Source organism: Vipera berus (genome assembly GCF_964194415.1).
Source record: "Vipera berus genome assembly, chromosome: 3".
NCBI classification, from domain to species: domain Eukaryota; kingdom Metazoa; phylum Chordata; class Lepidosauria; order Squamata; family Viperidae; genus Vipera; species Vipera berus.
In genome coordinates, this window is record NC_138204.1 from 47,508,837 (window position 1) to 47,580,925 (window position 72,089).

General features: G+C 39.4%; 2 protein-coding genes across 2 annotated transcripts in view; one reads left to right on the forward strand and one right to left on the reverse strand.

Annotated features, from left to right (window-relative positions):
• Positions 1-7,491: 7,491 nt before the first annotated feature.
• FMOD (fibromodulin) lies at positions 7,492-20,694 on the forward strand (the record flags this gene model as incomplete). Its single annotated transcript, XM_081322143.1, has 2 exons — positions 7,492-8,569; positions 20,543-20,694. Exons 1-2 carry the CDS (start codon positions 7,585-7,587, stop codon positions 20,692-20,694), a joined length of 1,137 nt encoding a protein of 378 aa, XP_081178269.1. The 5' UTR covers positions 7,492-7,584.
• A 47,548-nt stretch (positions 20,695-68,242) lies between these two features.
• BTG2 (BTG anti-proliferation factor 2) overlaps positions 68,243-72,089 on the reverse strand; it is a 4,326-nt gene continuing 479 nt past the window's right edge. The window contains exon 2 of the mRNA XM_081324508.1: positions 68,243-70,571. Within this exon, the coding sequence (XP_081180634.1) occupies positions 70,234-70,571 (338 nt within the window). The 3' untranslated portion in view covers positions 68,243-70,233. The remainder of the gene's footprint in view (positions 70,572-72,089) is intronic.

Below are 72,089 nucleotides of genomic sequence, written 5' to 3' on the forward strand. Positions count from 1 at the left end.
TGCTTGTCCATCTGGATGTGGAAGTCCAGAAGATCTTAGTCCAGTTATTCTCTATGATCTTCTGTGTAATCTCCCATCTGAATTTGGGAGGCTTTAGCCCATATACTCTGCAGATGTTCCTGTACCCAATGGGCCTATTCCTGACTACATCTTATGTATTGACACTATGATCTGGAATGTCTCTAAGGCTTTTCTGCCTCAGGTCCTTTGTAGTGTGGTAGAATCCTGCTTCTTAGATGCCTAGTGTCTGTTCTTGTGCTGCCATGATCAGTGCCTCAGTGCTATCTTTTAGTTCAGCCCTTTCCCACCTCAGCTATATGTCAAAGGTATATTTCATTCAGGGTCTTGCCTTGCCACAGCATTTCATCTGTTCAGTCTTTCTCTAGGCATTCTCTCTGCAGCTCATCTTGGATGCCCTTATTAATGTACACCTGGATGCTCTGAGTTTCATCCAGGACAGTGGGTTTGACATTCACTAGATGCCACCTGCACTCTTTCAAGCTAGTATACAGTCTCTGGGTGTTGGAGGTAGGTGAAAACATCCATACATTGTGAGGAGTTTCTGGGTCTTCACATCAGCAGCCTCTGTGTCCTCCTTTGATCAGCTTACTATACCAAGGTGGCTGGCAGGGTGTACACATTGATGACATTCTTCCCATTGAGCTCACTCTTCACCTGTTATATTTTTGGGAGGTACTTGGATATTTTTGTCTTCCTTGCTTTCACTTTGTGGTTCCAATGTTACTACCAAGGTACTTGTAGCTGGTCTATATGTCTATATATCTACTATGTAGCCCACTGGTACTGGTACCATCACTTTTAATTACCTTCCTTCTATTTACTACCATCTGCCACACTTCTCCAGTCTGAAAGACATCTCAGACATCCCAATGTCCTTGTAATGTATTGGGCTTTGTCTTGTTAAGGGAACACCACGTGGGTTAATTGCTGGAAGGTTGCTTAAGCAGGGAAGCTGGCTAACGGCTCCCAGCTCCTCAGACAACCTGTCTCCAGCGCCGCCATTGGCTCCCTCTAGGGCGGCAATAGGTTGCTTTAAACCTATTGGCCACCGCCTAGAGGCCAGGGTATAAATTGCTGCATTTGCAGCCCTGTTTCTTAGTTCAGATCCTGCAAGCAATAAACAATGATCTTTGCTGAACTCACTCACCTCGTCTCATCATTGAAGCGAAGAACCCAGTATTTAACAGTCCTCACTGGAGATTTATGTCAGATGGATCTGTGAATATCTCATTCATAGTTTGATGTCATCCATGCACAGGAGGTAGCTGATGATTGCTCCACTCTTGAACTTGTATCCATATCCAGTTCTTATGGTTATCTGGGGGTCCAAGCCTATGCAGAACAGCAATAGGACATTAGCTTGGCGTATATCATATTTGATGGCCACATGTCTTAAGTTGATTTCCAGTGTTGTCTTCCACAATCCAATTAAGTTCTTTAAGAAAGTCCTTAGTGTCCTGCTGACTTTGTATAGCACTAGGCATTCATAGATCCATGTGAGTTGCACTGAATTGTAGGCTTTCCTGCAGTTAATCCAGGCTGTGCTCAGATTGCTTTGTCTAGAACCTGAGTCTTAGACAACTACTCTATCCACAAGCAATTGGTATTTTGAGCCTCTGGTGTTATTCCCAATGCCTTTCTGTGTTGTGCTCATGTACTAGCCCATATGATCCTATAGCTTAGCAGCTATGATGCCTAATAGGACTTTTCAGGTTGTGAGGAAGCAGGTTATTAGCTGGTAGTTGGATGCTATTGCTCCCTTGACGGGGTCTTTCATAATCAGCACTGTCCTTCCTTCTGTTAGCCAGTCTGGGTGGGAACCTGCTGCTAGCAGATGGTTTATCTGTGCTGCTAGGCATTCACATATGCTGTTAGTTTCTTTAGCCAGAAGTTGTACTTTGCAGGAAGTTTGCACCTTCAGATTTGCAAGACTGATGTTAGCCCTCCTGAATAAACCAGACAGGAAACACAACTAGATGACTTAAAATTACTTAATTGTAAGGCGGGGTGGGGGATAGGGGTAGTTTTGGGGCACTTGGTCTCTTAAAGGTTTGCCATCACTGCCTTATATGGTTCTTTGGAGAACAGGCATTTATCTTTTTATCCTATACCTCTCCAATGTATATTCTTAGCTTGTAGCCACTGCTGTGAGCCTTTGTTTAACAGTTTCTAGGGCTTCAGAAAGAATCAGGCCCTTGTATTTTTTTCAATATCCTTACTTTTTTTCTTATCCTTAAACTCCACACCATTCTGTAGTTTCACCAGCTGACTAATTTCTCTGTGTTGTCTTGATCTTAGCAGCCAACCTCATTTTCCAAGGGGGTGGAGAGATGTACTGGTGTTCCCCAGGATTACATGGCTGTAGTGTATACCAGTTCATTGGTTTGAGTTATGATGATCGTAGGGATTTTCATGAGGGCTTTATTGGCATCTTCTAGGATAACATTTGATGGTACTTCTCCACAGCATCTTGGTAACTGGTCTTGAGGGTTGACTGTAGCTAGTTTATCCATGATCTTATGCTTCATATCAACTTCTATGCTGTGTTATGGAAGGGTGGCAGTGATGTTCCACTGTCAGGTATTGGATGCGCATTCACTTGTTCTTCCTGGTCTCCTTCAAAACAAAATGTAATGTATAATTGGTCTATCTCGAATTGTGAGAATAGGTTCCTCTTCACTAGCTGTTTCTCAGTGTGGATGTAGGTCTTTTATCCATCCATAGTTCCCTCATACATTTCATGTATCCCTTCTCATTAAGTCTACTGTTGTAATAGCATGCAATGGATTCCAGGTTCTCTCGTTTTGTCCATGTATAGTATGTTCCATATCCCGCTTTTCCCCAAGATCTGATACATATCTTATTAATCAGAATGATGTCCAGGCTGACATAATTCTCTTAGTTCATGTCACTCTCATATTCAGAATAGGCAGGCATGGTATTAAGGGGTCTTTGCCCAAGGACTGGTAAGTAAGGTAGGTATCAGTTGGGATTCAAACCCTGGTCTCTGTGTCAAGGGACAATGCTCTAACTTCTATGCTACCCAGCTGCTAGATAGTAGCATACATTGACCTGCACACAGACATACACATACACACACAAAGACACACACACACACACACACACACAGAGAGAGAGAGAGAGAGAGAGAGAGAGAGAGAGAGAGAGAGAGAGAGAGAGAGAGAGAATGTATATATGTATCTACTCTGTATGTGTATGTGGTTGTGTAAAATATAATTTCTATGTTATATGTTGTATATTATATATGATATATGTGTGTGTATATTTATAGATATGATCTACATACGCATTCATATGCATTTGCGCTCTTTCTTCTCTTTTTATATGGGCAAGAATAAAGAAAGTTTTACCAAAAAGTCTCTTTTCCAGAGATCAATGACATTCCAGAAATCTGAGGACTGCTCATCAATCCTCCCAGACAAGCAAAAGAGTTATATTAAGGGACTGTGTTCAATTAACCTTTGACGCCTACATCTACTCTAGACAATAGCTGAACACTGTGCTAAATACGTCTTTCCAATGAAACAGCTCCCGCCCTCCCACAATAACATATTGCTATTTGTTTTCAGTTCCCCAAACACTGAGAAGTTCCAAGGACACTGTGTAACAGGGTCAGACTTCCTTTGCAAGAAGAGATCATTGGAAATTTATGGTATTTTGTAATATTTGAATTTGTTTTCCACATGTTGAAAACAGTGGAAGTAAGTAGCACAGTAGCACTTTTTACAATACAAAAGTCCCAGATCCCTATATTTGAGGATATAGAAGAGCCTCCAAAAGTGACTTTGACTCGGTTTGTAGAGAAACCACACAGTGTCTTCTTCATTCCCAGTCTCAAAATTCTCTTTAAATCCTTTTTTTCAGCTTCTGAGATGAAATGTTCTGCCAACAAGTTTCTTTGTCATGGTGCCCAGTGGTAGAATGGACTTCCCTGGAACTGGCACCTACGTTGTTTTCCTCTGATGACACCAAAATTATTTCTGTTCTCTCGAGGATTTCATATGTAATTTCAATCTTGCAGTGTTTTCTATTACATTTGTTATTTTCTGGTCTTTAATTTAATTATATTTCAGTGCTCATATTTTCATTTTTTATTCATCTCACAGAAGTTGAAAGATGGAAAAATATTTACAATAAACAGAAATGGGAATTTATATATAAACAATAAATAATAAGGAATGCATTGCTACTGATCAGATATGTCAAACACAAGGCCCGGGGGCCAGATTTGGCCTGCGAAGTGGTTTCATATGGCCCGCAAAGCCATCCTGGAAACAGTGAGGGAATGGCCCCCACTGCCTTGGCCCTGGCCCAGAGACCCTCCTTCCACCAGAGACCCTCAGATCTGTCCCACTCCTGCCCAGGCCCCCATAGGCACCCTTGATGCGAATGATGTAGAGCTGGCCACGCCCACCCAGTAGGCCATACACACTCTAGCCACGCCCACCCAGTAGGCCACGCCCACCCTGGCCATACCCACCCGGCCCCCTGAGGGCAACCGCAATGCTGATGCGGCCCTCAATGAAATTGAGTTTGACACCCCTGCTACTGATCATTAAGATAAATCACCTAGCTGTTAACCTTTTTAAATTATTATTAAGAAAGAATATTGATAACATGGCATGAAGTTGCCAATTTTTGTAATGATGCTGTCAATCTGAACCTAAAGAAAAAAAATAGAATATCTCATCTAAAATAAATAACCATCCTAGTCAAATTTAAGGTTAAGCAGAATGCATATCTTGTCATCTTTGTTGTTACATATCAGGTATCGGTTAATAATCCTTATTTTTATAATTGTTTTGCATAATAGCAATTAGATGAAGACATACTCTTATTCTTATGAGGCAGTTTCCATTGAAATAAAGTATAATGGGGAAATAATCCAATAATGTAATGTGGAACTCATAGAATTTCTAGTATTATGGGACAATAATTTCTATCAACCCCCAATCAGTACACCAATGATAAGGGAGGCTGAGAGTTAACTAAAGTCTGGAGGAACACAGATCTCTTATCTTTGGTCAATTCAGACGACAGTTTTACAAGCTTTGAGGCATAAGGCATCACCTAACATGACTTTTTACTCTAGAATTGCCAGGGGGTTCCTCAAACCAAGAGAAGGCTATTTTCTCTAGTTATTAGCACAAAGGACCTGAAATATATTTTGTTCTAGTCAGTGCTTTTTTTGTAAAAAAAAAAAAGGTGCCGGAACTCACACACGCCATACAACCCGCCTTGCCTACCCTACAAGGTTCCATCCAAAAAAGGTGCCGGAACTCCGTTCTATGACAAAAAAAAGCCCTGGTTGTAGCAACAAAAATTAGGGAGAGGAGGAAGTCTATGTTTCCTCACCATTCCTTTAATGCTATTTTTTCTCATTTGCACATTATTCATAAAACAATGTTGATCTTTTCAAATATCCTTGCTATTTTAAGAAATCTTTTTCTTGATGTATACTGGTCCATTAGCTGCTCACTGGCTGGTTTAAATCCAACTGGCATATCAAAGATTTATTAATCAGATTTTTAAAGGTGAGCCCTACATATGTATGGATTGTCAACTCACATACAGTAAGTCAAATCGGCAGGGATGACATGAGCTGCCATCCAGTTCAAATAAGTGGCATTCCCTTAAAGAACATTGATATAACTGGTCCTTAAAGTGCTCGTGGTGAAGTTGCTAAGGCATCTTGAAATCATTAAAGGTAAAAGATGTTACACATATGCAACATTTCAAAAGACTACCTGCTTTTTGAGTGATACAATGAGGTTACAATAAAAAAAAGGAAGGAAAACAAAACCTGGATGATGGTAGTTTTTTTTTTAAATTGAATTTCATTTTATTTTAAATACAATTTATATTATTACAACTTTTCTGCTTCACAAAGGTCCTTCTTACACTAAAAATTACAATACTTGAAAGTAGTATTGACCTTTTACTCCATATCCCAAGAACCTCATGTTATGCATCCCTCTTTTATTAGTATTCCTACCAATATGAAACAGGAGCTCAATTCTTATTGTTTATGGCATCCTATATTGCAAAATCCCAAACAGGACCATACATTTGGAAAATATTATTATAATAATGACATGTGATCTGAAAATGGAGGACACAGACATCAATTTGTGGTCAAACCTCTCTTCATTGCTCTCCCGGATCTCTGTAGATATAGTAGACCAATTAAGATGGTCCATCTCAGGTGTCTGAGAGATCCAAATTAGTTTTCCATTATAATTCCACCTTGCATCTGGTTGCCAGGTAGAAAAAGAAGATGGCTAAGGTGTTGGATGTAATTGCTCTTGAAGAGTTTTCCATCAGTTGCTGTGAAGAAAAGAATGTTGAAGCCTGCTTAGTTTTCTGCACTTACTCTGCACTTACTGCATCCATAGATTTTCATTCAGTGGTTGTGTTCAGGATAGTTTACTCCCTCTACAGAAAGCTGGTGAGTTCAGCATCTTAACAGGCTATTTTGTTGGTCTGCTTCATTCTACACTGATAAAATCATAGATATTTACATGGAAAGACAGAGAGTAAAGAAGAAAGGCAATATGAGACAAATTATTGGATCAAAATTCTTTTCTCTAAAAATTGGATAGACTGCAACACAATGCTCTCTTTCTATCATATCCAGTATGTCTGTGTGCATGCACGTAAAACCAAGATACTGAGAAAATGATTTTAATCTACTCTTCTTGGATCATTTTTAAAATACAATCCTAATATATGTATTGAATATGGTATTCCCAGGGTTTTTTTGTTTTATATTTTCCCATGGATTGATTGGGATGTTGCTGAAATCAGGAAATCCAGATAGTTCAAATGGGTATAAAGATTTATTGTAAGCCTGAGCTCTCTACAAGATTCTGAACTACTAACGGCCAAGGGAAACTAGTGGGAGATAAAAGCTAAAGGAATTCAAGGTGGGTAGGACTTAGATCTCTCGTGGGTGACTGATGACTCATTTGACCTCTCCCTCAGGCTCAGCATGGTCATGTCCTACATCTACAAAGAAGGGAATTATATATTTCTCAAAGTTGGTTTTGAATGGAAGATCTTATAAGTCTTGCAAATTGAAGTCTCTATGCCTGACATTAAAAATCTAATAATTACTTTTAGTGGTTCCATAAACCTGACTCAGACTACTATGTATGAAAAGCATGTATGTTTAACTCATAAATGATCTCAGTCCCTTTTATATACATTAACAGCTTCTAATTAGTATGTAGCTGTGGTGGTAGAGTGGTTGGAATGCAGCATTGCAAGCTAACTCTGCTTACTGCCAGGAGTTCGATCCTGACAAGTTCAAGGTTGGCTCAACCTTCCATTCTTCTGAGGTTGGTAAAAGAGGACCCAGATTGTTGGGGGCAATATGCTAACGCTGTAAACCGCTTACTAAAACACTATGAAGCAGTATATAAGTCTAAGAGCTACTGCTATTGCTGCTTTGTTTTCCTGAGTTAATATTTTTGATGGTTGTTTTTTTTCTCTCTTTTTCTTACTGTACTCTTTATAGGTTAAACCAAAGTTTGTGGCACAATGCACTGGGCTTCTGTTTTGATCCTAGTTGGCTTCTGTGGAATATCCTTGAGCCAATATGAAGATCAGTACGAGGACATGTTCTGGCTACAGCAATATTTACGTAGCCAATCTTCCTACAGCTATTCACCATATTATGAAGATGAGATTCCACCCTATTATTCTTACTCTTCTGAGCCAGCTGGATCATATGTCGGAGAGCCTGTCCCTGAACCACCTGTTTCTAGGGAATGCCCTCAAGAATGCGAATGCCCCCCTCATTTCTCTTCTGCCTTGTATTGTGATACTCGTAATCTTAAGTATCTTCCATTTGTGCCTTCTCGGATGAAATATGCCTACTTCCAGAATAACCAAATTGTGGCAATCCAAGAGGGAGCCTTTGACAATGCAACCAAGCTCGAATGGTTAGCACTGCACGGCAATCAAATAACCAGTGAGAAAATAGGCAAGAGGGTCTTCGCCAAGCTCAAGAATCTGGAAAGGCTGTACCTTGACCATAACAACCTGACCAAAGTGCCTCACCCTTTGCCACAGTCACTGAAAGAGCTTCACCTGGCTTATAATCAGATCTCCAAGATCCCATCCAATGCCCTTGAAGGCTTAGAGAACCTCACTGCCTTGTATCTCAGCCACAACCATATCCAAGAGATAGGATCAAATCTCAAGTGGTTAAACTCTCTGATCCTGGCAGATTTGAGCTACAATCAGCTCACAAAAGTCCCTGGTGGGCTTCCAAGCTCCTTAGAGCAACTCTATTTGGAGCACAATCACATAAATACAGTCCCTGATGATTACTTCAAGATCTCCCCTAAATTGCTGTATGTACGAATGTCTCATAACATCCTGACAAATGAAGGTCTCTCCCCAAATGCTTTCAATACTAGCAGCATTCTGGAACTTGACCTCTCTTACAACCAGCTTCAGAAGATCCCACGAGTCAGTACAAGCCTTGAAAATCTTTATCTTCAAGGGAACAAAATAAATGGTGAGCTTCCGTGTTCTGAACGATGAGCTAGTATGGGGTGACATTGAAGCGGGATAGACTGGGTAGATAAGCTATTGTGAAATGACCACAACTATGGTAGGTAAAAGGATATCAGCTGCTTTCTTGGATGCAATGTTCACAAACCGTGGTACATTTATCCCACCTCTGCCTCCTTAATGGCTTTTCCTTGATAAAATCAAAGACAGAAGAAGTACTAGGAAAACATGGGGGATTTGCAAATGAAAGAGAGACTGGAGGTTACTAGACAGAGGTGCAGTCTAATTTTGATATGAGATAAGGCTTGTTATATGAGCAATTGAAATATATCTCAGTTGTTCCTTGTTAAGGCAGTGAATAGAGAAGGAAGATTACCCCCAAAGTTCCTGTTGCAGAAAGTGGTGCCTGAAACCTGATGCTTTGTTCCTGAGAACTTACAGCATTCTCACAAAGCAGCCTAAAGAGCAGGGGTGGGGGGAGGAGTTGGCTTTTGATTGTGAACCCAAAGGGGGCATCCAGCAAAGCTGCTGGAAGCTCTTGAAAATTGATACTCAATTTGACTTTCTCCTCTACTGGAGGTTTTTCTTTCCCCTATGATAAAGAGGAAGAAAAGTGGGCAGTTCTCTCATCCTTAGTTAGGAAATACATTAAACAGCCTGGAACAATTCGGGGAGGGGGAGGTGTTTTAAAACAGATTCATAAGGACACACTTCTCACTCACACAACTGCTCTTTCTCTTTTTTTTCCTTGGGGAGGGGAAAACATTTTCTCTTTAATTAGCCCCTGTTTTGGTCAAAGCACAAAATGTCAGTACAGGAAATTGAAACCAGAAAACAACAGGGTCAATTCCTCTCTTGGTCTTTCAGTTTAAGGAATATTCTATGTTCTCCAAAGTCTGCAACAGATAGCTCTCAATTTACAACCATTCATTTAATGATCATTCCCTGCAACAAAGTTCAGAGAGCACCAAGGTCCCCAAAGCTACACTTATGACCATTGCAGCCTCCTCATGGACCATGATCATAATTTAAGTGTTTGGCTACTGGTGTGTATTTATTAAACTTGCAGTGCCTTGGGGTCATGTGATCACCATTTGCAACATGCCCTGCCAACTTTTGACAAGTTAAGTTAATGAGGAAATCTGGCTTCACTTAATGACTGTGTGATTCATTTAACAACTATGGCAAAAAAGGTTTGTAAAATCAGATGCAATCATATGATGGTTTACTTAACTGCGTCACTTAGTAATGGAAGTTCTGGTCCCAATTATAGTCATGAGTCAAGGACTACCGTATTTTCCGGCATATAAGACAACCCGGCGTATAAGACGACCCCCTACTTTTTCTGTTAAATTATAGGGTTTGGGCTAATAACTCAATATTTCACTTCCTGGCACACAATCTGCATATTAACAACTCGTTTAGCGTTAGTACCCTTTTTTTATAAGTGCCACAATGTTGCTAAAATAAAAGAGGTAAACTTTGTGACCCTCCCAGCCCTTGCATAAAACAGAAATGAAAAGTCTTAAGCCTTTCCGTTCCCAAATACCAAGGTTTCCCCCGGGTTTTGCGCGGTTAAACAAACGGCATTTGCGTATTAATGTTTCTCCACGGAGCACAAAATTCGCCCGAATTAAGGAAAGTGGGGAGCTAAAGAATCTGGGGCTACAGGGAATACCTCTGGCATGACAGGCAACCCTGGGAAACACGAGGACTGCAGTGGCACCCTCAGTTCGCACAATCTGATCCAGAAAGCGCCCGGAGGCTCCTTCGTTACTTCTAACAGAACGTCTCCAGGCCCACGTCCCGCCCGCCTCGCCTTTTAAACCCCACCCCCTTTTCCCCTGTAACGTTTCCCTGCTCCACCTGCTCTGTGATTTGCCCAGCTTTGCTCCTTCCCCGCCAAATGGGCACCTCGCCTTCTTTCCTCTGAGCTCTCTCGCTTGGTGCGCTGCTGCTCTCAGTTCCGCACTCTGTGACCGGGCAAGCGATTCTTCTGGTCGGCGCAGGTCAGGCAGTGCCTCGGCAGGAGCAAAGGTGCTCCCTTCCTACTGTCGAGCGGCGCACCTCTGGGGATGGCCTGCCCCTTCTCTCGTCGGGGACCTGACAGCCAGTATTGGAAGCACCGGCATGGCCAGTCCTAGAGAGAGCAATGGCGGCGGCTGCAGCAGCCGCCCCATGATCTGATGAGAGTTTGCCCTCCATCACCCGTTCGCTGTTGGCCACTTAACCACGGGTCGCCATCGCCTACCTCCATTCACCCAGCGATCCCGCCGTCCAGCAGAAAAGATCAGAGAGGTGAATAGTATTTCCCGGTGTATAAGACGACCCCCAACTTTTGAGAAGATTTTCATGGGTTAAAAAGTCATCTTATACGCTGGAAAATACGGTACCTTGACATACAACCATGATGGAGCTTGGCCATTATGGTCTTATGTCACAACCGTCATGGGACCAAGCCAAATTTATGACTTTTTGGTGGCAATCATTAAGTGAACATAGCAATAGCACTTAGACTTATATACCGATCCAAACAGCCCTCTACAGCCCTCTCTAAGGAGTTTAGAGAGTCAGCATATTGCCCGCAACAATCTGGGTCCTCATTTTATCGACCTTGCAAGGATGGAAGACTGAGTCAACCTTGAGCTGGTCAGGATCAAACTCCTGGCAGTGAGCAGAATTAGCCTGCAATACTGCATTCTAATCACTGCACCACCACGCCTCTCTTGCTTTGCTTAACATAAGAATTAAGCAAGTGCTGAAGTCATTAAGCAAGCTAACACCATTATAAAATGCAGTCACATGATAGTAAGATACCCCAAATGGCCATAAATGCAGCCACAGTGCTGAGTGCCCAAATTTCAGTCACATGACTGCAAAGGCAGCCTGACCATTGGGACTTTAAATCCAAGTCATACGTCTCCTTTTTTTGGGTCATTAGGTCGCTAAGTGACCAATTGTAAGTCAAGGACTATCAGTATGCTTAAATAGGTCCTTCATGAGAAGGAGGATGGCTAAGAATGAAGGAAACAAAGAACAACAGATATGCTGTGGGCAAGAGAAGCTGTTTTCTATCAGCCAATACCTCTGACACAAGAAAAGGTCATTCAATATCACTGTCTTCAGAAAAGAAACACAACTGGAAAGGGGGGAGGCAGAGTTTCAAAGTAATACAGACCTTGTAGTTCCTGATACTACTACTCTAATGTGTTGGAAGGCAATACTCATTTTCTTCAGCCATTTAAAATTATCTTGATATTTTCTAAGATCAAAGTAACCATTGATATCCAATGGTAGTTTTGCTTTAAGGGTAACTATAGTTTAACTTTTTAGGACTTAGCATTTTATGACATAATCCAGTCATCATGGATACCAGTGACATACTCCTATTTCAAGAAGAAATTAGTGTAGGTAAAGAAGTTTTTTTAAAACAAAACACTGCTTAGTAGCTAAAAAGGACTGGATTCTCTTACAATGAGTGAATTAAGTAAGTCAAAAATGACAGCATAAGTGGAAGCAAGCAGATAAGAAAGAGAGTCTAAAAGTCTAAAGTTATTTCCTAATCTTAAAATGATTAATGTTCATTGTATAGTCCATTCTTTTTTATTTCACTGATCAATGGTGGCAAACATTAGAAAGATCAAGTTAATAACACACCTGTGATCTTTCTGACATAGTTTTGAGTGTTATCATATGTTGGTTTAATAGGAAACTCCAGGAATGCAAATGAGATTTACACCAGATTAAAAATGATTGCTGCTTTAAGCACTGGTTTTATATCTATTTGTCTGAGAATAATCTTTACTAAATTCAAATGGAGCTTGAAATATGCATGTACAGAACTCTGTTAACTGGTTTTAAATATTGTAACTGCTTTGAAATTCTGATTGGAATAACATTTTATAGGCTTGATAAAAAAGGATTCTTGTAGAATGTTTGGCTCTGTACAAATGAGATATCTACAATGGGTAAAAAAACAATAATTTCGAGTTTGAGAAAATATTTGGTTAAGTTACATTCCAAACTTAGTGACAAATCCTCCATAGGTCTCTTGCACCTCTTGAAGAAGAGACAACAGTCTGGCTTGTTTTAATTATTTCTTTATCTCTAACTGAGGCTAACATAAGGTTATTTACTACTTTGCCTTATAAAGGCATATCAAGTATAGCTTCATTTACTTGAACTCTGACCCTGGGAGTTCAGCCTCTTTTTTCCACTGTCCAGATCATTTGGACACATGGAACCACTCCTGTTCCCCTATTGCTAATTATAGTTCTGTCTCAGTGATTCCAGTACAACCAAAATAAACACACACACACACACACACACACACACACACACACACACACACCAAAAACCAGTGGAGGGATTCAGCCAGTTCATACCACTTTGGTAGACCAGCAGCTAATTTTTTGTTGCCCAGGCCCAGAATGGACTTCCAGAAGCGGCATCCACACAGAGAACATATTTGAATCCCACCACTGCCGCAAAACCCTGCAAAGTAGCTCTAGTCCCTTGCATTGGATCACTGGGGGGGGGCTGTGTGAGAAAGAGAGAGAGAGAAAAAACTTAAAGTCTTTCCTGCTGCGAGACCATCCTTGTTCAGTTTGTGTGTATATGTTTGATTGCTTATGGGGGAAAGAGGTGAGAAATCAAGAGAGAGAAAATAAAAAAGTGTATTAATAGATTTATACCAGTGTGAAAATGGGACTATGTACAAATGTGTATATCTGTGAATGTAAGATCTGAGTACACAAGATCATATGTTTTACATGTAGCACATGAGATTTAATCCTGGTTCTGTCCACTGGAATACAGCCCAATCACCACCACGTCATTAGCCACTCCTGGTATATTGTTAGGCGGATAAGTCAAAATAAGCCATAGGTTCACAGAGAAGTTGAGAAAATCTGAAGCTTGAGTTTGCTGAGTCCCATTTTATCTAAACAAAGGAGATTATGGTATATTCTTAGTGTAATTAGTTGATAAAGCAAGACTTCAAACTAATTATGGACTGTAGAAATCAGTTTCTATGTATTTTGTAACAAACTGTACTCAAAAGCATTTCTATCCATCAGGAAGTACAAAAGCCTGAAGCCAATGTAAGAATATTTAATTTAATTTAATTTAATTTATTAATATTTGTATACCGCCCTTCTCCCGAAGGACTCGGGGCGGTGTACAGGGCAAGAATAAAACACAAAGCTACAAAAATTAAAAAGTAATTAAATACATGCCCAACAATAAATACATTAATAAAACCCCAATAAAGTGATAGTAAAAACCCCACCAATCCCCCCTCAGGCCAGGCCGGCTTGTTCGAACAGGTATGTTTTCAGATCGCGGCGAAAGGAGCGAAGATCGGGCGCCGTCCGGAGCTCAACCGGTAACTGGTTCCATAGCTCCGGGGCGCCCACAGAGAAAGACCTCCCCCTGGGGGCCACCAATCTACATTCTCTGACCGGTGGCACCCTGAGGAGGCCCTCTCTGTGGGAACGCACAGGGCGGAGGGAAGTTGACGCCGGCAGCAGGTGTTCCCTGAGGTACTCCGGACCCCTGCCATGTAGGGCTTTAAACACCATGACTAGTACCTTGAATCTCACCCGGAAGACAACTGGCAACCAATGCAGCTCACGGAGCAGAGGTGTAACATGGGAGTATCGGGAAACTCCCAACACAACTCTCGCGGCTGCATTCTGTGCCAGTTGGAGCTTCCGGGTGGTCCTCAAGGGCAGCCCCATATCCTGTTAACATGCAATCATCTTTTACAATTACAGATATCCTAGCACAAATCATTGCACAATCACATTGCAATTTTTGCTGGTTTTAGAAAACCACCTTTTAAAAATGCAATGAGATAATCATTAGTTGAATTTTAAACTGATGGCATAATTCAGATTCTTCTTCTAAGGACTATAACTTCTAACCAGTGGAACTTCTATCCACAATTTGTGAGATCCTTTGCAGGTAAATTGAATATGGGGGACGTATTACATCAGAGGTCTGTCTGCACCAGTCCTTGTCAAAGATCCAAAATGTAGCACAAGACGCTGACAAAACCTTAGACGTATCATTAGAATTTATCAAGATCTCTCACTATATCCCCCCCTTTTTTAATTTGGGTGTGCTTGAGTGCTGAGTAGGCATTCTGTTGCCAACCTCTAGCTAAGCTTCCATTTCCAGAGTGGCACCAGCTCTAAAATAAAGTCCTTTTACCCCAAATCACTTTGAAGTTATTCCCACATCTTTCCTGATTATGAATTTCTGATAAATTAACTGTGCCCTCCTAGTTTTTCTTGGTTCTCACCTGTTGCATTTATCTGTGTATGTATGTGTAATTTTTATTCAAGAATTTTAAAAAAAGAAAATGAAAAAAGTAATACAACTAATAGAAAATGAGAAAAAAATGAGAAAAGCTAAAAATGCAAGAAAGGCAAAAACAAAGAAAAATAGAAAAGAAAGAAAAGGTATACAGAAAAGTAGCTTCAATTCATCCTGAAAGCAGTAATAAGTACAATTTAAACCTTGCCTCTTATTCTACGGCAGGGGTCTTCAAACTTGGCCCTTTTATGACTTGTGGACTTCAACTCCCAGAATTCCGCAGCCAGCGTGCCTGGCTGAGGAATTCTGGAGTTGAAGTCCACAAGTAATAAAAGGGCCAAGTTTGAAGACCCCTGCACTACACCTACTAATCGGCTCAAGTCAGCATCTCAAATGGAAACCTAACAATTAGCATTTTAATTACACCTGGAAAAAAACTGTCAATTTAGCCATCTTGGCAAATTCTACCATCTTTCCAACTATTCCTTCATTAGCAGTAGTGCTGAATGTTTCCATCTTACAATAATATTGCGGCAGTTGTCCATGAACAAAGTAATAATAATAATAATAATAATAATAATAATAATAATAATAATAATAATAATAATAATAATAAGAAGAAGAAGAAGAAGAAGAAGAAGAAGAAGAAGAAGAAGAAGAAGAAGAAGAAGAAGAAGAAGAAGAAGAAGAAGAAGAAGAAGAAGAAGAAGAAGTTGGAAGGGACCTTGGAGGTCATCTAGTCCAACCCCCTGCTAAGGCAGGAAACCCTATACTATTTCAAACAAATGACTGTCCAGTCTCTTCTTAAAAACTTCCAGTGTTGGAGCATTCACCACTTCTGGAAGCAGGTTGTTCCACTGGTTGGTTGTTCTAACTGTCAGGAAGTTTCTCCTTAGTTCTAGGTTGTTTCTCTCCTTGACTAGTTTCCATCCATTGCTTCTTGTCCTGCTTTCAGGTGCTTTGGAGAATAGTTCATGACTTTTTTTCCCAACTGTTTTCCATCAATCCCAAAAGAAAAATCTCTGATCTCAATTGTATATTAATATTTAAAATCCTCTGAATCCATGTACTTGTTGCATTTATCAGGTTTACGCCTGTCAGGGTCTAAAAAGGTATCATCAAGTCAGGGAGAAAGTTAAGACAGATTTGCCCGTCTCAAACTTTTCTTCAAATCTCTGGTTCTTTGTGACAGACAATTAAATTGTTTCTACAGATTCCTTTTTATGGACTCCCTCATTTTTCAAAGAGTTCTGTAATTAACCTTTAAACATTTTTTTTAACATTAACATTTTTTTCATAAGACAGATGCTTTTTTTTCTTCCCCAAAATAAAAAACAACAACACCAGAACAAGAAAACACAGGAGCAAAATTAGTGCTGCGTATAGACCTGAAAGTTGCTAGACTTTTAAGGTAATGCGGACTTTTATCTCTTACGCAGAATCTTTTTTTTTGTTATTGTTCTTTAGGCCTCTCAAATGAAAAATAGTCAATTTTCTTTCACCCATTTTGACTCATCTGCAGAGTTCAAACTGTAATCTCAGCTAAGACGCTGAATTGAAAATTTGAAGGCTAGAGACAAAAAAGGGGGTTCTTTCAGAAAGATGAAGGCATTTTGAAAACAGTATATAAGTGCTTTTTGTGCTGCGAATACTGTAGGATACTACTGTGCATTCAGGAAAATAGGCTTTGCAGGCAATTTGTTTCTAAAAATCAGCCAGAACCATTTGGCCCAAGGCCTGTAATACTGCAAAAATACAGCAGTGTGTAGCAACTCAGGCTCCAAAAGCTCTCAGCTCTCTTAAAAAGGAATGCCTGCTTCCCATTTCAGACCTTTCCCCAACTCCTGCATATCATTGCGGGCAGCAGAGGCTTAACAGATGGTATGAGTTACTATTCTACTTTCTATGGTGGTTCTATAGTAACATGCAGAGTTCTGCACATACGCTGGCAAGTTCTAAAATAACGGCAGTTTGATAAAATAGAATTGGGAACTTGTTTCAGTGGTGTTTTTACACATCCCATCACAGTTTACTATGGAAGCAAAAAAAAAATGCTCTACTTCAATATGCCACTATATAGCAAGTTGAAGTTATAATATTCCCACTCCTTATGACCGCTGCTCTTCCTTACATTTTATCTTTTAAATACGTCCTCAGTTTTGAATGTTGCTGCTTTGACATGCAGCTCATTGTCTTTAGAAACCATTCAGCCATCCTGTAGTCAATGTGCTTTGACTACTGAATGATATTTAAAAAACAAGTGAAGTTTCCAGACCATGACATTGGTTTATCTTCACTAGAACCATGATGAGGCCAAGACTGATTTGACTATTTGTAGAAAGTGAAAGGCTAAAGATCAGTAAAACATATTTAAATGTAAAAAGAGTGTAGCAGAATTAACCTACACACTGACTGATTTATACAACACTAGGGGACTGGAAGTTACAGAATAATAGGATAACAGAGTGGGAAGGGACCTTGGAGGTCATCTAGTCCAAGCCCCTGCTCAAAGAGAAGACCCTATATCACAGACGTGTCAAACTCACGACGTCACGTGATGTCGCACAACGTATCAGAGCTTTCCCCCCATAGCCTGCAATGGGGTGGGCGTGGCTTCCCGGTGACGCATCCAGCCCGCAGGCTATATCATGTCAGACAAATGGCTGACCAATCTCTTCTTAAAAACCTCCAGTGATGGAACACCCACAACATCTGAAGGCAAGCCATTTCACTAATGAATTGTTCTCACTGACAGGAAATTTCGCTTTACTTCTAGGTTGCTTCTCTCTTTGATAAGACTCCATCCATTGCTTCTTCAGATGCTTTGGAGAATAGGTTGACTCCCTCTTCTTTGTGGCAGCCCCTTAGATATTGAAAAATTATTATCATGTCACCACTAGTCCTTCTCTTCATTAGACTAGATATACAGTATAGGTAGTCCTTTAGTGACCATCTGAAAATACAAAGGCAATGAAAAAAGCGCCTTATGACCATTTTTCACACTTATGACCATTGCAGCATCCCCATGATCATGCCATCCAAATTCAAACACTTGGCGACTGATTCATATTTATGATGGCTGCAGTATCTCTGTGTCACCCTTTGCAACCTTCTGACAAGCAAAGTCAATGGGGAAAACAGGTTCACTTAACAATCATGTTGACAACTGCAGTGATTCACTTAACAACTGTGGCAAGAAAGGTCATAAAATGGGACAAAACAACTGTCTTCCTTAGCAACAGAAATTTGGGGCTCAATTGTGGTCATACATTGAGGACTGCCTGCACCCGGTTCCTGCAATCCTGTGAGTTCTTGTCCCACCTTAGGCATGAAGGCAGCCGGGTGACTTTGGACCAGTCAACCTTAGGAAGGATGCAGTGGCAAATCATTTCTGAAATCTTAGCAAGAAAACTGCAAGGATTTGTCTACCCAATTACCAGAAATCAAGATTGATTAAGGGTAGAATCTGTTTCAAATAACTAGGCTTTGAATGCCCTCTGGCTGCTTAAAAGGAACAATACAACTTATTTCCTCCAGCATATATCTGTCTATCAATCTGACTTGGAAGCCTTCAGAATCTCACTGTCAGAACAATCACTTAAGAATGGCAGAGAAGAAGTTCTTAGACAGAGAGCTTCTGGGTTACTTTTATTCTTCAAGACCTCTGTGATCTTTGGGCAGCACAATTCATATATCTCCAGATACGTATGAATTTTGTTTATGCAGTAGCCATCAACAGTAGTATTATAGCATAGGTCAGGGGCATTCAAACTTGGCCCTTTTATGACTTGTGGACTTCAACTCCCAGAATTTCACAGCCAGCATGCCTGGCTGAGGAATTCTGGGAGTTGAAGTCCACAAGTCATAAAAGGGCCACGTTTGAAGACCCCTGGCATAGGTTATTGATAGATTAAAATCACAAAGAGATTCTTGCCCAAATATTTTAAAAACTAAAACCAATCCAAAATAAAATAGAAGAGGTAGTAAATAAGAAAATACTAAATTATTTAAAACTCTGAGGGGGTTTTTTCATGGAAGTACTCTAATAAAACACTGCTCCCACAATACATAACTTGATCTAAAACAGGGATGTCAAACTGCCGGCCTGTGGGCTAGATACATCATAGCGAAACCGCGCCCACTGGCAAAAAAGTCATGAAAGGTCGCGATACATCATGTGACATTGCAAGTTTGACACCCCGATCTAAAAGAACAAGACGTTTCCCACTAAATTATTTATTTCTCCCCAGAACCCAAACTAATGTCTACACACAAAATGGCTTTTCAGTAACAGCTCCAAAGCCTGACTGCTGCCTATCTCAATTTTCAGGTCTTAAAGTAAAGCTTGCTGATTTTCTTGTTTTCATTTTGCCCCCCTTGGTTTATTTAAATGGAGTTTTAAATTGCCTCTGCCCCATTGTGGTGATAGTTTCTTTCAACTTTGGTTTTAAATGGATTTCTTGTAATTTTAATATTCTTTTCTTCATTATTTTCATTAGCCTTTTTGAATGCTTCTTAGAAATTCACGGTTTGACAAGTGATAAAAATGATCTTGGAATAATACCAGTGTTTTTTAATCTTGGTAACTTTAAGATATGTGGACTTCAACTTCCAGAATTCCCTAACCTGTCTATACTGTGGCCACAAAAACATGGCTAAATCCAGGTAGTCATTAGAAGTCAGTTTGACTCAAAGGAGATTTTTACTTTTACATCATACAAAATTGTATATGATAACCTAAAGGCCCCTTTTAAATCTTTCAATTCTATGTTCGTGATAAAAACCTTCAATTAAATTTAACTTATATATTTAGACATATTTCATGAATTAGGTGCTGCTTTAGTCACCTATTAATAAGAATTGCTTTGAATAGGTAGATTAATACCATTAAAGGAAAATGGCACAGGTCGGCTTTCATGATGAAAATAATTGTAAAAGAAAATTATCCTAGTCTCAGATTTTTTTGGATTTATAATGGTATATTATACAATTCAAATAATTTTTCTATGATTCCATGAAAATGTTTTAAATGTTAAACTCCTAGCTACCTCCAACTTTGCAGCTAGAGATGCACTGCTTAGCCCAATAAAATCTGGATCAGAAACGTTATTATTACATGAAAAATAGAGCTACCGTATTTGGGCTGAAAATGCTGACTAACCTCTAGATGGCAACAAAGATATACACTGACCTCTTTTCTGCCATCTGATGGTCATCCAGACATGTGCAGCCTAAATCTTGTAGCAATAGTTAAAGGCCAGCCATAACTCATTTTATATTTGCTGCTTCTTCAATCTCTAGCCAATACACAGGGAGACTAATAACCTTACCTTACACCACAGTCCACAGTACCCTTGTTGCCTTGCAGGCCTATTGGACCTCAGGGTCTAAAATATGCAAGGAGAATGTCCAAAATCCATACTGGCTTAGGGAATTTTGAGGCTTAACCCAAAGGTTCTGGAAGGCATTAGGTAAGGAATGCTGATTTATGTCTTTAGAGTAACTGAAACTCCCTTCGAACTAGCTAATCCCTGGAGTTACATAGGGGATCTGAGCTAATGAGATTTGCCTCTATTGATAAGAATGTAATACCTAATTTTGGAGCTACGTGAAAGAAAAGTGTAAGTGACACATAATTCTTTCTTTTTGTTCCCAGAATTCACCATCAAGAGTTTTTGCAGCTTTGTAGACATCATGAATTTTTCCAAGCTACAAGTCTTGAGGCTGGATGGGAATGAGATCCGTCGCAATCATTTGCCCTCAGATGCCCCACTATGCCTGCGGTGGGCCAATGTCATAGACATCTAACTACTTCACTTGTTTCTTTCCTTAGACCACCTCCATCATATGAACAAGGCCAAATACTTCCTGAAATCCTATGGCACAATGAGGATTCTTCCTCACTTTTATTACTGCTTCATTTGACTGAGCTTCCTCAGTGGTATAATGTAGGAAGAATTGGTAACCTGATCACAGAGGTGTTGTTTATAATAGTCAATTCGGTAACAACAAATAGGCCATCGAAATCTTTGCTTACCTCTTTCCCACTTTCTCTCTACCCTGCTATCCTTTTTTCAGCAATCACTTACCCAGTTTTCATGACATGCTGTTGGGTAGCGCTCATTCTCTTTGGTGATCAGTACAGAAGTCTTTTTCTTTACAAGTGTTTCATGTGTGTAGCATTAGAAATTCAATGCCAGCTGGGATAACTTTGGGATTTAGTTTTCCATGTAGGTGGACTGCAATGCAAAAGTACTGTAGCATGTATGCAGTGGGAGTGGATAAGACTAAATCCAAGCAAAATGAAAACAGATAAAAGCACGGGTGTCAAACTCGCTGCATCAAGTGACGTGTTGCGAAGTATCATGACTTTTTTTGTATTTCCGGAGCTGGGGTGGGCGTGGCCTCCACATGATGCAACCGGCTCGCGATCCGGCAGTTTGACACCCCTGGATTAAAGGGTTGGCCACCCAACAAGGAACAATTAGAAAGATGAGTTAGGAAAACAGAAAAGAAAAAAAAAAGCCAAGAGAGAAAACAGTAACAAATCAGTTGACAGTATGACTCTGCAGGTTTTAGTTGCCAACTAAATAGCATTGCTTTGTTTATTCTTCTTTCTTTTCCATTAGTTTTAACATACACAACACAACAACACATATTATCAGTGAGGAATCAAAACTCCAATAAGCTTAGCAACACATAAAAATTGCATATTGAGCTAATCCTGATGCTATACAGTAAATGTTACCGTTATGTTTCCAAACCCCTATAGATGCTTCTCATTTATAATAGTCATAATTTAGCCCCCAGAAAGACACAAATATAGTTTTGCACTTAAATAGTTTCAGCAAGACCCTTTCTCTCCATCTTTTTTCCATTCTTACTTGGCTCTATTGCTCCCATTTAATCTCTTAATGTTCTGCAATCAGTGCTATTGTAGCAGAAGGACTTTAAGTAATATTTCCGCCCCCGATTTGGAGAATATTACACTTTGAGAGGTTAAAAGAAGTAACAGAGTCTTCAAACCTAACATTTTCTCACAGTTTGAGGGCAGCCTTATAGGAATAGAAAAGCTTCGTTCATATCACATCCCAGAGGAGTGGAGAGAAAGAGTAGCCTTTTCATTTTCAGGAGAAAAGAACATTTTACTATGTAAACTTTTGATGGCATTGAGCCCCATTGGAGGCTTCCTACAACCTACAGTACAATCCTACAAACACCACATTTTTTTCCCCTTTCCTCTGTTTTAGTGCAATGCAATTCATTACTCAATGCTTTCAGCATACGTATTTTATATTCCTTTCCATGTGCTGCTTGAGTGCATATAAACAATGCTACTGTTTGAAGGCATGTTTCTAAATAGTAATAACATGCAATGAGAACCATAGGCATTAAAATTGTTGGTAAGACTCGGTATCATTCAAGCAAGATATTTAGTCAGTATATAATGAAGAATTGAGGGTTTTATGCTTGTACTACTCTGTATGTTCCCATTTCAGCACAATAATCCAATAAAAGGTGCATCCTAAATCCTTGTTATAATAGCATTGCTTTCTTGGTTCCTGTAAGTCTAATTACATTTGCTGTAATTTGTTTGCTTGACTGTAGAATTAATTGCCTGTGTTAAATTTCATGCATGTCATAGTACAGTACCAGCTACTGCCATAAGAATCTATGGTGCTTTCATCTATCATCCACTGAGTTCTTACATTTCCATAATATTCATGGAGAGAAAAACAAGAACAAGGAAAAAGTAGGTCTTGGAAGATTCTGAGACGCTCAAAATACCATCAAAACCTTTTTGTATATGTAAAATGCACGCTGATAATATTTTTAAAATGTAGATGCATGAACTCAATAAAATCCTTTTTAAAATTGCATGGAATGACTTGAAAACTACCAATTGTTGAGAGGAAGTCTGAAACATCTGGTGTTAGTGAATAATTATCAGGAATTAAATCCACTGTGGAGACATTTAACGCTGCACTTTGAAAAGAAGGTATCTGCAAGGCTATTTAGGGGATCAGATCAGTGATGGGATTCAGCCGGTTCGCACCACTTTGGCAGAAGCGGTAGCTAATTATTTTGTTGCCCAGAATGGACTTCCACACAGAGAACCAGTTGGTCACGTATTTGAATCCCACCACTGGATCAGTTATGTTGATTTAGTGAATGAGTTCAGTAAATGAAACCAAGGTTTTATAAACTATGATTTTCTAGGTTCATACATTGTATGTACAGTATAAACAATGGCTAGGTTCATATAATATGCTAAGACACAAACAGACACAAACACAAAAACTCTTATGATGTTTGGCTCAGAGATCAACAACCTTCCCAAGCAGAGGCCACCATTACATAGTTTTGCATGATACTGCAAGCACCAAATGATATAAAAGAAAAATAGTGCTGGAATTTTGTGAGGCCTTATATGAGAACACAGGTACCATTGTGATTGTTGGGAGATTTGGGGCATTTTAATTTTTCCCCCTATTTTGATATGCAATGGACTCTGCATTGAAGTATCATAGATCCCCAAAATGCTTCATTTCTAACCTGATATATTTGCTTGGCTCTTTTATTCTTTCCAGCCACTTGGGAATTAATGATCACCAAGCCTAAGTAAGAGAAATGTTCTCAATTGTAGGAAAGGCTTCCCTCAGTAATATGTTCTGGGGAAAGCACTGGTTCTGCTTTTCATGCTTTAGCATTGATATTTGACTGCTGATGGTTCAAGATAGACAAATCTTAAAGGGGATCAATGTAACCATTATGCTCATAAAACTCTGGTTCAAAAAGCCAGTCGTTTCCTTGAAATGTCATCTCCATTGGATTTCCAGGTAAGACTGTCAGTTAGGTGCTGCAAAACTCTGGACACTTATTAGATGACAGCAACAAGCTAAAATTCTCAGTATCTCTTCCATCTAGTGGTTTTTGGAGTTTCTCCAACCCAAATCTGATAGACCACAGTCTTTTTAAATCTCACCAACTAAAATGTTGGCTGGGGAAATCTGGGAGCTGAAGTTTGCAGTTCTTAAAGTTGGTAAGGATGAGAAATACTGTGGTACTGTAGACACCCCCCCCCATATGAAATTGTTCAGCAACAGAAACAGTGATAGAAACAGTGATCTAACATTGCCCTCTGGTGGCTAACCTGTGGAATTTCTTACAACATACAGCTTTTCTTCCACCAAATAATTTTTCATCTTTAAATGCTAATGTTTCACCATAATGGCAAACAAACATAGCTGCCTTTTAGATGATACTTGTGTTAAATTGTATTGCCAAAGATGAATACTTGCTGGGAGGAACTTATCTACACTGTAATAAGAATTGTATAGTGTACACGAAACACTATGCACAAAGAGCAAGGCTATTTATTTATGGATTCTAAATATTGATGGTGATGTGTTTTTCTACCACTAGCAGAATTACAAATTTGAGAGTGAAATTACAGATTGTCCTTGACTTACAATAGTTCATTTAAGTGACTGTTCAAAGTTACAGTGGCACTGAAAAAAGTGACTTATGACCAGTTTTCACACGTATGACTGTTGTAGCATCTCCATGGTCATGTGTTCAAAATTTGGTTGCTTGGCAACTAGTATTTATGATGGTTGCAGTGTCCCAGGGTCATGTGATCACCTTTTGTGACCTTCTGACAAGCAAAGTGAATGGGGAAGCCAGATTCACTTAACAACCATGTTGCTACCTTAACAACTGCAGTGATTCATTTAACAACTGTGGCAAGAAAGGATGAAAAATGGGGCAAAACTCACTTAACAACTGTCTCACTTAGCAACATAAATTTTGGGCTTCATTGTGATCATAAGTCGAGGACTACCTGTACTATCATGTGTGGTTTTTTGCAGATTTTCCATTGATTTCAGTTTATTATTTCAGAAGTTAAATTCTGGAATAGATGGCCTGTATTTTGTGCTCAGAAATGCACAGCTCTTCTGATATGCCGAAGCAAAGGACAAGGGCATCAAAATCTCATGTTCAGCATAATTTAGATCAGGGCTTTTCAACAGGTGGTAGACATACCACCTGACAGGTGGTACGTGACCATTCTAGAGAAGTAGTAGCAGGGAGGAGAGGAATGAGCTGAAGTGGCGGCAGCATCTCACAAGCCTGAGGGAGAGACAGCTGGAGCTGCAAGGCTGTCGGGGCTTGGCAGAAGCCCCAGGATCTGCACAAGCAGCTACAAGCTGATCAGCACTTCTGCAGGGCTGTCGGGGCTGAGCAGAAGCCCCAGGATCAGCACAAGGTTCCATCTGATTGGTGCTTCTGAAAGCGACGCATAGTTGGAGGTGTACGGAAAAGGAGGGGGAGAGAGGAAAGGATATAAAGAGAGGAGGTTTTGGCAGGAAAGGGCCAGCGAGGGGCTGCCCCTGCCCCGCTCCCTGGTGACCATCTCTGCTGACCACTCAGAAAGAAAGAGACAAGCCCAGGCTGACCGGGTGTTGATTTACAACCTCGTTGTTGTTAGCTGTGAAGTCATGTCCGACCCATCACAACCCCATGGACAACATTCCTCCAGGCCTTCCTGTCCTCTACCATCTTCTGGAGTCCATTTAAGCTCACGCCTACTGCTTCAGTAACTCCATCCAGCCACCTCATTCTCTGTCGTCCCCTTCTTCTATTGCCCTCGATCTTTCCCAGCATTAGGCTCTTCTCCAGCGAGTCCTTCCTTCTCATTAGGTGGCCAAAGTATTTGAGTTTTAGCTTCAGGATCTGGCCTTCTAAAGAGCAGTCAGGGTTGATCTCCTCTAGTACAACCTCATAGCTACCATCAAAGCCAGAACACGCTCAGCCTTAGATCCACGGAGCAGCCCTGGAACCAGCGACAGGCGGCTTCGCTGTCTCAGCCCCGCCCCCACCCTACCTCCTGGGTGTGTGCACAGGAGGCAGCAGTGAGCACATAGCCGCCCTGAGTCTTTGAAGAAGGGCGGGATATAAATGGGATTAAAATAAATAAATAAATAAATAAATAAATAAATAAATAATAGGGCCCAATGTCCCTGGGGACTGAGCTCTGAGCACTTTGCAGGTTTATTTTTTTTTTTAAGCTGTCAGAAGTTCCGGGCAGGAGGCTTCCAATTTTGACCCCTCCCTCTGCATGGCTCTCTCATCTCTCCCAGACCCGTGCGTCAGCTGAGAGCCACACTGAGGCAATGACAGGGAGAAAGGTCAAAATGGGAAGCCTGCCTGTTGCCACTTCTGCCCAGAGCCTCTGGCAACTTAAAAAAAAGCAGGGAAGGAAGGAAGGAAGGAAGGAAGGAAGGAAGGAAGGAAGGAAGGAAGGAAGGAAGGAAGGAAGGAAGGAAGGAAGGAAGGAAGGAAGGAGAGGCAACTTGGTTGGAAATGCTCCAGTTCAAAGGAGAAAGCAATTTTGTGTTCTGTTTTGTCACAGACAGAACTTTGTTGGCAACCCAAGTTAACATTGGTATTCTTGAATTGTGAGCTTTTAGGAAAGTATTCTTTCCAGTGGGGAAAACAGGACAAAGTGGGGGAAAATATTTTCTTTGCTATATCTCCAGTCTGAATTAGACCATGGCAGGTTCCCTACAAGAGAGCCCTTTTAAGGATTATATATTAATAGAAAAGCAACTAAGCTACCTCTGTTCCTAAAACCTAAACCTGTTGCACATAAAAAACAGAGGAGCTCTGATCAACTATCACAGCCACTATTTTGACAGTTTTGCTGTACTGTTGTCTGTGGATGCCTCCACTAAATGCAAGCAGAGGATAAACTGAGCCTGGTTTGTTCTCAATGTTTCAAATGGCCACAAATTACTAGCAAAAGTGGCATTTGATCACAAGGCAAAGAGCCATCAAGAAATGTTTCCCCTTTTGCATTTAAGCATCCAAGAACGGACAGGAAAGGAGAAAGAGGAAAAGCAAAGAAAAAGAAGGAAAGAGAGGAAGAGAGCAAGGAAGGAAAAAGAAGGAAAGAGGGGAAGGAAGAAAAAGGAAAGAATGAAGAGGGAAGAAAAAAGGAGAAAAGGAAGGAAGGAAGGAAGGAAGGAAGGAGATTATAATGAGAGGGAGGAAGGTTCTGAGGGAAGTCCTGCCTTAGCACTTGGCCACAACCAGCCCTGCTGCCCTTTTGCCATCCCCTTGTCCCCTCCTCCTGACTCTTGGTGGTCTTCCATCCTATCGCTCAGCATGCTTTGGTTACATCCATCTTCTAATGGACAAGCTGAACGCATGGTGAGTACAACAAAGGAGACACTCAAGCGCATTGTCACAGGTGACTGGCATCACAGATTGGCAGATTTTTTACTCTGCCAGCATTCTACACCCTGCACTGCTACAGGTAAAAGTCCTGCTGAACTATGTTGGGGGAGGCGTTTGATTACTAAACTGGACAGGTTGCATCCAGACAGAGTGGCAGCAAAAGCCTCTTGACTGAAACCTCCGAGGGGGCTGCACATGGGTGATTGGGTTTGGGCCAGGAACTATGGTCAAGGGAATTTATGGGTTCCTGGTCAAATAACCAAGGCATCCTGACCCTTATCTTATGAAGTGGGGTTGGAGGGAGAGTTGTCAGAAGACACATCGATCAACTCAGGAAAAGGTTTCCAGAATGGCCACTAAGTGAGGACTGCATCATAAGTCCCTCCCAAGGTCCTCAAACTTGCAGCCAAGCCAGCCCTCACTTGGACCACAAGGGTTTTTCCTTCTCAGAGGAGATGGATTCTGAGGAAGAACCGGGTAGCACAGGAGTGCAACATGGACCCCCTGGCGAAACGAGCCAACTGAATTTCAGCAACCGCTGTGCCTACTCTGCTGAAGAGACTGACTCTGGGGTGGGCCAACCTGGTGAGGCCAGCCAGAGCGTTTCGAATCCCCTTGACACTGGAGCACAAAGGGACATGGGTCTACCCAGCCCACTGGGTAAGCTGGTAGACCACAAAGTGATGGGAACTCCAAGACATTCCTCTAGGCCACACAAGCCTCCTGTGTACCTCGCAGATTACATTGTAAAATAAAGTGATGCATATTGTTGTAAAACTTGTTACCACTAACTACAGAAATTAGTGCATTGTGAAACTGCTCTTTTCTGCAATGGAAACCTGTTTATTAGATGTTGTTTATTCTCATTGTAGCCACAGTGATTTTATTATTTTTATTATTACCACTACAGTTGTATGTGAGTTGATTAATAAGTCTTGACAACTGTCAAGACTAATCGCGGTTGTCATAGTTCGATCTAAGAGGGGAGGGGTGTTATGTACTGGGCTTGTGGTGATACACCACGTGTGTTGCTGGAGCAGCCAACAGCTCTCCAGCAACCCAGACTGGCTGTCTCCGGTCCTGCAATTGGCTAGCCCCAGGCGACAAGAGTGGGTTCAAACCCATTGGCTGCCACCTAGGGGCTAGATTATATGTAGCTGGTTGCAGCCCAAGTTTCAGTACAATTCTAGCAAGAATAAAGTATGAGTTATCCTGTACTCAGCCTCGTGTCATCATTCCTGCACCCAAGAGCCCACGACTTAACACCATCTAAGCTCACAACTATAATGTAGCTTATATGCACAATAAATTAAGCCAACTTAATTTCTTAACCACATTTTCGTTTAATCAGTCTACATATAAACAAATAAACAAATTTTCTTCCTGGCAAGATAAGACTGCTCTTGGTGAATGCAACTTTTTTTTCTGGATTACAATAAAAAAAGAGACTTTGAAGATTTAAAGACCCAAGAACTTTTGACAAAAAGGAGATGATTTAGCAAAGTTTAAGATGGATATAAAGGAAACAGATTTATTTTTATTTGTACTATTTTTACTTTTGGTGACACTGCTTTTGCATAAACTTGAATTAAACTAGGCAAATGGACCAGACCTTCATGGGAATGCTTTCTGTTTACTACTAAAGAGTGTAAATGATTGGCAGATTTAATAAAACAAAAGATAAAGGTAATATGAGCCAGACCCTGATGCTTTGTTGCTATGGGGATGTAGATTGTGATGTGGATTGAAAGGCACAGAAAGAGAAAAGTGGGGGAAAAAATCTGAGATCTTGTTTTTATACAGGATAATTGTAACCAGACTACATTATTATTGTCTGCACAAAAATAACAAGGTTTGGCACTACACACAATGGTGGACTGGTTGGTGAAGATGATGGAGCTTGCAGAAATGGCTAAATTGACTTCCTTGATTAAAGAAAAGAGAGTAGACAGTATCTACTCTTTTTATTAACCCAAAATCCCTTATAGACTATTTGTATGGAAGAAAAAAATGAACTTATGATTTATGATTTTGATATTTAAAAATAGAAAAAAGAGGGATTTTTGTACCAATAAAGAAGTAATTTTGCACCATACTTACAATTGCTGCAAAGAAAATGGAAGCTATTTCTATTTCTTTTCATTCTTTCTTATGCTTTTTTTTTACTTTTTCTCTGCTTTTCCCCCCTTTTTTATTTACTTTGCATTAGTTCTTGTTAGCTTTTATCACTTTTAAAATAGTTAATAAAAATATATGAAATAAGGGGAAAAAGAATATCCAGAGCTGTACAAATTAAATACACATTTCAACCACACCAGCCGGTATATTCTAGCCATTTTCAAACTGGACCTGTGCTAGATCATACTTCCCATCATCTCCTTTTAACATTCAAAGAATCATGAGCAGTATGTCACATCTCCATCTTCAGTTCAAAACCTCTTTATTTCTGCCACAAGATGTCAATGTTGTCATTCAAAAGCAATGGCTTGATAGGGTCTTCCATCTGGTCACAGAAACACAATAAATTCTAGGATCACAGCTGATTTTGCCTGATGCAGCAAAAGCAAAATAGGTTAGTGGTAAAGAAAGATGCATGGCATTTATACACCTGGTCTATTTCACAAACAGAAAAATAGCAGGAATAATTGAGTAGGCAAGAGAGCTTTGCTTATGAAGGAAATGCTCTTTTAATAATAATAATAATAATAATAATAATAATAATAATAATAATAATAATAATAATAATAATAATAATAATAATAATAATAAGAAGAAGAAGAAGAAGAAGAAGAAGAAGAAGAAGAAGAAGAAGAAGAAGAAGAAGAAGAAGAAGAAGAAGAAGAAGAAGAAGAAGAAGAAGAAGAAGAAGAAGAAGAAGAAGAAGAAGAAGAAGTTGGAAGGGACCTTGGAGGTCATCTAGTCCAACCCCCTGCTAAGGCAGGAAACCCTATAACATTTCAGACAAATGGCTGTCCAGTCTTTTCTTAAAAACTTCCAGTGTTGGGGCATTCACCACTTCTGGAGGCAGGTTGTTCCACTGGTTAGTTGTTCTAACTGTCAGGAAGTTTTTCCCCCTGGTACTTTATTAATATTGTCCATGCCAAATGACATCGCGTATAAGAAGCTCTAGGGAATAGTTTTTTCTGGAGCAATGATAATTGGTTCATAAAATAATTTATATTGGGCAGAATACACTGCAGAAGTCTATGTTTATGTAACCACGGCATGGGCAAATAAGACTAGCTCTAGGTTCTGTAAATGAAATTGTGCAGACACACTCCTTGGCATTATCACCTGAGGATCCTCAAAGAGTAATGGGCAAGGAGTATTCATAGACTAAAGGGCATGCTTTTCCAACAAAGGTCAGCCTCACTTAGAACAGATTAGATCCCACTTTCCTATTGGCCAATAGCACCTCAATCCTGTCTGTATTAGAAGTAAAGTAAGAATATGAGACTCAGACATTCAAGAAGCAAAGAGACAGCAGTGAATGTTAAATGTTTTTTTTCCACGTGTGTTTTTCCACATTCCAAATGCCATCAGAATAAAAACACCAAGATAAATGAATTCTAAATTACGAAACTGTGGATGGGATAGACATTAAACATGTCCTCCACTGCTATATTTCCAATATCAACTGTCTCAATTGCATTCATTTTTTCACTCATGTTAAATATTATCTGGGCTTTTTTTAAACATGTTTATGTGTAATTTGTAGTTGGGCCCCATTGCCACATTAATGTTTGTAAAGTTTGTGCAATCTCAATCTTCTGATTTGCAACAACTATTATTTCCTTTGTTTGGAATCATTTACAGACAATAATCAATTGCCTGTGTGTGAGAAAAAAAGGCCATCCAGCACCTGTATGGTTTTTTTTTCTGAATGCAAGATAAAAACTTTCCTGTGATATTTTAACAATTAGTTGGCTCTGTTAACTGGGAATTGTAGACGCTCTATTCCCAACACAGGTGTAATATCAATCTGAGGAAGCTTACCTAGTGGATCTAATAAAAAGACAGCTGGTCAATTCACTGCTATCTTCACAAATTAGCTTTAAATTGGCTTTATTCTATACAAGGATAAGAAAATCAGGAGGCATAGGAAACTGCCCCAAACAAGTTGGATGTCAGCAGCTACATCATCAAATTCATTCTTCATTTATTATAGTGTTATAATTTTGTGGATTTCTTTGATTATGGTTTTGCATGTTGCAGTCATTCTAGTAAACTATGAACCAATAGAGTGTTGACTTACATTTGTATATAGGCCCATAGTGGTTTAGTCAATAAACCATGACTAAACAAAACATGGATTAGTGTGTATGAACTCAGTGAGGAATATAAGGATCACATGCTTGGCCATGGCCATGTTAGGACCTTGCCTATATGTTACTATCCACAAGAAGTGCATTACCATGTGTCCTTTTTCCCCCCCTTTAACTTTAGCAAGATTTGGAACTGTAATAATGGAGTTGTAGGAAAAATATCTCACCTGTACTGGCATTTAAAAGTTGCATAAAGTTTCTCTCCCCATTCCTAATCTCTACTAGTAACAGACCATCACATTTGGCTTCTTGCTCTTTTTCATTACTTAGACTGTCAGTGTATCCAGCTTGCATTCAGCTAAGTGAGTAGGCTGGAAAATATGCTGTTGTGGGAGACCATTTGTGTCACAGACTACTTGTGCTTCAAGTAAAATTGCAGCTTCTTAGAGCTGCTAGTGCCATCCTCCCTTTTCCTTTCCCGGAAATCCCAACATGCTCTTGCTTTAGTTCCTTGGACAGCACCTTGCCTTAGAACGCTAAGATCCCTTACAAAACTAACACATTTTACAGCAGCAAAAGAATGTAGGCAACACCCCGGCACAAAAATGTACATGTTTCTAGTAGAGGACTCCTCCTCTTCTGAGCCACTCTCTAGCCCTAAGGCCTTCACTTTGGCTTAAATACAAGAGCAGAAGCAAATAGATGAGTAATATTCTTGGGTTGAGGGGGAGAGGAGTGCTACTGTGGGTCCAGCCATCTTTTTCAAAAGGCTTGATTCAGAAGGGTTGGAGCAGTTGCAGGAAGCAATGTAGTGTAGACTCTTGCTATCAGTGAAAGAGATTTCACACTCCAGATCTTTGAGTAAGAAGAAATTCAGCTCTGAGAGTTGTTTCCTTAGAATGAAATCATTAGAGGCTTATTGTGATTTTCTGAGATGCAACTGATTTAGTATCTATTGAGATCTTTACATTACTATCTCAACAGATACCTACCCACAGCCTATATAGGATTTTCAGTAAATAAAACCATAAATCCTAGACTCACTCCAGTGCAGGCTGGTTCCTTGTTTCCTGCTTATACAAAATAGTGCCCTGGCCTCTCCCTTCTGTTGAATCATGGTGATTTCTCTCTGCCCATCATTTACTAAATTCTGAAGCTACCTTATCTCCTGCTGATAGACCTCATCTCAATACTATGGGCTATCAACAATCTTATGACAAAGCCCTAAAAGCATTGCTTCAGGGCAACCCACAATGACAGCTCTTTTCTCAGAATAAGAGTCATGGAAGTAGAAAATATGTCAGTGGAAGGCCCAGACCAACCTATCAAAACTTGCTCAAAAGGATGTAAACTAAATTCTCCTCCTCCTCCTCCTCCTCCTCCTCCTCCTCCTCCTCCTCCTCCTCCTCCTCCTCCTTCTTCTTCTTCTTGCAAAATTTAGCATAAACCCTCAGTATAATTCTTAAGGAGTGGTCAACAATGAAATAATTTTGATCTACACAGAACATGAATGACCATTACAGTGAGTAAACCATTCTGGACATATATTTACTGTATTCCTAAGAACAATTCAAGTGCTAATTATTACTCATACCACAATAATCCAATTTAGGCTAAGTCACCTGAGAGGATATCTCATCCTTTGGAATCTTTCTATCTCTTAAAACCTGGTGGTAAAGCATTCATACGCATACTAGGACTTTTTGAGTACAGTATGACTAATAGTGACAGGCAAAAGGCGTACTTCAGCAACAGTGGTTAACTGTATCATCTCTTGTGAAAAGAATAGTCTTTGGTTTATTGGAGTTTCATCTACTTTTTTTTAAAAAAACAATCTTTTGGAAAACATTTGTTATTATTCTTTGAAAGTTTTTTGCTAAGTAGTATTTTACAATTTACTTCATTTTTAACCATATGTTTTATATATGTGTGTATTATGATTAAGCTTGGAATGTCTTAGCCATTATCAAAATCTTTATTAGAAGAAGAAAGCAAGGTAATTCTCAGGAAACTCTTTTTGGTGTCAAGTTTCTGTTTTGATATCAGGGAAATGGTACTGAAAACAATCACTGTTCAAACTGAGATATAAACTGTATTTCATAGAATATTAAGATTTATAACCAAAAAGTAGAAGCAGCACATATCAGTCCTGAGGAACACAGATGCACACACAACAAAATGTGCAAGAGTTGTTTATATATTTCATAACTGGCTTCTATGTCTTCTACATCCAAAAACTCAGGCAATGCATAGACACGAAAGCCTGACGTAAAGATCAGAGAAAAAGTAGTAGATTACACAGCGATACCATTTTCAAGATCGTAAGTAGGAAATTCATGTATTTTCCTTTCCTTTTTCAGGAAATAGTCACAAACCATTGTATAAATCACAAATGACTACATGAATTACAACTAAGATATAGCAGCAAATTATCACACACATCATTACACAAATATGTAATAATTCTTAAATACCATACATTGGCATCCTTCAGTCTCGAGAGACTATGGTATCATGGCTCTGGAAAGAGGTCCTAAAGCAGCACCTGATGTGGCAAAAAGGCCAATTCGAGAGTGGCATTCCCTTCCACACTGAGAGCAGATACAATCTGTCCCCTGTCCAGCAGGGGACAGATTTAAGAATTATTTTAATTCTTAAAATAAATCTGCCTTCTCACAAGTTTTTTTGACCCATGATGAAGGAAGCAAACTTTGGAAGTAGAGGGGATCATTTTAAGCTGACTTTTCCCAGCACCACTCAAGAAATCACATGAAACCTGGTTGGAGTGTGCGCCAACTTAACCTGAATACGTTTATTATCTTAGCTACAGACATAGACTCATATCCAGGCTCAAGATGCAGACGACCCAACCAGTCCTTTCCCTAGTCTAGATCCACTTCTTATGAAAAAGTCTAAGATCAGAAAGTTCAAATGTATGCAGAAATAATCCAACTCCACTTAGTCTCTGTCAACCTCCACCAGAAAATTCGCTCCTTCATGTGACAGCATGTTCCACAGGCTAATGACCTATGACTAGGGAAGTCCCTCCTGATATCTAGCCAAAATCTATTTCCTTGTAGTTTTAACCAGCTGCTACTTGCTTTACACTTTGCAGCAACAGAAATACATTTAGCCAGTGCTTTTTTTGTAAAAGAAAAAGGTGCCAGAACTCACACATGTCATACAACCTGCCTTGCCTACCCTACAAGGTTCCATCCAAAAAAGGTGCCGGAAGTCCGTTCTGAGCGTTCTATGACGAAAAAAGCCCTGCATTTAGCCCCTCTTCTATGGGACAAGATAGTTGAAGAATGCTATCACATCTCTCCTCAATTATCTCTTCTGTAAGCAAAATTTAGCCAGTCCTTATATGGCTTAATTTTGAAACTGCTCACCATCTTGATAGTCCTCTTGTTGAGTCACTTAGTCTAATTTGTCATTTTCCTTTCTGAACTCTAGGGCATTGAACTGGGACACAGTTTTCCAAATGGGCCTGACTAGAACTAATTCTTCTTATGATTTGGACCCTATAGTCCCATTAAGGCACCCAGTGATAATGTTTGCCTTTTTAGCTGCAGGATTCCAGTGTCAGTTCATGTTTTACTTGCAACCAAAAAGGACACCTGAATCTCTTTCACATGTGGTACTGCTAAGTCAGGTCTGCCTATACTTGTGCTTTTCCTACCCAGATACAGACCTTTACTTTCTCCCTGTTAAATTCCAACTTTCTCCCTGTTAAATTCCAACTTATTCATTTCACTCACTCTCCAAAATGTTCTAGACCTTTTTAAATGTTTCTTCTCTGCTCCAACATACTAACCATCCTTGCCGGGTTTTTAATCACCTGCAATCTTGATAAATATATCCCTCATTCAAGTCATTGATAGGCTATGTTCCCAGAAACATCTCTCAAACACTTCACTCCATTAATGAGCACTCTTTGGATACAGTCATTCAGCCACGTGTGAGTCCAACCCATCTAACTAACCCATACTAAACCAATTTATTAAGGAGAAAGTCAAAAGCTGTCCTCCTGAAGGCTTTACTGAGGTCCAGGCGCACTATGTTTAAGATATTCCCATCATATATTAACCTAATAGCTCTGTCAAAGAAGAATATATAGGCAGTTGGAACAATTTTTTGTCCAAAACTCGTTTTGTTTTTGTTTTTAGAGCCTAGATATTCAACTGCTCACAAACATACTGTTTAATAATGTGTTTGAGTTTATTTAGAGAAAAATCCTCTGGAGTTACATACTTCTTTAAATTGCCTTGAGAAAAACAATCTATTCCCAACAATCTTCTTTGGGATTTTAGCCCTCCAAACTAATTTCTCCATTCTGAGTGATCCATACCAACCAACATTCCAGGGCTATTGTGTTAAGTTTGTTTTGTATGAAAAACACACAAACAAAAATGATTGGGGAAAGGCTAATTATTGGGATAAAATATATACTTTAATTCAGAGAATTCTTGAAATAATTGAATCCAGAAGCTTTTCATTTTGGTTTGATGGATAAGTAGTTGGAGAAAAAAACATGAGGTTTTGTTTTTGTATATGATAAAGGCAGCAAGACTTTTATATGGACAAAGATAGAAAGACTTAAAGGTTTCCAGAACGGAAGAATGGATGGTGAAATTAATGGACCGACCGAGAAGATGATATTAACTACTTTGATTAAAGAAAAGGCTTTTTGCTGGAAACTGGGGGAAAAATGCATTAACTGTGGGATTACATTGATTAGAATTGTTTATTATTATAGAAATACTGTGTATTATTGAATTTTAGATCAAAGGATTAACATCTTTGATATTTGCAATTGTATCGAAGAAAGTTGGAAGTTACCTTTTTTCCTATTTCTTTTCTTTTTTCCTTATTGCTTTGCATCTTTCCCTTCTCTGTTTTTTTTTCTTCTCAGTTCCCTTTTTCTTGTTTTTTTTAATATATTAGCTTTTACAGAAATTTAGTAAAGTATATTTTTAAAAATTGATTGGAACACAAATAAATGCTTGATCCCAGGCTGGCTGGAGCTATACTCATGGAGGCTCAATCTAGCTGAATCAGCAGAGTTTAGCAAGGTGGGAGAGCAAGGAAAGAAAGAGCTTTTCGTGCATGGCTCAATGAAACAAGATCAGGCCTTAGGAAAAGTGGGGCAGAGGTGGGAAAATATGCCTCGACAAGAAGCAGCTGCCAACCACCCCTCCCTAAACTGCCCATCAGGCTGAATCGGAAAGGCCCCTTTCCCCTTCCATAGCCCTGGAGGAAGAAAGAAAGAAATCACGCTTCTCCCTTTTAAGCCTCCAAAGTGCTGAAGCCCCAATTGGCCCACTGGCTTCTGCCAACCAACCAATCATATAACTGTTGCCAAGATGCTGCAGCTGAGTTGACTTGGTGTCTGCTGGGAGCGGCAAGAGGAAAAAAAAGATATATATTTTTTTCTTTCCTGTTTCTGTTGCAGGCAGTCTCCGGAGAGAGGAGGCGCCTGATGCAACAGGCCACCCTGCAGGGTTGGGTTGGGCAAGGCTCCATCCGTCAACAGCTTGTCAGCCCAGCAGCTTTCTTTCCACCCTGTGGGGGTGGAGTGCAAGCTCTGTGGATTCTTCCGCAAACACAAGCTCAGTAATACATCTCCGCTCCCTGTAGCCACTGAGAAATTATGTTCTTTCTGCAAGGGGCGCTGTGCATTTTGTACTGTAACATATCTCTCTTTGTCTGTGTCTCTGATCAGATACTTGTGCTACCATACAATCCAAACCACCGGAGAAACACAAATGAAGGCCAAGAAACTGTAGCCCCTTTGTCTGGAGTTTTGCCATCTGATTCAGGAACCCGATTTAAACCCCATCATGGTTTTAATTCACAAACTCTGATTCTTCTCATTCCTAAGTGCTTCACCTAATTTCCTTCTGTGGTACTCAGGAACGTTATTTAATCATGAAGCATATGTAATATTCCTCCTGCTCTTTTAGTGAAACAAACAAGCCAAGAAATATTTTTAGACTTTGTCAATAAGAATTTCCACGTCTCCTTAGTTTCCATTCATTCCTTCTCCCCTTTGTTGAAGTGACCATCTGTCAGGCTGCACAGTACACCATGCACCAGCAGTGTCTGCTCCATAAAAGTCAAGATAGCAGCTTTATTTGACTGTGAAAAAAAAACGTAGGTGATCTCTTCTTTGGCACCGAAAGGGGCCTTTGGAGGATAAAAGGTAAGCACTGGCATCACCTGCAGAAAATCCTACTCTGAGCTGGCTTTCTTGGGTGACGATACTTGATGGGATCAAGGTTCTGGCAGGCTGGGGCTCATTTGTACTCTTTACCATTGGCAGGTTTTGTTTTTTACTCTGACACCTGGGAAAAGAGGAGAGTCACTCTGGGTCCCCACTTGGCTTGGATTTGTTCCCTTGCTGCACACCAGGCCCGCTGCATGAGAAGGCTGATGAGTGAAAAGACACCAATCCAGCCCTGCTGGCTGGAAGCGTGTATATGTGACCCCTGTGGTTACCCTTGGAAACAGTGCTTCAGCTAACATCTGCCATGCCTGCTCTTTGAGGGGGGGGGCAGAGAAAGAGAGAAAGAGTCAGAGTCCACACCATTTCATGTGCTCTGCCAGCACTTTTTCTGTTGCTTGAAAGCAGAGGTGTGAAAAAGCCCAGTATTTCTGGCTTTTATCTTATATAGATGGTCCTGCTCAACTTATCTAGGGGTAGATTGGCATTGCTGAACTGAAGAAAGCTTCACATGCTCACTTGCCACTTCTCCAAAGCACCCAGAGCCATGTTACACATGAATGGTTAATTTGATAATACATATTTCCCACACCTCTCATTCAAATGTAGAGTCCACGTTGGTTAGAACAGACCTTTCCAAAAGGAAAAGCAGATTTGTTTTTGCATTCCATCCTAGATAAACAATCATAGGCACTCAATGGGTAAAAACAGTTCTCAGGATAGGCTTGAACAACTACTTTTTTTTTTAATCCCATTTATATCCCGCCCTTCTCCGAAGACTCAGGGCGGCTTACAATCTAAAGCACAAATCAATGTGCTTAGCAATAGCCTTCATTCTATGTATATGCCTGCTTATTAGGGCTTTCGCCCCTTACCAAGCGGCATTATTACAAAGTCAGCTTATTGCCCCCAACAATCTGGGTCCTCATTTTACTTACCTCGGAAGGATGGAAGGCAGAATCAACCTTGAGCCTGGTAGGACGCGAACCTGCACTAATTGCAGGCAGCTGGTGTTACTTAAGGAGGCATTAGCCCACTGCTCCACCAAGGCTTTCTTATTTATTTTGAACAATCTTCTCTTACCTCAAATAAAAGAAAGGAGGAAGTCATACCAACTTTTGCCATCTTTCTCTTTCTTTGAGAATATACAGGGCTTGATTATAATATTATGACATAGATGAATATATCAATTTGCAAATCTTTTTAAGAAACATAGAAAATATCCATGTGCATTGATCAGTAGGCACCCAATGCAATACTCTGCCACAGGGTCAAAACACAGAGTGAGGATGAGCTCTTTTGCTTCTTGTTTTCTTTTCTTTTTTATGGTGAGCAGTCCCATTGGTCATTGAATGGTATGCCAGATGCTATATTCAGGAACTAGCAAGATCCAAGACAAGGAATTTTACCAGACCTGGTCAAAAACCCAAAAGTGATGGACTAATCCCACCTCAAAGTTTCAATAGTTTTCCTTTTTTCCCCTTGAACAGTTGAAACTTTGTAGGAAATATTAAGGGTCTCTACAGACAAAGGTTTGCAGAAAGGTACAGTTTGCAGTTTGGGTAAAACACATGAATGCATCACTCCTTTCAAAAACAAAAAATCCTGACCCAGTTCCCTGAAAGAGCTGTGCATTTCCTAGGCAATGAAACAGCAACCAAAATGTGGGAGAAGACAGATTTTGGACCAGAAAAGTCCCTGATCTTTCCTGGTATATTCTGAGTTGGTGAAAGGCAGGAGGCTGTTTTCCAGTTTTGTAATTCCCCTGAATGTTAAATATGCTAAGAAAATTGGAGTGAGATGAGATTGCATCGACTCTCATATGTTAACTTTGAGAGGAGAGAGTTGGGAAATAGATCCTTAATTGCTGAGGAGGATAATTCCTACAAAAATAACAGCTGAGGGTTCATTGAGGGTGTCTGGCAGTGCCTGAGAGAGGAGGGAGGGAGAGGACTTTGATCTCACCTCCTCTGCCAGCTAGCACCAGGATACTTCAAGCTGCCTTTAGGGCAAAGGGGGATGTAGTCAGTAAGGCAGGCAGAACTAAAACAGGAGACAGAGAAGAGAGCTTGTGTGGAGATTAGTGCAAGGATTACAATGATATCTGCTGAGCCAGGATTCTGAGCCTTAATACCCAAAGCATTCCCAGAAGGGGAAAAAGGAGAAAGAGAGGTAGAATCAACAAGGCTCCAGGGCTAAAACAACATGTCCAGTCTTTCTAATTGATAGTTGGTTCAGTCTGTTCCTGCCTCCTATACCTCCCCGTTTGGTGGATTTATATTACCCTTTTGCCTTCTAAAGATTCCACCTCTTCAAGGTACCTCAGGTTTATTGGAATGGGATGAAGATGGGAGGTGATACAAATCATGAGTTATTGATTTCCTATCTGGGCACCTCTTGTGTGGGAAGGGAAGGGGCTTCTTATTAATTTCATATTGAAAGGAGAACCAATAGAAGAACAAGGAGATATTGTAACTACAGTGTTGGTCTTTGCTTGCTTCAAGAGATTTTCACGTGTTTTTGTAGCTGAGTGACTATAGCAGCTATTTCCTATTCAGTCAATAAAAACCTACATCTGTGTAGATTTCAGCAATTTGCAAAGTAAAAAGGAGCCATGTGAGTAGTTGCAATTCATATTTTATCAGTGAAGAACAAGGCGATGGTTGCTTGATTCAAGCATTTTTATTTATTCCTGCAACAAAGTGATTATAGCAACTATTTCTCCTTTCAGTTAGTAATTATATATGTGTGTGTGTGTCATTTTCAGAAGTTTACAAAATAAAAAAGAACTTTATTATAGATACACATTATTTTTAATCAGTTCAGGCTTATTTAACCAGATCGCAAAACAAAAATCAAAATTTTTGAAAAAAATATTTATATAAACTATATCAATCACAGCAAGATAAATAAGTATTTCAAAAGAGGAGAGAGAGAGATGATTTTTCACTACAGGACATACTACACAACACATAGAGTTGTTGAAATAATCAATAATCATGTTTCTATATCAATATGTTGTTGTTGTTAGCTGCGAAGTCGTGTCCGACCCATCGCGACCCTATGGACAACATTCCTCCAGGCCTTCCTGTCCTCCACCATCTTCTGGAGTCCATTCAAGCTCACGCCCACTGCTTCAGTGACTCCATCCAGCCACCTCATTCTCTGTCGTCCCCTTCTTCTATTGCCCTCGATCTTTCCCAGCATTAGGCTCTTCTCCAGTGAGTCCTTCCTTCTCATTAGGTGCTATATCAATATACTTCTGTATTTTACACCAGCAAACAGAAACTAGAAAGCACCATGCCAAAAAGAAAATGAAGTTTGTAACTTATTGAAAATTAGAACTTTCCAGGTATCTTGCAAAAAAAAACAACAACCCACATTCTTTTCAAAGCCCAGAATAAATGGAGAATTTCTCCTATGATTTGCTTTAATCTAAATTGCATGTATGTATTAAACTGGATTGATTCTAGGGGAAGGAAAGAAATATTAATCTTTTGCCCAGCTTTTTGTCCCTTCATAAAAGGAAGAAAACTCTCATTGGGCCCAATTGGAGGTTTCTTCTCATTGCAGAGAGCAAGTAGGGATTAGATTATGCCATTCAAGACTATGGCTGAAAGAATTACAACCTTTCTCCCACTTCTATTACCTCAGTCTGGTTTAGATATCTTCCAGATTGGGCATACAAGGCCACTACAGTATAGCCATTTTGGATCTTAGATCCATGAGGTAGTCATCTTCTTGAGAAGGATTTTGTTGGAAATAGGCAACCTAGAGCATTAAATTCCTTTTTTTTTTTGCTTCAGTATGAGCAAAATCCAGATCTCAAGTCATCAAATCATGCACGTGCCTGTATAAAAACCCTAAACGTCTTTTTAATAAATGAAGGATTTAAGAAAAATCATGGCTGGCATCTTTGTTTATGATTTCTGTTATAATTCTCACTACTTTCTGGAGCAATACTCACAAAACAAATCTAGTTAGTTGCATGCCAAATTAGTTCAGTACAGGGGGGGACTCTTGGCATCATGGTTAAAAAAAATGGACTGGCTTACCTAAAAATAAAAGGACTTTGGAATGGATTCCATACTTGGGAGTTGATTGATATAGTTTATTTACAAAACAAAGATTATAGATATACCGTATATACTTGAGTATAAGCCGACTCGAGTATAAGCCGAGACCCCCAATTTCACCCCCAAAAACTGGAAAAAGTTATTGACTCGAGTATAAGCCGATCCGCCGTTCTGCAAGCCTCCGCCGCTGGCGGAGGCTGGATCTGCGCTCTGCAAGCCTCTGCCGCCAGCAGAGGCTCGATCCGCCATTTTGCAAGCCTGAATACACAGGAATACCCTGTGTGGCCGCGGCTCTCGGGGAAGCCCTGGCTGTCCGCTTCCTCGCTCCACGCTGCCATTCGGGGCCCGCGCGTTCCCCGGGCAAATCGCGGCGCCCAGCAGGCGAGGAAACACGCCCGCTCCAGTCGCCCCCCCTTCCCTCAGGAGACGCGAAGCAAGTGACCGCCCGGAGCTTACCGAGGACTTGCGCGCGGCCGAGGCTTCGGTGCTTCCAGGATCGCGCGCACCTCTCCCAAGCCGCCGCCGTCCGGAGACCTGCCGAAGTTTGGGGAGGTTTGGGGAGGTGCGCGCGCACCTCCCCAAACCTCCCCAAACGTCGGCAGGTCTCCGGACCTCCGCGCCCTGCCTGCCTGCTTCTTTCCGCAGCGGAAAGAAGCAGGCAGGCAGGGCGCGGAGGTCCGGAGACCTGCCGACGTTTGGGGAGGTGCGCACCTCCCCAAACCTCCCCAAACGTCGGCAGGTCTCCGGACGGCGGTGGCTTGGGAGAGGTGCATGCGATCCCGGAAGCACCAAAGCCTCGGTCGCGCACAAGTCCTCGGTAAGTTTTTTTGTTGACTGGAGTATAAGCCGAAGTGCAATTTTTCAGCCCAAAAAGTGGGCTGAAAAATTCGGCTTATACTCAAGTATATACGGTAATTATTTTCATTATGCATTATTTTCATTATTTCATGGCTGCAAACAAGTCAGGTAAAAGGCAGAAGGATGATGAATGATCTGTTGCATGAAAACAATCTAAATCTTACCATTTTTTTTAAAAAATGAAAACATGTTTAGGCGGTAAGAAAAACATTTTTTAAAACAAGAATGAAAATGGGGGAAGCAGAAGAGAATGTAATGGTGTGTGGGAACAACCTTGAGAGACAGGAGGAAGAACCATAGATTGGATGACAATTATATAAAAATATATCAAAGCCCACAGAAGAAGCGAGGGCATGAGAAACATTTCAGAAAGAATTCTGCCTAGTTTTCCAGAAAGTAAAAGGAAAGGAGGGGAGAAATGCTTTCATCTCGCAAGATTCTATTTAATACATCTTATAATAAAGGTAGAGCTAGTAGTCCTGACTGTGGTGCTTATCTGGAGGACTAACTTTTAGGGTTAACAGAGAGGCACCAACCCATCTACCCTTCAGCAAAATCTAAAATCTGTTCCCAGCAAACACTATTCACAAAATCTAGAATCACAGGCTGCAATCACACAGATGGTACATTCATTCAGATCTATGCAGTTGTTCTTAGCTATATCTAGGAGATCAAAGGAACAGGCATGCTAACGTGGTTCTGTTGTAATTATAATCTCCCCTCTATCAAATATCTGGCAAGGGCTATATGATCTATGAATGACTCACAGAGGAAGGCTATTTGTCTGGAATATATTAACACTGCAATACTCCATACTCTGTTAAGTACTATGCCATAATGATAAGAGCATACACTTATTTATTTTATTTATTTCTCCTGCCTTTATTATTTTTTATTATTTTTAACTCAAGGTAGCAAACATATCTACCATAATACTCCTGCCTCCTGTTGAAGAATAAGGCTAACTGAATCCTGTGTGATTTTCTACTGAATAAGAAGAAATACTTAAAGACAATCTTCAAACAACAATAAGATCACCAGGTAGTCATTTGCCAAAGTTACAACATCACAAAAGGGTTTCATCACTTCAGAGACTCCACTATTCCAACCGGAACTGAACTACCATATGTACAGTATATTTGTATACACACAGTATTTTAGCCTTCTGACAAACATGAAGATTGGGGGCAGTACCAAGAAGCTCAATCATTCTTCCTACTCCACAAATTCATATTGGATATGATTACTGCAATGTCGCGTGGTCGCAGAGAGATGGACACTTCAGCTGGGTAGTACTTCTTTATTGGATCAGGAATGAAGCTGGGGCAAAGGGGTTACCTGGCGTCTTTTTATACCTGCCCAGGTGAATCGCGACCAATAGATTCAAACCTGGGCTTCCCGCCAGTGCAGGTGGCCAATGGATTTAAACCCTGGCTTCCTGCCAGAGCTGACCATGCCCTGGGGCTGTCAACAACTTGCTCTATTCAGGCTTTCCCGCCAAAAGCGGTTATAGCCTGGAGCTGTCCAGCCCCCTGCTGTGCTGACATTCCGTGTATGCTTTAAGAGCATACACTACACCTACTAATCGGCTCAAGTCAGCATCTCAAATGGAAACCTAACAATTAGCATTTTAATTACACCTGGGAGAAAACTGGAACTCTTTCAGTAGAGATATTACAAGGAAAGACCTAGAAGTTCCTTGCCACTACATGACCTACTGCATTGTGGATCAATTGAACTTTCCATGTAATCTTCAAGGGCAGGCCCATGTAAAGTGCATTGCAACAGCTCAAACAAGGTGCCTAAGGCATGAGTAACTATGAGCAACTCCTCCCACTCTAGGAAAAGCTATAACTGGCACAGTAGATGAAGATAGGGCAAGATCACAACTAGTCACAGTTGCCAAATTCTTTGCAAATAGATATATGAAACTATAGGAAAAAGTAATCGGGAAATTTAAAGTTTGATTTCATACCTGAGGCTAGTTCTATTTGTTAATTATTGCCAAGGAAACTCCACAAATTGTGAGCTTTTGTTTTTGTTTTCTCCACTTGCATGTAACAATAGCACAAGTAAGCCCTGGCAGTTTGTTTTTTCTGCTGTGTTCCACAATTTTATCTTCATTTTGTCCCCAGCCTAAGAGTAAGACAAACTTAAACCATTCCTTTCTGAATGCCCCATTGATCTATATGGGGATCACTTCTGATTTAATTTATTACAATGTTTTATACGATATACTTCTGGTGAAGATTATTGGAAATTATACCAGATGTCAATTTGTTTTTCAGCACAGTTTAAGCTGGTGGGCTGGAGACAGAATATATGTAAAATATTTAGCAAACCACCAGAAAAATGCATACATGTGGACAAGCACATGGACTATGTGAATGTTACAGGGGTGGATATTACTAAAAATCATGTTTTGCTTCTTTTTTAAACAAGAAAAGATGAAGGGCTGCATGCTATTTTACCAGGAGCAGGAAGCTGAGAAGGGGTAATAAACTCAGCAGTGAGCAAGTTTATACAGGGAGCATTGATGGCTTCTGGCTAATTTGGGCTCAGCAATAATTGGCGAAAGGTGTTGCCTTGAAGCTCCAAATTCACAACACATAGAGAACACCAAACTGAACATGTCTTTGATCTGCAGATGGTGAGGAGAAAGTGACAGAAATGCAGCTGGATTGGAGATGTCTGCATATGGGATGAATGTGTGGCACAGAGTTCATGGAGGAGTGATAGCTATAAATGATTGCTAACTTCACAGAAGTGAGAACATTGGCAGGTGCAATATGGATTACTATGACTTAAAAAAAACCCTTTATATAACTTTTTGTCCATAATATTAAGCATTTTCATAGTGGGAAAACAGGTGGAATCTAAGTGGTAGTGTTTTCCCAATCTGCACTGACTTTGAATTAAGACAGGATTTAAACAACTAGCTTCCCCCCCCCCCCAGTCTGGACAGATAATGGGCTTTATTTTGTTTGAAGGGTCATAATGCTCACACTGCTTCATAGTCATTGCTTATTAAACAGCTTGTGAAAACTTTCCTACTGATTACTGGAATCCATTGTACATTCAGGCCATGCTATCCTTGAAAATTTAAAAAACATAATCACTAGAGGAAAAATAATTGTGTTCATCATGATGAAATTAAAAAGAGAGCCACAGGAAGTACATTCCTCGGAGGATGTGCTCCAGTCAGTCACAGCTCTACAGCGCTGTAATACATGTGGTTTTTCCATATAGCTGGAATTAAAACAAAGATGAGCTGTTCCTCTTCTAATGTCTGTGCTTTTAAGAGATCTGCAAAATAAAAACCTCTTGGCAAGTACAATTTGTCAAGTTCAGCTTTCTTAGTTATGGATATGGGGAAACGGCTAGATAAAAATCTGACAAACTGTATATTGTGTTTGTATGTCTTGTGACATGCTTCTAAATAGAACTACCAACAACTTTCCATCATGTTAGGGTGCATATACAACAACTGCCTTGCTAAAACTAACCATCTGGATGGGAAACTGGGAATTCATCCATGTCACCTTCAGATTTATAATGGAAAAGAGATTTGGACATAAACAATCATGCCTGAAATATAACTAACTGGCAAAGCAGTCAGTTCCTTTGTGAATCACATTACAGGTATCCTCGACTTACAACAGTTCACAACTGGGGCAAGAAAGGTCACAAAATGGGGCAAATTCACTTAACAAATGTTTCGCTTAGCAACAGAAATGTTGGTCTCAATTATGGTCATAAATTGAGGACTACCTTATAGCATCCTTTAGTTAGATAACATCATCATACATGACTCTAAGACAAGCAACATAGTACCTTCACATTTTGGATTTCAGTTCTCATTACCTTTAGCCAGTTTGGCCGGTGTCAAATGATTCTGTTACTGACAGTATTTAAAAGAGAAGATACCAAGATACCAAGTTGCCTTTCTCTCAGGAGACTTTATAGAAGACAGTTCCCTTCCCTGAGGAATTCTCAGTCTGGGGCAGAGGGAATTAAAAAGCACTAACCCCCAAATCTGATGCCCTTCCAGAGATAATAACTGCTATTACTGGCTCTAGAGGATGGGTGGTACAGTTAAATACATCCAGAGGACTTCAGATAGAAGAAGATTGCAACAGAAGAAAGGTAGGACAATGAAAGATGGAGCAACAGGTTAATGGCACAAAAGATTTTACCCATAAACCAAATCATTAATTTCATTTTTTTTCTTGCATGTCCTAGACCATAGGATCTTCTTCTCTATAGCCACCCAGTTTATCCTTTCTGTTCTGGCAGTTTCCTCCTGGCTGGCTGTATCTTTTACTCCCTTAGTGAAAGAGATGGCGAAACCTGAGCAATCGTTTCTGTGCTTTTCTTTATAATATGTAGTACATCTCCCTACCATGATTCACCCATGTACTTTCTAAACTTAAATTATTTTGAGCAATTTTTTTTTTGCAATCCATGCTTAAAGATTGTTGACCTACTTAAAGACTACTCACTCTTTCTAGTCACCAAATAAGAAACCACCTAAAGGAAGGGTGTTGACATGCTGAATTGACTAGTTACTGTATAGGCAGTTCTGGGCACCTCACTTTCATTTCCCCCCTATACAATGGGAAGAAACTGCCTTCAGCCTCAAAGCAATTTTCTTAGGGGATGTTTAGTATTAGGTGCACCCATCTAATCAACTAATCTGCTCTGCACAGACCCATTCCTTGGTTGATTTCATTCTTCAACAGACCCACAGTATCATTCGACGTAGGCAGTGCATGAATCCAATAAACCAATCTTCTCCAGACAAACAGGCTAAAAAAAAACTCCCCAAAGAAAAGCAAAGAGGATTTTTTTTAACCCTCTTTAAAAGCTCACCCTTCAAGCCATCTCAGGACACAGAAACAGAGACAGGGCAATCAAACTCGAAAGAGTTTGTGATGGATGAGAAAGGGGAGCATCAGATATGGCCTGGCTAGGAAATGAGGATTGAGTTTTGCCATTCAGCAGCAAGCCCTTGAAACACTTCTGCACACAGACATCAACATGCAAATCCTGGAGATGCGAGCAAGCTCTGCTGCCCTGACCTGTATAATGCCCAAATAAAAAGAGGCCACTTTGCTCCCAAGCTCCCTTGGCCCATTTACCCTCATCCACCTCCCCAAAAGACAAAAGGTGCAGCTTAGTGATGCATGAAAAAAGGAACAAAAGGAAAAGGCCTCCTCCCCAGTCCTGCTTCTAAGCTCCACAACTAGACAGATGGCAACAGTTGCCTCCACACCAGTTGCATGTGTCGCAGTGAACAAGCCTCTTTTATCCCCCAACAGGTCATAAATAAGAATGGCGCAGACAGGGCTGGTGTGAGGAGGGGGCAGGGAGGCAAGTTCGCTCCTGTTTCAAAGTCCAAAAGAAAATAATTCAAGCAAGCTGAGAGTGGCTTACTGTGAGTCCATCTGTCTGGTTTGGAACCAACTTCTCCCATGTGGTTTTCAAATAAATTGTTGTTTTTGTTGTTGTTGTTGATGATGATGAACTCATTTATGTACAAGTGACTGTTCCATCAAGCTAAGATAATACTCCAAGCTTGCCTTCCCATTTATAATCTTTTAATTTTCTCAACATGGTGCCTAAGATGACATTGTCTTTAATAACAATGTTAGCTTCCTCAAGAAATTTCACCCCCTTTTAAAAGGAGACTCTTAGAGCTGGGTTACTGTGGTGGGATGTTTCTTCAACTATTATTACATTTGCAATTGGGTTTCTGGTGCTGTTTAAGTTAATAATTCTGTTATTTGTTTATTGTTGTATCCTAGTTTTGAGGTTCAATTTTTAAAAAAATGCTGAGATGCAAAAATGCAGTATTTTTAAGCTTCTGAAGCATGGTTTGCAATAGAAAAGTAAGGCCTGAAAGTAATGGTAGTTAATGCAATTCAGTCAGGACTAACAGTCCCGATTGTATATTTTCACATTCACCTTAACCAGATGATGAACAAAAGTTAATGTAAAGTTTCAGCAGACCTATCCTATTTGTGTTTCTTAGAGATACATTCCACTGAATTCAATCACACTTACTCTGTACATGTTTGGAAAAGCAGGCTCACACACACAAACTAAGGGACCCTAAACATGTGTCTTGTATATGAGTGTGAATGCATGAATACATGCTGAACTGCAGCAGAGCCTAAAAGATCTGCAAATGCACCCAGGCAAACACTAGACACTGCTTAGGCAAAGAACACGAAAATGAACTATGCCTGCCAATGGTCTTTGATGTTAAATATGACACAACTGCTGAGCACAAGAAACCAGACAAAGCACAGCAAAACCAATGAGACAATATAGGTCAGCATAATGAGTGTTAGAAGCCTCTACTTATCAGCTGTCCAATCTATAGCACTGCTTATTTAGTACTGTATTGTTAGTGCTCGTAAATTAATTTCAAGACTCCTGATTTCATGACCCTTGAAATGAATGCATATCACCCTTCCACAAACTGCCACCCTATCTCTTGTCACTCCAATTCAAAGCTATCATAGCTGGAAATTATGGAAATTGGAATCTAACACAACCAGAAGGCACCAGGTAATAATGGCTTCTCTTGAACTGAGGGGATAATAATGAAATAAGATCTACAGTTTGCTGTATTTCAGGGATAATTCATAAAAGATGTGCTTACCATTAAGTGTTATGTTCTGAGTTTGTATACCCAGGAAACCACTAACGGTTGCAAAGTCCTGGTGATGAGTTTGAAAACATATGAATAAAAATGCAGGTGCAAAAACAACAGTAACACCATGGTTACTGTCATTGTAACGACTTCTGAACTCTTCCCACTTCTGAGATATTCTTGATGTAGATTCCATTATCTTAGGGGCACAACTACTACCTTAGTTGTATTGGCGGCGACTGATAGAGATAATAATTGGAGAAACACATGGAGAAACTAGTTGGGGAAAGATTTCATACAGCTTAGGACAAGCACAAAAATATTTAGATACTTACCTGAGATCTACCTATTGGTAGAATAGTGTGTTGGCTCCATTGAAAATCTAAGTAACGGGGGGGGGGGGGGGGTTGCACTGCTTTATTTGAAACAAAATAAAGAAAAGTATTTTTGTCAACTTTGGAGGAATTTGCAGGCAGTTGTCCCTTCTCATGAGTAACCCAGTGCTAGGTTCAAATAAGTCTTAATGTCTTCCTCCCTCTCACTCCTGTGTCTTCTCCCCCACACCAGCCACTATATGACAAACAGGCAGAAAACTAGTACTGCGCATCCATAAACACCAACTAGCAGTCAGAAGACATGATGAAAACTCCTTAATTTCACAACAAATAAACATCCTAACCAAAGTTTCAACTGAAAGACTTTGAGCATCCCAGATCAAACCAAGTCCAAAAACACTAGAGAATTCTTGGAAGCTCAGCACTCAGGCAAATTGGCCATTAACAGGCACATAGAAATAAACAATACTGCATACCATTCAAAAGAGACAATAAAAAAGTCAGAACTGAAAAATATCTTCTCACCAGCAATTAATACTCAGATGAGCAGAGATTAACACCAAGATTAACACTAGACTGATAATCAAGAATTAAACAATACCCCAATCAAGGAACTACCAACTTTGCCAAACAAACGAACAGTAAACAACATCTTAATCAAGGAACTTCCAACACTGACAGGGCAGCCCCTACTATATACAATGAAAGCAAATCCTTTAGCACTGATGATGTTACCTAGTTTGATAATGAAAAAATTGCAAGAAAACAACCAAGCTCAGAGAGCACCATGGACCATTCAGGTCAATGCAGGGCTACATTCTCTTCCATTGGGACATCCTTTTTTATAACAAACTTCAATGTCAAAAGCCTGCTATTTTTGGACTTGGGTGGATAATAAACATTGTAAAATATAATAAATAATAATTTTTCATTACAGCAGCATAGTTGAGATTGATTTATTCTTCATTAAATATTCTTTTTAGTGTGAAATGATGGAGAGAAAATCTTTGCAACTCCAGAATTCACATCATTGGAGGCCATCATTATATTTATGCACTCCAGGGAGTTGCTGAAGAGAGTACTGATTGGCTCATGGTGAGCATTTGGAGATAAGAGTGTAAGGAAGAGTGATGATTTGAAGGGTGTAGAATGCTTTGAAGAGAGTAGAAAGTATGCTATATGGTAGTGCCATTAGCCTATCTGGTTATTTCTGGGTTATTGAGAGATGTATCTAGGCAGACACTGAACAGACCCTTCATCCAATCACTTGATAAAGGTCCCCATGAGAAATATGCACTGGAAGCTTTTGTTCAAGACACAGTGTTTCCTCCAGATTACTCCTACTGTTATAACACTCAGGCAGACATTAAGCAAGTCCAAACAGCCATCCAAAACCATTTGCTTGATGAACAATATTAGAAACCAGCTGAGTGTGTTATAAAATCACTTCTCTAAAAACAACTCTCTTTGTTTAAAGATATTTAATTGCTGAATTATGCCCATGAACACATTAGCTGACTTTCAAGACCCAGACTATTTATTGCTTTCTTGGAAATCCATTCTATCACTTTTGCTGTGATTTGAGCAACATTTTCTGTGTCAGAATAGGCATTTTAATGGAGTCTCATTTCGAGATTTACTGAGAAATGTGAACTACATAGAGATGTTTCACTTACTTTTTTAATCTCCTTGGTGTCTATTAAACTGATTACAATATTTTAATTGTATAATACAATACGAACATACATGTAAACATAGTTTTACATAAGAGATGGGGGGAGTTAACATGCAAAAAAAAAGAAGTTGTTTCATTTCTCCCTTAGATACTACTTTTAAAAAAAGGCTGACTTCTTAGATTTTTTAAAAAAACTTTATTAAAAAATATTTTACTGGAATATGTAGATGAAATCTACGTAAATATAAAGCAATTGAATGGTTGTTTGGATATTACGAATTGTCCCAGCTCTTCAAGGCAGTAGTATTATTGCACCCATAAGAGAGGAATAGTTAAGCAAACAGTGCCTAAGCATATTGTACCAATTTAGTTGGACTTCTCCAATGTGTGAGCCTTTCAACTACAACTTCGAGCATTCCTAATTTGCTTACACAATAGCAATGGATTCTGGGAGATGTAGCTCTGTAGCATTTGGAGGGCCACTTAATGTGAATCAATGTTTTAAATACTTATTTGTTGTAGAACAGGAGTGTCAAACTGCTGGCCCGCAGGCCGGATGCGTCATGCCAAAACCGCACCCACCCCAGCTCCAGCAATGGGGAAAAAGTTGCGATATATAGTGACATGTCACGTGACGTGGCAAGTTTGACACCCCTGTTGTATAAGAATAACATATTGGTGGAATATCAGCTATAATTTTTTAATGTTTATCTTTTAAAAGGAATGGTTATATTGCTCAGAGCCCCTAGGTCAGGGGTAGGCAACCTTGGCTCTTCTATGACTCATGAACTTCAACTCCCTGCCCTAGGTGCACAGCAGCATAGAAGGGTGACTAGTATATTTAAATAAATAAATGCTAGAAATTTATGTGCAGGTAGTCCTTGACTTACGACCACAATTGAGACCAAAATTTCCATTGCTAAGCTAGACAGTTGTTAAGTGAATTTTGTCCCTTTTTATGACTTTTCTTATGACAGTTGTTAAGTGAATTACTGCAATTGTTAAGATAGTAATTGTTGTTGTTAGCTGCAAAGTCGTGTCCGACCCATCGCGACCCTATGGACAACATTCCTCCAGGCCTTCCTGTCCTCTACCATCTTCTGGAGTCCATTTAAGCTCACGCCTACTGCTTCAGTGACTCCATCCAGCCACCTCATTCTCTGTCGTCCCCTTCTTCTATTGCCCTCGATCTTTCCCAGCATTAGGCTTTTCTCCAGTGAGTCCTTCTTTCTCATTAGGTGGCCAAAGTATTTGAGTTTTAGCTTCAGATAGTAATACGGTTGCTAAATTGACTTTGCTTGTCAGAAGGTCACAAAAAATGATCACGTGACCCCAAACACTGCAGCATGCCATTGTGTCTGAATTTTGACCATCTGGCCAAAGGGATGTGGAGTTGCAGTGCCATTGTAACTTTGAATGGTCATTAAATGAATGGTTGTATGTCAGCTTACAACTGGTGGCTTAAGGAATGTTTTAAATTACTAAGGGCCTGTGAAGCACTTCTGACCATCGTAAAATGTCATGCCCTCCCCTCCCCCACAGTTACATAACCATATTTTGGCATGGGCAACTGGCTTGCTTTTACAAGTGTTACAACATCCCACAGTCACATGACTGCAATTTGCAATGTTTTTTGCCACTTTCCAGCAAAAACGCCTATTCAGAAAAATGGGTTTGCAGTTAGAATTGCGCCCTTCTCTTAATGACTGCTGCAACAAATGTAATAAAATTGTGTCCAGTCACATGGTTGCTAAGACCATAACAACTTACAACCAGATAGCCAGTCCCAATTGCAGTTCTAAGTTGAGAATTATTCAATTTGCTGATGGGAATGGTTACAACAAGGGAGACTTGTCTTTGGGGCACCTCTTGGTAGCAGCCATTTCTGAAGCATACTTAAATTGGATTTAAGGTGATCCTACAGGAAATTGATATTTTCCATGGTTTAACACAGGTTGAACTTTTATATGAATGTTCCACATCGTGAGAGTCAACTTTGAAAGTCAGCAACTCAGTGGACCACCCCCTCTCACCTCCTGGCAACTTCTTTATGTATGAGGTAGGTAGAATATTTGTTTGTTTGTTTGTTTTATATGCCATCCATCTTACTATCCAAAGCAACTCTGGGCATATTGAGCTCATGGAAATCATTCCCTGATATCAGGATCAGTGGAGTATAAATGAGCACATTTGCAAATCTTGAAAGCAACCTCGGCTTTTCTCAGTTTCTCTGCTCACTAATGCTGCCACCTGATCCCAGGATAAAATGTGGCTGCTTTAATGAGCTTCATAGAGGTGCACCCTTTGTGTGCCTGCATGCTTTTATGTACCTTGTGTATTTGAATTTGCACAAACTTAGTAATCTGAGGATATTTATTGCTATCCTAATACTACTAAGCAGGAGGAAGAGGCAAATGAGAACTTATGTCCAACTAGAAAGGAGTCTGTTTTAGTACTGAATATGAAAAAAAGGCAAAGAGCTGAGTTCCCTCTCCACAAGAAATTCTCTGATATTATGAGTTGCATTAGAATCTGATGAAAAGCAAAATCTACTAATTATATGAGATTTAATAATCAGCTCATTTATATGGAGATTAGTATCCCTAATCTCCATATAAGAGAAGTAAATTCTGGGTCAATAATACAGCCCTAAATCTTCCAGCACTCAGAAGTGGAGTGGGAGCATATGAGCACATACAATAATACAAGATAAAGAGTCAAGTAGCAGAATCACATGCCCAGCTGTGGCCTTGTACCGCAAAAAGTTTTATTTTTGTTCGTTTGTTTTGCTTCAGCAATAAAAAATAAAGGCATTCTAATTTATTTCTTCAGTGTTATCTATTGTTATTTAAATTGATACCCTGGGGAAAATATTCATTCCAAAATCATAATTTAGCTACCTCTGATGGGAGGATAATTTCTGAAATGCATACATTTCAGCCATGTAAATTCTTATTGGATGTTTGAATGATTTTTGATAAATTGTTATGCTCCCATGCTGAAATGAGTGGGAAAGGAAGCAATGAAGCCATGTTTGGAATTAAATACTTCCCCCTCCCTAGTAGGTTTCAGGCAGGCAGGTGCTGAAACTGTGCTCTAGGCCACAGACTGATTTCCCCAGATATAAGAGTTGAATGCTTTGCTCATACGGTTGTGTGACTGGTCTTAATGCAGCCCAGAGTCACTCCTCCTCCTCCTCCTCCTCCTCCCCCTCCCCCTCCCAACTCTCTTCATCGGAAAACAAAGCAAATGCAGGAAACATCTGGAGACCAAGTCTGACTGAATGGAACAGGCCACTTGAAATAAAGCCTCTTCAGCTGGTTTCTGTCTCTTTCTGCACCAGCTGCTTAAAAATACAAGCTGAATCATTCATCAGTGCCCCACTCCAGGGCCATGAAATGTTTGCCTCTTGATATGATTACCAGCTCAGCCGTGCTTTCCAGGACTCTAATGCTCTCTCTTATGGGAATGGTAGCATGCCAAACACATGCAGCTGTAGTCAAAACAATTGGTCTGGCATTACCAGGTTTCCCCAACCCTGAAATTCTGTGGTAACAACATAAGTGATTGAAAATATGGAGGTGAAATTATTTCTACAATGGTCTGATTCTCTGTTTTAATTAACCAGAATCCAAAGCCCTATTCAGAGATTCAGATGTAATGCTATCTTGGTACATAAATATAGTTATACTTCTTTGGGACAGAGAGTTGAAATATCTGCAGAGCCAAACCATCAAATCCTACATACAAAGGGTCTGTCCATGCAAACCTTTACAATGGATACATGTATAACAGTCAATAGGGCTTGGCATATATGATAGTGGGACCATTGGACCTGCTGCAGACCCATTTGTGCATTAATACAACCCAAAATTCACAAACAAAAAGATAGTGAATGTAGGACATTTACTCTACCTTACCATCTCTGTGGAACTAACATTCCACAGAAGTGTACAATAAAAATATAACAGGATGACCCATCTGTTTATTATTTCTGAAACAAAAGAAATTCATACGTATCTAATCATGAAAGTTTTTTAAAGAAAAGTCTGCTTACCCACATATTGGCATGAACCTTGAGAAATATAAACAATATAACACAGAGAATCATGGATATCTACAGAAAGGCAAGGAATGAAATGTAGACATTGTTCCACCAACTCCTATCTTTATGTCCCTCATACAACATTGCATCACAAATAGAACCTATTCTCCAAAACCCCTGAAGGACAGGACAAGAAGCAATGGATAAAAACTTATGAAGGAGAGATCCAACCTAAAAATAAGGAGAAATTTCCTGACAGTCAGAATATTTAATCAGTGGAACAGTTTGCCTTCAGAAGTTGTGGGTGCTCCATCACTGGAGGTTTTTAAGAAAAGATTGGACAGCCATTAGTATGAAATAGTATAAGGTCTTCTGTATGAGCTGAAGGTTGGACTACAGGACCTCCAAGGTCCCTTCCAACTTCTATTCTATTCTATTCTATTCTATTCTATTCTATTCTATTCTATTCTATTCTATTCTATTGCAATAATAATAATAATAATAATAATAATAATAATAATAATAATAATAATAATAATAATAATAATAATAATAATAATAATTGGAAGGGACCTTGGAGGTCATCTAGTCCAACCCCCTGCTCAGGCAGGAAACCCTATACCATTTCAGACAAATGGCTGTCCAGTCTCTTCTTAAAAACTTCCAGTGTTGGAGCATTCACCACTTCCGGAGGCAGGTTGTTCCACTGGTTAATTGTTCTAACTGTCAGGAAGTTTCTCCTTAGTTCTAGGTTGCTTCTCTCCTTGATTAGTTTCCATCCGTTGCTTCTTGTCCTGCCTTCTAATGCGTAACCATATTGGGCTCTTGAAGCAACCAGAAAAAAAACCATCTTTTGCATCTTACAATTTAAGGCAATAGTTGTAATGTAAACTTGTGAGGATTACAGCTCACTAGTAAATATATAAGGACATAAGTTCATTTTCAGATTTAAGAATGGGCATTATAACCAGTCTACACTCTCACTGTTATGATCATTATCTCTCAAATACAAATTCTCTGGAGAAGCTCCCATACATATATTAAATTCACAATACTGCATTAAATCATGGTTGTTGCAACTAAGACATAATAATAATAATAATAATAATAATAATAATAATAATAATAATAATAATAATAATAATAATAATAATAATAATAATAATAATAATAATAGCCTTGGTGGAGCAGTGGGCTAATGCCTCCTTAATGCCTCCTTAAGTAACACCAGCTGCCTGCAATTAGTGCAGGTTCGCATCCCACCAGGCTCAAGGTTGACTCAGCCTTCCATCCTTCCGAGGTAGGTAAAATGAGGACTCAGATTGTTGGGGGCAATTAAGCTGACTTTGTAATAATGCCGCTTGGGGTGTGTGCGAAAGCCCTAATAAGCAGGCATATACATAGAATGAAGGCTACTGCTAAGCTTGTAAGCCGCCCTGAGTCTTCGGAGAAGGGCGGGATATAAATGGAATTAAAATAAATAAATAAATAAATAAATAGATAAATAAATAAATAAATAATAAAAGTTGGAAGGGACCTTGGAGGTCATCTAGTCCAACCCCCTGCTCAGGCAGGAAACCCTATACCATTTCAGACAAATGGCTGGCCAGTCTCTTCTTAAAAACTTCCAGTGTTTGAGCATTCACCACTTCTGGAGGCAGGTTGTTCCACTGGTTAATTGTTCTAACTGTCAGGAAGTTTCTCCTTAGTTCTAGGTTGCTTCTCTCCTTGACTAGTTTCCATCCATTGCTTCTTGTTCTGCTTTCAGGTGCTTTGGAGAATAGCTTGACTCCCTCTTTTTTGTGGCAGCCCCTGAGATATTGGAACACTGCTATTATGTCACCCCTCACCTTTCTCTTCGTTAAACTACACATACCCAATTCCAGCAACTGTTCCCTATATGTTTTAGCCTCCAGTCCCCCAATCATCTTTGTTGCTCTTCTCTGTACCCTTTCTAGAGTCTCAACATCTTTTTTACATCGTGGTGACCAAAACTGGATGCAGTATTCCAGGTGTGGCCTTACCAAAGCATTGTAAAGTGGTATTAGTACTTCACTTGATCTTGATTCTATCCCTCTGTTAATGCAGCCTAGCACTGAGTTGGCTTTTTTGGCAGCTGCAGCACACTGCTGGCTCATATTGAAGTGATTGTCTACTAGGACTCCGAGATCCCTCTCACAGTTACTACTATTGAGCAAGGTACCACCTATACTATACCTGTGCATTTGATTTTTCCTGCCTAAATGTAGGACCTTACTTTTTTCACCATTGAATTTCATTTTGTTAGATAGCGCCCAGTGTTCGAGTCTCTCCAGATTGTCCTGTATTTTAAGCCTATCTTCTGGAGTATTGGCTATTCTTGCCAGCTTGGTGTCGTCTGCAAATTTGATGAGTTCCCCTTCTATCACCTCATCCAAATTGTTAATGAAGATGTTGAAGAGCACTGGGCACACTTCCTTCCATGTAGATGTAGTTCCATTGAGGACCACATGCTGAGTACAGCCTGTCAGCCAGCTACGAATCCATCTGGTGGTGATGCTATCTAACCCACATTTTTCTATCTTATCAAGTAGTAGGTTGTGATCTACTTTATCAAATGCCTTACTGAAGTCCAAGTAAATTATATCTACAGCATTCCTCTGGTCCACTAATGTTGTCACTTGGTCAAAGAATGCAATAAGATTTGTCTGGCATGATCTGTTTTTGACAAACCCATGTTGACTTTTAGTGATGACTTTGTTCGCATCAAGGTGTTTGCTGATTTGTCGTTTGATTATCTTTTCCAGAATCTTCCCAGGTATTGAGGTCAGGCTGATAGGTCTGTAGTTTCCTGGATCTATTTTTTTCCCTTTTTTGAAGATGGGAACTACATCAGCTCTCTTCCAGTCCTCTGGTAGTTCCCCAGTGCTCCAGGATCTTTGAAAAATATAGTTCAGTGGTTCTGAGATCACGTCTGCCAGTTCCTTCAGAACTTTGGGGTGTAATCCATCTGGTCCTGGTGATTTGAACTCGTCTAGGCTGGACAGGTGTTCACTTACCATTTTCTTGCCTATCTTAACTTGCGTTTCTATTCTGTTTTTTATGGCACTGGCTTTGGTAGGTTAGACTGTTTTTTCCCTTTGTGTAAAGACAGATGCAAAAAACGAGTTAAATAGTTCTTTCTCCCTGTTGCTTGTCACCTTCTTGCCACTTTCCCCCACTAATGGACCAATCATTTCCTTAACTTTTTTCTTGTTTTTTATATGTTGAAAGAAGCTTTTTTTGTTATTTTTGACTTTGGTCTCAAGTCTTAGTTCATTTTGAGCCTTAGCTTTCCTCACTTCATCTTTGCAGGCACGGGCTATTTGCTGATATTCTGACTTAGTTACGTGCCCCTCTTTCCAACTCTTATACTTGTCCTTTTTATCTTACAATTTATCAGAGAGTTCTTTATGCAGCCATGCTGCTTTCTTTTGAGAGCTGTTATTTTTCTTCTTTGTTGGTATTGTACTAGACTGGGCCTTTATTATCTCGCTTTTCAAAATTTCCCAAGCTTCTTGAGTTGTTTTCCCCTTTAGGATTCTCATCCATGGAATTCTTCCCAAGGTCTCTCTAAGTTTATTGAAATTAGCTCTTTTAAAGTCCAAGACTCTAGTTTGGCTGTGTTCTATTGCTTGTGCTTACATAATGTTGAATTCCAATATTGCATGATCGCTTCCCCCCAAGGTTCCTGTGGCTTTGACACTTTCTATCATTTCATCTCTGTTAGTGAGAATTAAATCCAATATGGCTAATCCCCTAGTTCCCTTCTCTACTTTTGGGGAGAGAAAGTTGTCTACTAGGTTTGTCAGGAATCTGTTTGATCTTCCACTTGGTGCAGAGTTTGTCTCCCAGTTGATATCAGGGTAATTAAAGTCCCACATTACTATTGTGATGTTCTTCTTACATACCTTAGTTAGTTGACTAGCAAAAAGTTCATCTATTTCCTCTGCTTGGTTGGGTGGCCTATAGTATACACCTATGGCAATGTCATTTTTCCCCCTTTTATATTGACCCAAATGCATTCAAGTTTACAGTTTTCGTCATTGTTGTGCTCTATTTCTGTAGAGATAGTTATTTCTTATATAGAGAGCAACTCCACCTCCTCTTTTGTTTAGTCTATTTCTTTTAAATAGTTTAAATCCCTCTAGCTGTGTGTTCCATTTGTGGGTTTCATCCCACCATGTTTCTGTGATGGCAACAATATCATATCCGCCCTCATTTACCTGAATTTCTAGTTCACCCTGCTTACTGTTCATACTCTGTGCATTGGTGTATAGACATTTGAGTCCTTTATGACTGACCCTGTGTTTACTTGCTATATAACTTGTGTGGTGCCTGACTTCCCCTATTTTCTTAGATTGCCAGGGACAGTGATGTTCTGTATCAATTAACTCACTGTCCCCATTGTTTAGTTTAAATGTTCCTCCAGAAAAGCTGTGAATTTATTGCCAAGTAACTCAGTCCCTTTCTTGGATGGATGCAGACCATCTCTTTTGTACATTTTTTCATTGGACCAGCTACAGACATTGTGACTAATATAATCAAAGCCTTCTCCTTTACACCACTCCTTTAGCCATATATTAAATTCTGCTATACGCTGGCCTTTTCCATTTTGCTCCTTATACTGTACACTGGTAAAACCTCTGAAAAAGTAAGCCTACAGCCTATTCTGCTAAGTTCCTGCCCCAAGCTCTGGAAATCATTCTGCACAGACAGTACATCTTTTTGGGACAGATCCTTAGTACCAAGATGTACAATAGCCTCCACATCACAGTCCTTGCTGGCATTCTTGATTATTTTAGAAATACGCTTCTTGTCCCTACTGGCAGTAGTACCTGGAAGACACCTGACCTCTTTCAAAACCTCTGTGTCCTTTCCTAAATTTACATCCCTTATAATTGAATCACCAACCAGAAGGTGGCTTCTCTTTTTGGATGCCTTTCTGTTCTTGCATGACTGGTGTGTAATACCAGATTCGCACTTCTCCCTGTCGAAAACAAGTTTTTCATCTTGGACCACAATCCCCTGCTTATTTGAGTTATTATCACAGATACCTTTACCTGTCTCCTTAATGTCCCTATTAAGGTCAGAAAGGGCACTGTATCTGTTGTGCAGGGACACAGTGAAAGCTTTGTGTTTATGGTTCACAGATCTCACCCTGCCAGATCCCATGGTTGTCCACACTGCCCTTCTCCTGCAGGATCTTTGTGGTAGAGGGGGCTGATAGCACGGAGGCTCAATAGGGTAGAAGGGTTGAACTGGACACTTAATTTCTGCCTGAAGAGCACCGATTACAGACCCTAGATAAATAATCTGTCCTTGTAGACTAGTGATTTGTTTACAGATAGGACAGTTTCCAAGTTTGAAAAGGGTACTGCAAAAGACAGCTGCAAAACAAGTGTTGCACTGAACTAAGCCAGACATTCTTAGATACAAGGAATCTCAGATGCATTTGCCCTGAATGTACCATGCCGCTACTTTTTTGGTGCAGCCTTTCCAAAACTTACAGAATGTAGCACTTCCCAGCGGCTCTGAGCAGTTGAAATTCTGCTTGTTAAATAATCCATATGATTGGCTAATACACAATACATCAACCCTTAACAGAGCATAAACCATGCTAAGCTAAAGTAAACAAACTATATCTTATGAAGTGAATTTTTACAGTTATTTTAAATAATAGAATATATGATTGTCAATAGCTTGTGAACGTTAGAGATTTGCTTGAAGAAATTATTTGTTCCATCATGAGACTTTGCCTCTAAATTTCATCCAGTCTAAAGAAAACAAGAAAAAAAAAGAAAAAGAAAAGAAATGCCTGGCTTTTCATTTTCCTGTGAAGCATGTTTTCCTAACTATTTCAGGCATCCAGACTGGACTACTTCCAGAATGACCAAAATCAGATAAAGGATCGGGGTTTGCTGAGATGCAATCTGAGGTATACATAGCTCTAGCTCAGGGGTAGGCAACCTCGGCTCTTTTATGACTCATGGACTTCAACTCCCAGAATTCCTGAGTCAGGAATTCTGGGAGTTGAAGTCCATGAGTCATAAAAGAGCCGAGGTTGCCTACCCCTGCTCTAGCTGATTCCCAGGTAAAGCAAACCTACACTGTTGTATTTTTCATATCCAGATGAAAAAAAGATTAAGTCATTCTGCAGGTGACAAAATAGGAGAAAGTCTTCATTTCTATAAAATAAAGATAGCCATTTAATCTACATTTTATAAAAATATCAAAATCATGGCTGAAAATGGGTTTGAAAGTAAAATATTCTCTTATTAACAAGGCCATTATTATTTCTCTCAGATCCCTTTACATACAATTTCATTGTTTGATTAGTAAGAGTTGATAATAAGGACCTACAGATGCCGCTGTGCAAGTACATTGGTCAGAAACTGTCAGATATGACTTGTTCCACCCAACCACATTCTTTTTGACTCCTCCTTTCTTGACTCATTTGGGATTTCTGCTGCTTACAGATTATGTGGGTGTCTTTATAAAACTAGGCACCACCCTGTATAATTTAAACTTTGAAGAGTGTTTTTGTAAGGGCCATTTTCTCTCTATCCGGCAGCTATAAATTCAAACATATATAATCTAAGTGGACTGTGGTATAGTGTTATATGGGTGGAGATGTTTCCTGGAATATATAAGGACATGAAAGTCACAAGCTTCTATATTCTTTATGAACTTAGGAGCTATAAAACAGCTCACTACAATTATTCTGGCCCCAGAATTTATTCATTCAGTCCGTGTCACATGTTGAAAGACTAGGTGAGGGACAAGCTATTTTACTGCACAGCCCTGTCCTCCTTGCCCCACTGAGTCATGTGCTGGCAACATTCCCAGTGGTTATTTGAACAGCCTTTCACAAAGGACTGCCATTATGCATATCAGGGGCAAATATGTCCACCCCTTTATTGGATGAATAAGAAGGGGAGGAACTAGTCTTATCACCAATTGACACAAAATGGAGGGGTTTTTTCCTGTTGTGTATATGAATAATAATTTCTCACAGTTTGCTAAAATAAGTAATTACTCTGTAATTTGTTATCTGCTGCCATGATGTTTCTCTAGATATTGACATACTGTACTTTTCAAAGAAGAAAATGGTGAATCCTTGTATCTCACAGGACTGAACCATATATTGGAGAGAAAGAAAAATGGAATAAGGAAGTAAATAAAAATAAAAAAGTTGACTCATAATCTTGACAATTGTTAAGCAGAGTTCTAATGAGAAGAGAAATGTCTTCAAAGAAAAACAAGAATGTCCAGTTGCCTCTTGAAAAAGCACCTTTGGGACAAACATAACCTGGATGACTGAGAATCATAGACAAATCTTGACAATTGCACATTGCTCAAATTCTAGAATGTAAGCATTCTTACTTTCAGAACTATTGAGTTATTATGGAAACTGAGTTTTTCCAGAATTTAAGCATTCTTACTTTCAGAACTATTGAGTTATTATGGAAACTGAGTTTTTCCAGAATTCAAGTATAGCTTAAGAAGGCAATTGCTTGTAGAATTTCTTTTTGCTTACATTGTTCATTTCCATAAAGCAAGTCTTTAAATAGACATTTATATGTATCCTCTTCTTCCAAGAAACTCATGCATGTGGTGTATATCATTTAGCATGCTTTATAAATGACTTTTGGTAATAGAAATGTTTACCCGTGTATCACAGTAATTATTTTGCTATCGGTATTAACCAATCATACTAAACCATAATATGCATTGAAAAAGACATAGGCAGTGACACCATGCTGTGATAATCATTGTAGAACATACAGGATGCTTGAAAGAGCAGGAATGCTCCTACAGCATTTTCTGAGTTACTGTAAATTTCCATAAAGCAAGTCTTTAAATAGACATTTATATGTATCCTCTTCTTCCAAGAAACTCATGCATGTGGTGTATATCATTTAGCATGCTTTATAAATGACTTTTGGTAATAGAAATGTTTACCCGTGTATCACAGTAATTATTTTGCTATCGGTATTAACCAATCATACTAAACCATAATATGCATTGAAAAAGACATAGGCAGTGACACCATGCTGTGATAATCATTGTAGAACATACAGGATGCTTGAAAGAGCAGGAATGCTCCTACAGCATTTTCTGAGTTACTGTAAAAACAAATAAACATAGTAAGTCCACTAGCCTCCTGAAATAAGAATGAGATGAGATGAAATTCTTTCTCTGGTATGTATTATGAAAAAGTGAATATGCACCAAATATTGACTGGGTGGAAAAACAGATCAGCCATCAAAATTATTGAACCAAGTAGAAATTGAATCAGGCATCTAATCTAGAGCTTAATTGAATCTTAAACTGCTTACCTGGCATATGATAATAGAGTCCCAGAAGACAGCGCATCACATGAAACCATTAATTTCGTCATGTAGATGGGGACAGAAATACAGGATGCAGCCTATACATTATTAATTAAATCACCTGGAGACTCCTCCTGAATTACTGGCTTTAGATTACATTCACATAAATTATCTCTAAGTGCATATCAACAATAGACAACTCGTGACCTCTTGGATCATCTCTTCAGAGATATTTTCTTACCTACAACTCATGTACCCCTACACAGCCGCTCCAACCCTTGTTGTACTTTCCTTGCAACTTTAGACAACCCATGCACCCTCCCCAATGCACGTTGCACTCTGCACACCCTTCCTCACAGACTTGCACAGTCCTTTGCACCCTCATACACCTTCCAAACCTATGTCACGTACCTGTGGACACTCTTACACATCCTTGCATCCCCATGTACTCTCCGCAGAGAGTACAATGACAAAGTTCCTGACCCTCACATCACTTCTCACACATACCCTCAACCCCTTGCACACCCTCCCCAACTTACCTGATGCCTCTTGCACACACCCTTGCACCATCCCCAAACATGCAGTGCCTCTTGTACACCCACATGGACCTTATCTGAACAACATGCTGCCTCTTGTGCACCCCTTGCACCATCATGCACCTCCCTGACCCACATGGTACCTACTGCACACTCCTTTGCACTTCCATGTACCATCACTGATCCATGCAGTGTCTTGAGCACCCCTGAGCACCCTCACCGATTAACATGGCACTTCTCCCACACTTGTGCACATTCCTCACTCCATTCTATTTCTCCCAGCAGCTACTTACCACTAGCCAGCCAAGGACTTTCTATTTCCTGCTGGCTTCCCTATTGATTTTCCTTGTGGGAAGCTGGCAGGTAGTTGGAAATGATCATGTGACCACAGCTGACCACAGCAATGCATCAGCACTGAAGTGGCCACAACTTTGCCAAACTTTAATCACATGTGAGTAATGGGACCCAGATTTTGCACACATTTTGTAAATTAGCCCATTTAAGGGACTTTCTCTTTTATTGCTCTATAACAGGGGTCTTCAAACTCAGCCCTTTTATGATTCATGGACTTCAACTCCAGAATTCCTCAGCCAGCATGCCTGGCTGAGGAATTCTGGGAGTTGAAGTCCATGAGTCATAAAAGGGAGTTTGAAGATCCCTGCTGTATAATGTACCCTTTCATCCAACTGAAGGTTACAATCAGACAGACACAAGTATATAAATACTATCTATGATGGTAAGTCAGTTCAGTAATGTAACTGGATGTTACAAAAGCACAGCTTGTTTGAATTAATTCATGTTGCTATGTTGCAAACATGCAAATTTGCATGATTTCTTCATAATGATTTACCAATTGTTTATCACAACCCCAGCTAGGCATTGTACAGATATTACTGCAATAGTCACTTTATGCAGCCTCTTCAGTGTGATTACTATGACATCTAAAAGACAGATAGGGCTTCTGCAGGGGGAACCTTCATTGCTGAATTAGCAATGGTTCAATCAGTAGCCTAAGACTGGATATGTTGTAAGGGCTATGGGTAAACTGGCTTGGCATGGTGATTAAGATGTTGGACTGGTACCAGGATATCTCATTTCCTCTCAATCATAAAAACTCATGTTGATGTGTTTAGCTAGTCACATTCTTTTAGCTCAAACTGCTCACAGAATTGTTTTTGTGGGGAAAAAATAGGAGAATGCTGTATGCCATATTAAACTCCTGAACAAAAAATAGAGATACAAATCGAATACATAATCAAATTGAGTTTCCCCTGGAACAGAAAGCATATGTTGAAAGCAGCAGTAGTAAATGGAGATGAATGCTTATTTCCATAATACTAGGTTCAGCTCTGTAATAAAGTTACAAATATTAAATATTTTATTTTCATGCTTGTCTTTGGCAGTTGTAATCTTGTATCAGGCACTGCTACAGGCCAGACATGATTTTTATTTTTATGTGTCAGGTCCTATTAATCTGCAGAAAAGGATGCGTATATTGGGCTGAAACAAATTTAGTAATACATAAGTGGAAACCCACTGAACTTTGTGATTTAAATTAAATCATGACAAATTTACATCCCACTGATTTTAACAGGTCTTATTTAAAGTATGAATTTAGATAAGAGAGAAGAGTCTCATTAAAATAAGGATAAATTCTTATTTTACCCTTTAAAATAGTTTTAAATAGTTATTTTAATCGTAAACCTGCTGAGGAAATTGGAAAAGTAAATTTTACTTTAGTCATATTTAACATTTTCTCATCTCTTTTGTTTACATATGTGCATGTATTTTATCAGTTGTAGTTTCTGCCTCTATCCATCATTTTAATTGTATATTTAAAAAATTGTTACAGCCTATGGGTTAAACTAACAAGTTATTATTACTACTCTGTTCTTAGAATGCTATTCCTAAAGAATAGTTCTCTAAGGCTTCCCTTAACTAGTTATTTTGAAATTACACAGTCTTGGCAAGAAAGTCAGTGTAATGATGGGAAAAATAGAATTACAGTAGACATCCAGCTGTTATTTCCATTACAATTGGTGAAAGGAATGTGGGTTGCATGTATTTTCTTTTTTAAAAAAAGGTTCCTTTTTACTTTCAAACTATCCAAACACAACCTTGACTTTTGCAGCTATATGTAGATAAGTATTTATATGTAAAAGGTGAAAACAAAGATAAGAGCAGTTAAAAAACAAATAGTGAGCCTCTAAGGAATTCTTTAAGATTTTAACTGGAAACAGTAACAGCACATATATAATAGTGTATCCTTGTACAGTTGCAGATAAAGTACATTTCTAAAACAACTATTGTATAAAAAAATCATGTCCAAGATGATTTTCAGTGTATTTTATTTTGGGGAAGTGCCATATATATAGTCCTACAGGACTGTCTACTTACTGGCATCCCAACTATATCATTAGCTTTTCTATCAGAGACTTTCAGAGAAAAACCAGATCTTCTGCAGTCCTAAGAGAATACTGTCTATCAGCCAATCTTATCATTCAGCATATTTTTGGACTAGTTAGCTGTTTAGCAGCTACTTTTTCCCATTTCAAGTGATTATGTATTGTAGGTGTACATGAAGTTAATTGCTATTGTCATAATCTACAAATGAATCTGGAGTTTCTGTTTGGAGTTTTGGTGCGTATCAAAAACAGCTTTTATTCAGAATTTATTCATACACTTTAAGCCATGATTTTTTAAAAATATGGTTAAAGCCAGTGTCAGTATTGTATACAAGCAAAATAATTTTGATCTGATCTGTACTCTGTTTTAGTCCTATTACTTTGTACTTCTATATATTATTTAGTGTACTGGAAGGGACAAAAAAACAAACCAGGAATGTGGTAGGAGATTGTAAAACTTCCACTCACACATCATACTATGTCACAACTATGATCAGTAAGTGAACTACAAATAATGCTGTTAAATTGTGGAATGGTGTCCTATATGGAAATAAAGTAAGCATAAAATAAAATGTGATAAGATGCACCAAGTAATATTTCGAAAAGTAATCTCATTTTTTTAACTGCAAAGAAATTCTAGGAATCACATTTTACACAGCTGCAAACAACTTGAAACCCAAGGACAATTTTATGTGTATTTCATCTATTCCCAAACAATTGTGTAGTAAATAGACATATGTACTATATGCATATATACATATGCGTGCGTGTGTTCTTAAAAAACTTTCAGGGAATACTTTTATAGTGCTTGGTAGATCAAATGAGGACCACAAAATACCATGAACTTCCATCAAAGCCAGAAAGAAAGATGGCCTTAATTTGCACAATACTCCATGTCTTTGCTTTCTCAACACCTAGTAAACAAAGGCCAGCACTTGAATTAGCCAAGTTCATTTCCACTGGTCTCTGTAGAAGAAAAATTAAGGTAAAGCTCAGACTAAGGAAGAGAAAGGAAAACACACAAAAAAACCCCTATCAAACGGCCAGAATTTGCTAGGATTTGTGTGCTTTTCCCTTTTTCTTAGTCTAAGAAAGAAAAGTAATGGTTCTTCTGCTTTGACTCTCCTTGCTTCTACATGGAGACAGTTGCTTTTCCATCACAATGTTATTCTTTAAGAACCAAGCAAGATCTCATTTTACAAAGAATGAGCCAATCCCTCTGATCTTTCCAACAATGTATTTAAATTGCTACATTTTTATTAAAGTATCAAAAGTGTACATTTCTCAATATATCTGTACATTTTGCATATAAAAACACTGTACAACAAACATCCCTCCCCCACACAATAGCTTACAAACTTGCTATTATTTTCACCAGTTATGAAACTAGGTCCCGCTCAACAGTCCAGCTCAAGTTTTGCAAACAACTTTGAAAAGAGGCAGAAAAGACACACACTCACAACCCATAGGCAGTTTGTAGTACAGTTCTTCAGCACTGGTTGTATCACTTAGAATCTGAAGGCAACAAAGAGCACACATCAATTCACAGCTTTTACATGCACAAGCTACACAACAGATCATGTCCAAATTTGGTTATCTTAATGTGAAAAATAAAGAAAACCTTAACACTAGATTCAATGCCAAGTGTAACAGCATGATAGTTGGTAACCTTTTCTGTTTCTCTATCAACTCTTCAAGGATAGTGGAGGGGGGGGGACAAAGGAGATGGAATAACAATTTGGTTTTTACAGAACACTTCGATGGTAATGAAGTACTAAGGGGAACCATTAGTATACCTGTAATCAGAGTTGCTTTGAACACACCAACCCAATTATCGGCATTTGGGAAATTCTAAATAGAGGCAAGGAGCACAGCAAAACAAACTTTTGTTTCAAGCTATCTTACACTTCCCACTCCTATTGGGTTTTACAATATCAGAGAAGGAACAAGGCTCTTAGGCAGACTTTGAACAGAAACATATCTTGAGAGGGGAAAACTACAGTGCAGAAAATGTTCCCCTTTGTGCCACCAAATATTGCACAAGTCGCCTAACGGAGTGGCAGCACTATCTTTATTTTTAAGCTTTTTTAGCTCATAGGGGACTTTAGTGCTTTACAACCTTGTAATAACTGAACATAAGCTCTGGCCTACATACGAGAGCTTTACATATTAAATCGGAAGAAATCAGATGGACATTTGTAGCAGCTAACATTTCCGTGTTGGAAAATTGGGGTACATCTAAGTTTCTCTATGCAAGCCGTTGAAATGAACCAAAATTTCACAAGGTGATTAACCACGCTCCTTGCAAAAATCTTCATTCATCTCAATAGGAGTTGCTCAGGAAGAGAACACCCCAGCAAATGCATACCTTTCCCAAAAAAAGGAACTGTAATGTGTTCTTTTTAGAAACAGAAAAAACTTTCACACCCCATAAAAATATGCCATTCTAGATTTTAGATTGCCTACTCCGACCTCTGACATTTTAGGAATCAGTTGAGCAGTTTTCATGAGAAAAATTAATAGTCATTTTGCAAATAGGAAATAACTCTTCATCCGAGTGCCCAAATGTTAGGATCCATATTGCACAGTATCTGAGAACTCAATTCAAACAGGTCAAAGAAGAGCTATGGAGAAGCAAATGAAGAAAAACCAAGCCAATCATGTGCTCTGAAGACTTTTTTAAAAAAAAGTTAAGTGCCCTGGTTTTGTAATTACTTCTCCACAATATTTGGCAGCATTGTCAGGAATTTTACAAGATTGTATTAAAGGCAATGGAATAGACAAAACTGTGATGAAGCCATGCTTTCAGTAGATATAGTTCATATTGGCCTGGGCATTGCACTTTTGTTGACAGGTGTTAACTGTTAAGAGTAACCAGCCAGCCAGTTACACAGATCACATCCTAAACCCTTTTATCAACAAAATTCCATGTACAGAAACCACATGTTCAGGCACCAATAGGAATTTAACATGAGCATGAAATTTAGGATCAAGTGCAGAAAGAAATTGGGTTTTTGTGCAAAATTATGGGTAGATATTTAGTAACCCATCACCCACTGGACAAAAACAAAAATTGCTGTTGTGACTGGGTATCTAGGTAAAATGTTTATGCTATAAAAAGACAAAACTGTTGCTGAAAATTAGAACATGATATAAAGCTGGTGATGTAGTGCCTTGTCAGTATAACCAAATGAAAAGGAACATTTTATGGGAAAAAAGCACCATGGCTAGAATGAAGTCATACCATTGTGATCCACATGCACAGCTCTGCACTAACTACCAGCCTGACCTGTAGATTCACAGTTTTAGTAGAATTTACACCATTGTTTGTCACTGTTCAAAAGTGCTAAGCCCTGCCCAACCCCTGTAATTTTATTTTTAACCCTGCATTTCCCAAACAGGCAGGTCAACGTTCCAGAATTGTCAATCCAATGCTAATTAGGTAGATATTGGCTTTTTTTTTAATAAACTTGCAAGCTTGCAGACAGCTTTTAAAAGGCACCTTAGCACCACTCTACAAAAGAGTAGTACCTGTTACTAAATTTCAATTTGGATTTCCTTTTTTTAAAAAAAAATATAAATAGCTCTTCATTTTTTAAAAAAATACATCCTCAGGTTGAGGTATACAGTAGCCCATGTCTTGGCAAAGTAAGGATAACAAGGAGTGCTTAGCTGGAGACGGTCATCATGTAGCTTTTGGAAGGGCTTGTGCGCCCCAGCATCATTTGATTTTTGCAGGTGAGCATCCCGTAGGAGCTCACAGGTGCCGCCGATGCTTCATACAGAACGCAGATGGATCCATCCTCCCCTATTCGGTAGGATACTTCATAAGGATCTACCCAGAGTGTGAGTTCACTGGGTAAGAGCTGGTAGAGTTGCTGAAGGCTGAGTCCAATCTGGCTAGCTGCTTTGCTGATGATGGGGTCCATTTTATGGTTTATACGGATGCAGCGGTAGCCAGACCCTTTGAACGGTTTCTCAGGGAACCAGTGATGTTTGTAATGCTCTGCAAAGGAACAAGAAAAATATCACAAATGGTAAGAGATTACTAGAGTTAATGGCCAAACAAAAGGTAAAATACATTTTACACACAAAGAAACATTCAGGTAAAATTGGTGGCAAAATGCATTTTTAAAAAAGTAGTGTTTTGGGTCTGAGTTAATCAAACTCTCATTTTCTTCAAGCAGTATATTAAAGTTCTAGAATTAGAGAATCATAAGGATGGAAGGATCTTGGAGTTCTTCTGGTACAATCCCTTCACCATGTAGGATGCACTAGTGTATCTCTGATAAATGATCACCCAGGCTCTGATCTCCAGGTCTCTTTTTTATGGAATGACAGCGCAATGAAGACTTAAATGGTTGGTTGAGGGGGAAAAAAGTCATTTCCAATAAGAACTGTAAAATAATCCCTACACAGAGAGCAAATAAAACCAATTTATCTAAAATATGACAATACCGTTTTTAATTCAAATAACAAAAACTCCAAAATAGGGGGGGGGGAAGAGTCCAAAAGGTTTAAACTAAATGGCAATAGCCATAGCATTCAGTAATTATTTAAATCTTGTTAGCAGACAATGTAATTAGTATATAGCCAGAGCAATCTCCTCTGCACTTCAAGTATACAGCACTCTTCCATAATAAATTTGGTTATAAAGCCTTTCTGAGTATATTTTACACTTAGTAGCCCAATACTGTAACTAGATGAAGAGAGAGCCCTGTTACCTGAAACTTAGCTGCAGTCTTAAGAAGCATGCCTGAAATTCTGCACTTTTCCCCTGACATGGAAGTAAGGCCTGCTGAATAGAATGGTGCGTTTAAGGGGGTTATGGGGGAACCCTTCAGATATGACTTTTAAGACTTAAATACACAATCATTCCATTCTCATCCCAGGGCTTCAAATGATTTGTAGAATAGCACTTTTCAACTTCAGAAAATGCCCAGTATGCAAATTCTCCGCAACTGGCCATAATACCAGCCACCAGAGAAATCCTTAAGGGTTCATCTGCATAAGATCTATTTATTCTTATGCTCTACATTTCCCCCTTTTGTTTTGCTGAGCCTGATGTCTCTGCGTAGTCGCTTCCCAATAGACTATGAAAGCTAGTTTCCTTGTTCTGTCTAGTTTGATCTAGTAAAATCTAGTTTCCTTGGTCACCAGAACAAAGGACACTTTTTTCCAGTCTGATTTAGGACAGAAATTTTCAATCCCAGGGTTGCAGTGCAGTAATCCCCAATGTGGCGCCTCTAAAAGCACTGGATTATAGTAGCTCTCCTTATTCTCATACTCTTGGGAAAAGGCAGATTGGCAAAGACGGATTATAGTTGTAGGGTGGGGAAATAATTTGTCACTAATCCGGGTTAGACATATGCTTGCTCTCCAGGAGCAGCTTATTACAGGAAAATATATTTTAAAGAATAATTGGAGATTTTTTTAAAAAAAAACCAACACAATGCAAATATTGAAAATAAGTATTTTGCGTGGTAGAAGGAAATTCACAGATTAAACTAAAGATGGGGGAAAA